The sequence below is a fragment of the Notamacropus eugenii genome, chromosome 1 (genome assembly GCF_028372415.1).
Source record: "Notamacropus eugenii isolate mMacEug1 chromosome 1, mMacEug1.pri_v2, whole genome shotgun sequence".
Lineage (NCBI taxonomy): Eukaryota > Metazoa > Chordata > Mammalia > Diprotodontia > Macropodidae > Notamacropus > Notamacropus eugenii.
Window position 1 is genome coordinate 630491556 of NC_092872.1, and position 72089 is coordinate 630563644.

The following is a 72089-nucleotide window of genomic DNA, read 5'->3' on the forward strand; positions in this document are numbered from 1 at the left end:
GCAAACCTGATGCACCTTGTTTTACCTGTTGCTGGGCTCTGTGCCCTGAATCTCCCTAACCTCATAATTTGAAGTTAATGAAGATCAATCTATAGGTCTGGCTCTGCCTTAGACTCTTGGTCCAATCCTGGGAGGAGAGGAGGAAGGATATGAGTAGTAATGGATTACCCAATAAGCCTATTAGCCACAGGCCGTAGAATTCTTGCCATTAGCTGAACAAAGCTTTTAATAAATGGGAATCAGGTTGAGCAATAGAGGTTTCAGATCCACTCCACACTACCCCTTTGCCATAGCCCTGTAATACTTTGTGTCCAGGTCATGACCCAACACAGAGTTCAGGGTTGAAGGGCAACTTGGACTTAGGCCCAGGAATGATATTAATCAGTACACAACAATGTGACATTGTTAAAAGGGCACTGAATTTAGACTTGGAGAACCTGGGTTCAAATCCAGGTTCTCCTGCTAACTACCTGGGTGACCTTGGACCAATCACTTCATGTCTCTTGGCCTCAGTTTTCTCATCTGTGAAATAAGAAGATTGAAATTTATGTATTGTTCTAAATCTAAAGTCTCTTCCTTCCAAAACTCAGTTTCATGACCCTCTTACCTCTGTTTCTGACTTTCTGGACTTTGACATCATGGCCTACATGGGTCCCTACACTGTCTTCCTCAATTAGAGGAACTTGAGGGTAGGAACTATCTTCTTTTTGCTTGCATCTGTAACCCCAGCACTTAGCATGGTACCCCAACAGAGTATGAGCTTAATCAAGGCTTGTTGCCTTGCTCTGCCCTGTCCTTCCAGGAGAAAGGCCTAGAACCCTGGGCTCTTTGCCTTATCATTCTGTGTCATAGGACTTCCTCCATGTCTCTTGCCCAGATGATGAAACCCATGTTCCTGGCCAAATCTGACTAATCAGAAAGGAAATTTTTAAAGGATTTTTTTTTTTAGTGATTCCAAAGACTTTATCATATATGAAGTCATGATTATTTGCTTTGCCCTCACCTATACGATCTGTAAATCTGTTGATTTATGAATTAGGAATTGTACAGGATGAAGCAATGGTGTATGACTAATAAATTCTTCTTCTATCAGGTATGGCCAGCAGAGCTACCTTTTGATTTTGACTTGTTTGATTCACGGAGTTTGATTCATGGCCATGGGAAAGGCATTCATTTCTAAGACATGATCACATTTCAGCACCTGCCATCTGGCTGCTGGTCATGATACAGTTTTCAAGACACACAGCATATTATAGCAGGTCACTCGCTAATAAGCAGCCCACTTCTATCATGTTATGTCATGTCACACACTGACAGTTTTTAAAAAAGGCGTTGTAGAAATAATCCTTTAATTGGGTGGTATCAAACTCAGAAACAGGAGACACTAAACTGTATGTAAGGATTCCTGCCAGATGCATATTGACTTAGAAAGTCACTAGTAAGTAACATTATCTATGTTTTGTTATAGTTTAATTTATTTTGTTAACTGTTTCCTAATTGCATTTTAATCTGGTTCGCATCATTTGGGCTGTATGCCGCTGACAAGTGTGACAGCACTGCTTTAATTTTTACGGTACCTAGAGATAGCTAGGTGGTGTACTGAATAGAGGACAGACCTGGACTCACGCAGGAGAGTTCAAATCTAACCTTAGACACTTATGGGTGATATGACCCTAGGTAAGTCATTTAATCCCTGTCTGCCTCAGTTTCATCATCTGTAAAATGATGATGATAAAAATAGCAACCACTTCCCAGAATTGCGGTGAGGATCAAATGAGATAATATTTGTCAAGTGATGAGCAAAGTGTCTGGCATATAGTGGGCACTTAATGAATATTTCCTCCCTTCTTCCCTCTAAAAGTTAAAAAAAAAATTGTAGGTTTATCCAATTAATTTGTGAGGAAGAGAGGATGGGGATTCAAATAACTCTCACTTTATGGATGAGGAAATAGAGACCCATAGATGTTAAATGACATACCCGTGGTCAACAGAACCGTACTTTGCAGAACAAGAAGGAATCCCAAGAAATCTATCCCTCCCTCCTATTTAGGCAGGTAAATTATAATGATCTATTAGGGATGTCCAGGGAATTATCAGCAGGAGAGTGTGGTAGCAAACCACAGAGGCCAGAAGGTTATTAAGGCCACAGGAATCTCAATTTAGAGGAATAGCTATATATGTGTGTGTGTTTGTGTGTGTGTGTGTGTGTGTGTACACAAAAATTGGTAATGAAATATAATTCCAGATGTCTAAGTCCTTGTGTGGAGTCTGTAACAATAATAATAATAAATAATAATTGGCATGGATAAAGCTCCTTAAGGGCTGTAGAATGTTTCATGGGCAATACCTCAAGAGAGGAGAGGGCAGATTTAAGAGGATCTGGGTCTGACACACAGTGGCTCTGTGACCCTTGGCAAGGCCACTTAGCTCCTCTGTGTCTAACTATAAATTAGAAAACTGTTGCCGATTGGCCTGTGTAGAAGATGTTTCCTTAATGGAATTCTTATCGATCTGGACCCTTCTCTTCAAATTTCATCTTATCTTCACCACAGCCACGAGAGGTAGATATCACACTTGTCATCTTTTCTATTTTATAGATGATAAAACTGAGGTCAAGAGAGGCTAAGTGATTTTCCCAAAGTCACACAGCTGGGAAGCATCAGAGGATTTAAGGTCATCATTTTAAGTCCACTGTTTTCAGAGCTAGTTCTGAGGGGCTGTAAGTTTTTAGTTCTTCCAAGGTGGTATGACCTTAGGAGAGGGGTACTCACTGCTCTCCTGGCCTGTGTTCTGATCCATAAGGGACCACATGCACTCTTTTCCTCCCTGGAACTGTGATGAGGGTCCTTGCTCCCCTGTGGCTGCTTACTCTAGCATGCTGGTATTTCTCCTTGCCCTGGGATTATAACCCCAAACTGTGTATAGGCAATATAACTGAGTCTTGCACCAGATGGCAAAGGGTCCCTTATAATCTCCTTCTGACCAGTTGTCCGACCCTCCTTATCCTCTGTTTGCTGAGAGTTCTGGAAGCTGCTGCTGGTGATTCAGGTGTGCACATTCTATTTTCCTGCCTACCTTCTAGGTTATCTTGAGTTGGAAAATTATTTCACCCTATTGTTTTGTTGGTTCTGCTGCACCAGAATTTGTTTTAAGGTGTTATTTTAAGGTTGTTTGAAGGAGAATTTGGGAGAGCTCAAACAAGTACCTTTCTTTATTCTGCCATCTTGGCTCCCACCCACCCACCTATTTATAGGAACATAAAGGCAAAACCCTCAGGATTAGAACAGACCACATACTTGTGTTCTCATTTACTGCCAGAAGGGTAATATTACATTACAAGTATGATAGGGAAGTGCAGAACAAAACTTTTATATCTATAAGATCTGAGGAGAGAGACCATTGCTGACAAGAGGTATCAGAGAAGGTCTCATGTAGAAAGACACAGGGACAGAGACCTGGATTTGTAGTCAGAAGACTTCTGTGACCTTGACTTAACCTCTCTGAGCCTTAATTTTGTTATCTTTATATAGGACCTGGGGACATCCTGCAACACATATAAGTCCTCCAAACAAAGGCAACTAGGTTCAGGGTTCCTTGTGGGTCTGTTTCTACTTCAAACTATAACTCATGCGTAAGCCTTTGACGCTTTGGCCACTGGACCAGTGAAGCAGCTTGAGCAACAGCCATGTGAGATTGGCAGGAACAACCTAGTCCCAAGGAGACTGCACATCCATGTGCCCCATTTGAAACCAGTGGGAACCAGGCCCAATGGAAGCAGCAAAATAACAGACTTAGAAGGAAGCAGCTGTGAAAGTAAGGAGGCATGAGTCACTTCCTCCATACATGCATTCTGATGACCTGTGTTCTCCCCACTAAAAGGATGCATATATATGCACGTATATACATATGTATGTGTATATATTTTCATGTATATGTACATGTATTTGTGGAAGAGTTTACCCCAGTTTTATTGGAGAAAGTGTTTATTGCTATTCTTAGTAAATTTTTTGAATTATTTAATCATAATAATTAATACTTTAATTATTTGAACTAATTGTATCCCCAGAGAGCAAAGTCATTTTCTGTTTCATTCCTAATTGCATTCCTGACCTTGCATATTTATACAGCAAAGGGTCTGATCTCAGTCTCCCAAAAGAGACGTCCCCAGAGAGCAGCTACCATTCCTCCCCTTGGGTTCTAAGAGACCCTGAGGGGCTGGGGAGAGAGGCAAAGGGAGCAGCTCACTTTCTAATGCTATTGATTGTGAGTTTGCATTGGTGTTTCTCTCCACTGATTATCATTGTTGAGTCATTCCTGTCATGTCTGATTCTTAGTGACCCCATTTGGGGTTTTCTTGGCAGAGATACCAGAGTGGTTTGCCATTTCCTTCTGAATCATTTCCATGGATTATTATTATTTGACACAGTCAGTCAGACTTAACTTACATTTAGAAATGGGTATTTACTAAGATGGTATAATAAGATCAGTTGGTATAAGCACCCCTATAAACCAGAAACACTATTATAAGTATATACAGAGTCCAGGAGAAAGTGGGCTCAGGCTTAGAGAATGAATATGGCAGTGGAGCTAACTCACAACTCCTGGAAGTCTTTTTGTTGGAATTCTCAAGGCTTCCCCATAAGCGTAGTGTGGTTTTCTGCTGGACTCCTTGTAGCATCCAAAGCTACTTTTGTTCAATGTGTTTACCTCATCATTAGCCAGAGCTAAGTCACTGCTGTTCGTGGGATGATGCTAGAATGGTGGCGATAATCTTCTGACTTGTGGTGGGGAAGGGAAACAGATGATCTACTCTCTACCTAAACATGTCTCTCCTCCACTCCCCACACCCCAATAAAAAGTGATTGTCTTTCAGGAGCTTGGCAGGACTGCTCTCTTCTATAAGCTGCTAGGTACTTGGATACTCAGGTTCTGTAATGTCTTGGTAGGAGACCCATGGGGTATGACAGAGTGTCTTCAACCAATATCAATATATCTCCTCTGCTTCTACATTCCTTCACTTGTCCAATGACAGGCAGTCCTTCCAAAATGATTAACTAGGTTCTTTGATTTAGTTCAATGCCTTTAATTGATTGATTCAACTGGGATGTTCTAATCCAAAAAAAAAAAAAAAATCAGGCCTAGAGTATTTTGTTAGTTCCTTTATGTGAAATAGGGTAATGGATTAACTTATTTCACTTATCTCTTCCCTTCCATTTGTACTTACAATCCAATCCTTTTTTCAGCCTTTTAGGGCCCCTTGCCTATAAATTGAAAACTAAGCTAGATAGATAATCTTTGAAGTTCTGCTGACTAAATCTACTATCCCATGGTCTCCAAATGAAAGGAAAGGGATTTGAGTGTACCCCTTAAAGAAGAAGTAGAAATTCAGGAGGTAAAGTAGTCAAGGGAACACACTCAAAGCACAGAAAATGGACTAGGCAAATGGAAGTTGGAAAAATACAGCAACTTCAGAGCTTAGGTCTTCACCCCAAGGAATGCCAGGTATTTTACAAACTGATTTCCATTGATCATCAAACCTTTTTAGGGCACAGGGTTGTTCTTTTGTTTTGTTTTTTATTTTTCATTTAAACAATCAAAAAGCGTCTGCATTGAAATAGAATAATAGACCTGAGCTCACCTAGTAAGTTGAATTTAGGGCTTGGGTTCTTTACAAAAGATTTCTATCTTCCATTATGTAGTCCATTAAGAATGTCCTATAGACATCCCAAACTCAGCATATCTAAAATAGAACTTGTAATCTTTCCCCCAAAACTGGGTTTCTATTGGCTATTTCTTGTGCTTGTAATATTTTGTCCTCTCCTAACTGACTCAGTTTCCCTGACAGCTCAAATTCCACCTTTTATTTAAGGCCTTTCCCAGTCCTTCCCTTCCTACCCCCAACCGCTAATTAATACTTTTCCCTTGCAGATTACCTTTATTTATTGTTCCTCTCTCTCTGCATATATGTGTACACACACGCACACACACACACACACACTGTAATGGGAGACAATATAGAAATAACTAGATATACAGAGTTTTATACGTATGTGTATTTTTACTCTAGAAGTTAAATATATTATATGTTTAGATGTAATAGGATACATGTAATATATGTAATTATGTTATGTATACTATCTATCTACTTCTAAAGTGATTCACATATTGTCTCTCCCAATGTGTGCTCCTTGAGGCAGTGACTGGGTGTTTGGGTTTTTTTCCCTTTCTTTGTGTCTTAAAAATGTCCTTTGACTGACTGACTGCCTAACTAGACTGATGTCCATAATTAAACATGGTAAAGTGCTGTACTGCAGGCACACATCCTCATGGTGGTTGTACCAGCTAATAGAGAAGATAAGCATCCTTGCAAATCTCAGGCTACAGGGAAATCGAGGACCAGCGGCAATTTATAGGTGATGCTGAGGTCGGTTGTGTTTATTTTTCTATAAGTAAAAGCCAAATATGCCGAGTTATTGCTGTTTAACTATTAAAACAGGGGGTAACTGCAGATGCTTATAAAAACAGGTAACTATTTCATAACAGGAATATTCTGAAAGAATTTTTTATTTGCAAAATGATTTTCTCACAAGTTTCCTTTAATGGCCACCACCCCCGGCCCCCCCAGTACCTTTCAATGTTTGTTGCCAGACATTTAGCCTGGTATAGTGGCAAGAGTCCTGGACCTGGCCTTGATTCTCAGGTCTGACAATGAATCTCAGGGCAAATCACTTCACCTCCACTATCTCAGCTGTTAAAAGGGCAGTAATGACATCTGTATGACCTCCCTCATAGATTTGTTATGGAGAAAATGCTTGTAAACCTCAAAGTTCTATAGAAATGCGAGCTACTATTATTGAGAAGCAGGAAGCCAAAGGGTTACAAAAATCTGCCAGTTGAAGATTATTTCTAAAGATACATTTTTAAATGCATCTCTTAAATGATAATGAAGTCAGTAGGGAGAGAATAATATCCATTTGTATAGAACTTTTAACCTTTCAAAGTAATTTTACATTCATTATCTCTTTCTATCTTTGTAAAATCCCTCTGAGATACGGAGATACTAATATCTCTATTTAACACATGAGGAAACTGAGGCCTTGAGCAGTAAAAATGCCTTGTATATGGTGAAAAGAAGCCCAGCAGTAGGTAGCCAAAAGCTTTCAAAAAAACCAAACTCCTAAGCTGAATTCTCTTTCGAAGTGACTGTTTCAACTTTACAGCTCACTGGATTCAAAAATCAAACAGGATGTGAAGGGTGGATTTTGGCATTTTTAGTGCTTTGCTTTCTTGAAAGGCTGGGGGGAATGCAAATTCATGTCTCTTCATCCTTAATGCTTCTGGCCTACATTGGTTGCTGTGTTTTGCTCTCTGGATGTCACCCAACACAGACCCACATGTCACTTGTTAAACAGCTGCTTTGGGGGCTTGTCTGCTGTGGATGTCCCTCTGGGCTTTTTCCCTTTTGCATCTGCCACACTCCTGAGCCTAAATTTATAACCTCCTACATGGTACGTGACCAACTGCATGCACCCAGAAGATGGCACCCAATAGAGACATAGCACTGATGAAACCACACACAGAGTCTCTCACTTTGAGGGGACCTCAGAGGTCATCTTGTCCAACCCATACCTCAACATAGGCATCTTCTCCATCACATCCTGGACAAGAAGTCATTTAGCTTTTACTTGGAGCCCAGTAATGGGGAATTTACTGTCTTTCAAGGTAACCCTTTCTACTTTTGGAGAATTCTAACTGTAAAAGGTTTTTCTTCACATAAAGCCTAAATCTGCTTCTCCACAACTTCATCCACTTCCCCTTGTTAAATCCACTATGAACAATGATGGATGACAATGACAATGGTACTTTTCCTTTTTTAGTTTACTTCTCCTTTCCTCCAAAAAAGAAACTGTCAGTGTAATGAGTGACACATGCCCAGATCACCTTCATGGGAGATGCTAGGCAGAAGGACTGGTGCAAGCATGGATACCATTGGCTACCATGTAGTTGGGTTACCATATAAGTTCCTGGTATGTGTATTCAGTAAAATATTTGTTCAATGAATGAATGAAAGGAAAGGGAAAAAAGAATATCAGATTCTCTGCTTTTAGTAGAGAGTGCTCCAATATGTCTGAAAGGTAGCTGCTTCCCATCATAATGATTGTTGTATTTGTCTTTTGTTTTAGAAGAGGACCATGACATCAGAGAAATGATCATGACTTGCACTGAGTGAGGGAGGGCTGTGCAGGTCACCAACCTTACTTTCTCCTCCTGAGTCATCTGGATCCAGTGACCAGATATTCCTCAGGATGACTAGAGATGGCCCAGGATGCAATGGGAGACCTTGGCCTTTTAGGATAGGGCCTTTTCAGGTACTCACTTAAAGTGAGGTAATGCCCATTCAGTGAATAGGCCTCTTTAAAAGCAGTCATGGGGATGACCCCTAACCTATCTCTGTACCACCCTTATAATCTGTGTCATGAACTTAATACTATTTCTATTTTCTTTACTTAGCTAAACAGTCTGGAGTATATTCTCAAAATAAATGCTTTTATTTTTCCCAGTTTTGACTCTTACTCAAATGTTCTCTACCATATTTTCCCCTCAGTTTCATTATTTCCAAGGTTTGCTTATCTTCATGACCAATAGGCTAATCTGTCATCTTGCCCCCTTAGAGACCTGCTTCTTTTGATTGAATCATACTTCCCTTCTCCCAGAGATTTAGTGACACATTTGAAGTCCTACCATCAATAAGTTAAACCTAAATTTCATTTTATTGCCCATCCTTTCTCAGTAGACACCTGATTTCCATATCATTTCTCCTAAACATATCTTCAATCTTGACCCTCCTTTTGAAGTATCGTACTAGTATTTCCAACTACCAAGAATATAAGTTCCTTGAGAGCAGGGTTTATATAATTTTATCATCATATTTCTAGCTTCTATAAAAGTTTCTTGCACAAGTATCACAGAACTTTCATTAGAAGAATGCCACGTACATTCTACAATGTACCCAACAAGTGGTCAATAAGTTTTTGCATGGAGTGCTAATAAGACTGAACTCAATACCACCTTAGGCAGTTCCTTTTACCTTGGGATAGATCTAATTGTTAGGAAATTTTCCTCTTACATAAAAAGGAAAACTTGCCCATTCACAGTCTTCACCTATTCCTCCTGTTTCCCCAAGCAGAATCTCCTTGAAAGGATAGGTTGAGAGTATCCTTTCATATCTTTTCTTTCAAATATCCTTAATTTTTATAATTTTGTAACATTCATTTTTGAGTTTTTTGTGTGGTTGTTCTCTCCATTCACATTACTGTAGTTATGTGTATCATTTCTTCAGCTCTGCATACTTTGCTCAGAATTAGTTCATGCAAAGCTTTCCATGCATCTCTGTATTCATCATATTCATCATTTCTTAAAGGAAAGTAATATTCTCTTACATTCATGTATCACAATTTGTTTAGCCATTCTCTAATTGATGGGCATCTACTTTATTTCCAATGCCTTACTATCATAAAAAGTGCTGCCCTAAATATTTTGGTGTTTATGAGGGCTTTTGTCTTCTTAATGTCTTCCTTGGGGTGTAAGCCCAGTAATGGAATCCCAGAGTCAAACGGAATGGACATTTTAATCAATTTATTTGTATAATTCCAAATTGCTTTATAAAATGGTTGTACCAATTCTGGGGCAGGTAGATGGATAGAACACCAGTGCAGGAGTCAGGAGGACCTGAGTTCAAATCTCACCTCAGACACTTGACACTCACTAGCTGTGTGACCTTGGGCAAGTCACTTAACCCCAATTGCCTCATCCTGGGTCATCTCCAGTCATCCTGATGAATATCTGGTCACTGCATTCAGATGGCTCTGGAGGAGAAGTGAGGCTAGTGACCTGCACAGCACCCCCTCACTCAAAACAAAGTCAAGTGCAGGTCATGTCATCATTTCTCTGATGGCATGGTCTTCTTCGGTAATGAAGGACGAACACACACCAATTCTAAGTTCCACCAACAATGCATCAGTGAGTCTTTTATCTCACAAACTCTTTTAACTATTGACAATTGCCTATTGCCATTGACTATTGACATTTTTTGTCATTTTTGACGATTTGCAGGATATGAAGTGAAATCTTGGGGTTGTTTTCATTTGTATTTCTCTTACTGTTAGTTAAGGTAACATACGCATTTAAAATGTTTTGTGTAATATGGTATAAGGTGTTGACCTAAGCCTAATTTCTGCTTGACTATTTACCTACGTATTGGGGTTTTTTGGTTTTTTTTCGGCTGCCTTATGAAATTGTTAACACATATTTAACTTGTAATTTTCAAAACTTTTGTTAGACAAACATATCTAGCCATGCCTCCCTAATTGTGCTTAATGAATGTTGATTGAACTGAATTAACAGCAGGATAGAACCTCCTGGGCATCTAATTGGCACCTCCAAAATTAACATGACTAAAGCCAAGTTTATTACCTACCCATGCAAATACACTTTTCCTTGTGAAATCTTTCTGGCATTTTAGAAAACACTACTTTGACTATTAAAAAAGAAAAAAATATATTTTATTTTTTCTTCCTTATTTCTAGTAACTCATCAGTTACTATAACATTGAATCTACCTCTGATATATCTCCCTTATTTGACTCTTTCTCTGTATTCCACAATCACACCCCTAGTATTACCATCTGCCTAGAGTCTTGCAATAACCTCCTTAGAGATTTTCCTACCTTCATCCTCTCCCTTTTCTATATAATTTTTCATATATTTCCATACTGATCATCCTTATGTATAGATCTAGTCATGTTACTCTTTAGCTAAGAAATATCCAGTGAGTCCTTTTTTGATTACTGAATAAAGTTCCAATTCCTTTGTACCATTCAATATTTTTCACAATCTGGTGCTGCCCTAATTTTTTTTTTAACTTTTTCTTGTATCTCCTCAAACTCTAGATTCTTGCCACACTGTCCTACATTCCATTCCCTGAATATGCCTTTCATTTTCCTAAGCCCTTCAGATGTAGTGTGAAATGGAGAATAGTTGGCAAAGCTTGGTTTCAGATCCCACCTCTGACACTTAATAATTGTATAACGCCATTTCATTTATCTCTGTGTATCAAACAGTTCCCTAGGAGTTATTTTCTGAGTCATAGGGGGTTGCTATGCTGGTAGTGAAAGTTCCCACTTCAGGAACTGAAAAATCACAGATCCTTTGGATATTTCTATGACTTTGTTAACAATGTTCTCTATACTTAGAATGCTCTCTATCCCTAAAAGGTGTCAAGGAGCTAGAGAGAGCTTTATAGTCTTCTCTACCATTTAGCATAGTAGGAATGCTCTCAAAATGGGAATAATCCAGCAGTTATATCAGAAAAATGAAAACAACCCTGTATGTATCTGAAGCTAAATTTATGGGCACGCAATTTTGTGGTGTAGTTATTAGGCTCTTGATCTCATCTTCACATGGTACAAGAATGTGGTTACTGGAAAATAGGCCCTTGAGACATTTTCAGTTGGGGTGTAATGTACAAAAGTCTCTGCCTTTGCAATTTGGAATTATGCCCAGAAAATTACCAAACTGTGTATAGCTTGTGACTCAGTTATACTCAGTTGGGCTTTTACCCCAAAGAAATCAGTGAAACAGAGGACCTAACTATACAAAAATATTTATATTAATTCTTTTCATGGTAGCTAAAAATTAGAATCTAAGAGGGGTGTCTTCCTCATGGGGAATGGCTAAACAAATTGTGGCATATGAGAGTAAAGGAATGTAACTGCTTCATAACAAATGATGAAATAGACAGTCCGAAAGAGTATTGGGAAGGCCTCTATGAACTGATGCAAGGAGAAATGAGCAGAGCTAGAAGAACAGTTTATACAATGCTACTATACAGAACAAAAGCTATGAAAGACTTCAGACACTCGATGATGAAATGAGGAAACTATGTTAAAAAAAATGAAGATGAAACACAGCGCTTGCCTCTTGACAGAGAAGTAATGAACTTAAAAAGCAGAAAGAGACTTACATGGCTAATGTGAGAATTTGTTTTGCCAAACTATGTAGGTATGCATGAGGGCTTTCTTTTTCTTTCACTCTTTTCTTCCTTCCTTCCTTCTTTTTTCTTCCTTCCTTCCTTTCTTTCAAATTTGCTCAGTGGTTGAGGAGAGGGAGATAGTGAAAGAGACAGTTTAATTTTTAAAGTGCTTGTTAATTGAAAAAATAAACTTAAAAAACATGTAATATAAAAATAAAAGACACCAATAAAATAAATTTTTTGAAAAAAGTATTAAGCTAAAAAACGTTTCTAGTGAGATGCAACAGATTTCACCTTCTAAGTGCCACAAGTTAGGATAGAGGTCCGTGAAGTAAAAGTCCAAAAAGGTGGAGGCTTCTGGCTCTTTATGTATAGGAGAATTCTTGGTTCCCTACATTGACAGTCTTTTTTATTTTCAACTAAATTCAGTTTAATTAGCTTTATATTATTTTCACACCATGAATTACAGCTATGATTTTAATGCACCCTCCATATACACCTAGAAATACTTGCTCCAGGAATATTTCTTGCTTCTTGCCCCAGGTACTGAAATTACTAGTTCAACTCTACTCAGTAGCTCTCTGATATTTTTTTTAATTTATTTTTTCAAAATTTATTTATTTCATTAAATATTTTCCAATTACATGTAAAATTTTTTTGAACATTTTTTTTTAAAAATTTTGAGTTCTATATTTCTTCCCTCCTTCTCCCCTCTCCCCACTCTCTGAGGAGCCAAGCAATTTGATATTGATTATACATGTGGTCATATATATTTCCAAATTAGCCACTTTGAAAATGAAAACACAAACAAAAACAGAAAGAAAGCTAATCTACATTCAGAATTCATTAGTACTCTCTCTGGAGGTGGATAGCATTTTTTATCATGTGTCCTTTGGAATTGTCTTGGATCGTATCTTGATCATAGTAGCTGTCTTTCATAACTGATCATCTTTAAAGCAGTGCTCATACTGTGTACAATGTTCTCATGGTTCTGCTCACTTCACTTTGCATGAATTCAAATTAGACTTCCATACCCTCCCCCCGTTTTTTTATCTCTTTGGGATACAGATCTAATAGTGGTATTTCTAGTTCAAGGGGATGCACAGTTTTATAGCCCATTGGGTATAGTTCCAAATTGTTCTCCAGAATGGCTGGACTAGTTCACAACTCCACCAACAAAGCATTACTGTCCCAATTTTCCCATATCCCTTCCAGCATTTGTCATTTTCTTTCTGTGTCACGTTGGCCAATCTGATAAATGTGAGGTAGAATCTCAGAGTTGTTTTAAATTGCATTTCTCTAATCAGTAGTGACTTAGAGCATTTTTTCATGTGACTATTAGGAACTTTGATTTCTTCTTCTGAAAACTACCTGTTCATATCCTTTAACCATTTATTAATTAAGGAATGGCATATATGTATGTGTATGTGCACATATATATTATATATATATATTTAAATTTGGCTAAGTCCCCTGTATGTTTGTATAATGAGACTTTTACCAGAGTAATTTGTTATAAACCCACCCCCACCGCCAGTTTCCTATTTTCCTTCTAATTTTGGCTGCATTAGTTTTGCTTGGGGAAAAGTTTTTAAATTTCATGTAATCAAAATTATTCATTTTACTTTCCATGATCCTCTCTTTTATTTGGTCACAAATTTTTATCTTTTCCATAGATCTCACAGGTATGTTTTTCTATGTTCCCCTAATTTACTTATATCACCCTTTATGTCTAAATCATTCATCCATTTGGACTTTATTTTGGTATATGGTGTGAGATGTTGGTCTATGTTTAGTTTCTTCCAAACTGCCATACACTTTTCCCAGTAATTTTTGTCAAATGATGAGTTCTTACCCCCAAAGCTTCGATCTTTGAATTTATCAAACACTTGATTACTATGGTCATTTACTACTGAGTATTGTATACCTAATCTATTCCACTGATCCACCCCTCTATTTTTTAGCCAGTGCTGGATTGTTTTGATGATTACTACTTTGTAATATAATTTGGAATCTGGTACCACTAGGCTACCTTTCTTCACTTTTTTTATTGATTCCTTTGATAGTTTTGACAATTTGTTCTTCCAGATGCATTGTGTTATTATTTTTCCTAGCTCTATAAAATAGTGCTTTGGTGGTTTGATTAGTATATTAATTTAGGTAGAATTATCATTTTTATTATATTGGCTCAGCTTACCCATGAGCAATTAATATTTCTCCAATTATGTAGATGTATCTTTATTTGTGTGAAGTATTTTGTAATTGTGCTTATTTAATTCCTGGGTTTGTCTTAGCAGGTATATTCCTAAATATTGTATATTTTCTGCAGTTATTTTAAATTGAATTTCTCTTTCCATCTCTTGTTGCTGAGTTTTGTTGATATTATATAGAAATGTTGATGATTCATGTGGGTTTATTTTATATCCTGCAACTTTGCTAAAGTTGCTCATTGTTTCAACTACTTTTTTAGTTGCTTCTCTAGGTTCTCTAACTACACCATCATATCATCCTTGAAGAGAGATAGTTTTGTTTCTCATGTTTTTATTCCTTCAATTTCTTTCTCTTGTCATATTACCATAGCTAGCATTTCTAGTCCAATATTGAACAAAACTTAATAATAATGGTGATAATGGACTTCCTGTTTCACTCCTGATCTTATTGAGAAGGCTTCAAGTTTTCTCCATTACAAATAATGCTTACTCTTGGTTTTAGACAGATATAGCTTATGATTTTAAGAAAGGCTCCATTTATTCCTATGCTCTCTAGTATTTTTAATAGGAATAGGTATTGTATTTTCTCAAAAGTAATTTCTTCATCTATCGATATAATCACATGATTTTTGTTCTTTTTCTTATTGATGTGATTAGTTATGCTGATAGTTTTCCTAATATTGAACCAACCATGCATTCCTGGTATAAATCCCTCCTGGCCACAATATGACATTGCAACTTATTAAGTATGACTTAATACCTACCTCTTGATCTAGTTTTGAATTTTCTGACATAACATCTCAACCAGTAAAGAGACAAGGTACCGTTGTCCCCATTCCCAAATCTACATTTTGGAATCTTCATGAATTAAAATTGGTTGAAAGTTCAAATAATGGGAAAAAAAATGAGTGGAGTTGATGGTGGTGGTAGTAGTAGTTTGCTTCATCCTATGGCCTTATAGTCACTTCTTATTAGCATAGAGCAGTAAGAATTTTCCTGATGATTGCCCTATCTATGAACATAAAACTTTAGGAATAGGAATTGTCTTAGAAATGCAAGGTTAATAATGAACAAAAGACCACTGGGACATTTAAAAAAAAAAAGGAGAAGCAGAGTATTCATACACATTCACCCACAAATATACATTTTTTTCCCAATCTAATACAAATGGTTTACTAATGAAAGTCAAATAGATAGTAAAGAACACATATATACAGAAGGTGTAGCATTTTGTAAGGAGTTTGTTTTTCTATTTCAACAATCTCAAAGAGTACCACTGTCAATTGATAGAAACTCAGAATAATGAATCACAGTTTTTCTTGTTGTGACTATTTTCCCCCTACAGGTAACTGACTCAGTGGGGAAGAGGGGGAACACAGCTCAGAGTTTAATAAGCAAAGAAAAAGGAGCTGGGATACCTGTCTTTTTATAGAAATGTTTCAGTTGAGTACAAAGCATGGAAACACATCCTTTATAAAATATACTTTTAAATGCTACCTTTAGAAGGAGAAGTTTTTTTTTAAATTAGGGGTGATCAAGGAATATATTGGGAGGAATAGAAAGGGAGAGGTAGAATGGGGTACATTATCTCACATAAAAGAGGCAGGAGAAAGCTTTTATAGTGGAGGGGAAGATGAGGGATGTAAAAAGGAATAAGTGAATCTTACTCTCATCAGAATTAGCTTAAAGAGGGAATAACACTCAACTGAGTATAGAAATCTATCTTACCCTACAGGAAAGTGGGAAAGGGAGGAGATAAGACAAAATGGGGTTGGGGGAGAGTAATAGAAAGGAAGACAGATTGGAGGAGGGGGTAGTCAGAAGCAAAATACTTTTGAGGAGGGACAGAGTGAAAGGAGAGAAAGAATAGAATAAATGGAGGAGGAATAGGATGGAGAGAAATACAATTAGCAATAGTAACTATGAAAAAAATTTTGTAGCAAGTTTCTCTGATAAAGGCCTCATTTCTCAAATATATAGAGAACTGAGTCAAATTTATAAAAATAAAGGCCATTTCCCAATTTATAAATGATCAAAAAATATTATTAGTTTTAGATGAAGTAATCAAAGCTATCTATAGCTTATAAACATACTTTGACTCACTATTTATTGGAGAAATGCAACTTTCTGTAGTATTACCTTATATCTATTAGACTGACTAATAGGACAGAATAGGTAAATGACAAATATTGGAGGGGATGTGGGAAAATGAGATATTAATGCATTGTTGATGCAGTTGTGAACTGATTCAACCATTCTGTGGAACAATTTGGAACTTCACCCAAAGGATTGTAAAACCATACATACTCTTTGACCTAGCAATGCCACTGCTGAGTCTGTATCCCAAAAGAAATAAAAAAACAAAAACAAACCAAATGTGAAAGAATATTTGTAGCAATTCTTTCCTGGAGGTAAGGATTGGAAAGTGAGGGGAAGCCTATCAATTAGGGAATGGCTGAATAAGTTGTGGTATGTGACTATGATGGAATTCTACTGTACTATAGGAAATGATGTGTAGTATGCTCTCAGAAAAACTTGGAAAGAATTGCATGGGCTGATGCAAAGTGAAATGTACTGTGTACAAAGTACCAGCCACATTTTAAGATGATCAGCTATAAATGATTTAACTATTCTCAGCAATACAATGATCCAACACAACTCTAAGGGACTTTATAATGAAAAATGATGTCCACCCCAGAGAAAGAATTGATGGTATCTGAATACAGATTGAAGCATACTTTTTTTTAAAAAAACTTTCTTTTCTTGAGTTTTTTTTGTCTGTTTTCTTTCACAACATGACTATTATGGATGTTTTTCATCACTACACATGTATAACTTATATTTAATTGCTTCCCTTCTCAATGGAAGCAAGGGAGAGAATTTGGAACTCAAAGTTTTAAAAACAAATGTTAAAAATTGTTTTTATATGCAACTGGGGAAAATAAAATACTAAATAAAATCTTAAAAAAATAAATGATAAGCAATTAGATTTCAGAAAAACCTGGAAATACTTACATGAACTGATGCAAAATGAAGTGAACAGAACTAGAAGAACACTCTACACAGTAACAACAATATTGTACAATGATCAAACTATAGCTGACAGCTTTTCTCAGCAATCCAAGACAATTCCATGGGATTTATGATAGAAAATTCTATTCACATCCCCAGAAAGAACTGATGGAGTCTGAATGCAGATCAAAGAATACTACTTTCACTTCATTTTTTTAATGTTTTTTTCCTTTTGTTCTGTTTCTTTTTTTTAAATTGAATTCCCTCTCCCAGTACAGAGAGGCATTTGTTCTTTCTTTATTCATTCATTCATTTATCTGTCTGTCTGTCTATCTATCTATCTATCTATCTATCTATCTATCTATCTATCTATCATCTATTTATTTTTAGATCAGGACATTCATTTCCCCAAAATTTTGAGTTCCATTTTTTCTCCCCATCTCTCCCCTCCCCCACCTCATAACACCTTGCATTCTGGTTACCCCTTCCCTCAATGTGCCCTCCCTTCTATCACATCTCACCCTTCCCTTATCCCCATCTTCTCTCTTTTCTCATAGGACAAGATAGATTTCTATGCCCCATTACCTGTATTTCTTATTTCCCAGTTATATGCAATAACAATTCTCAACATTTGTTTGTAATACTTTGAATTCCAACTTCTCTCCCTTCCTCCCTTCCCACCCATCCCCACTGAGAAGGAAAGCAATTCAATATAGGCAATATATGTGTCGTTTTGCAAAAGACTTCCATAATAGTCATGTTGTATAAGACTAGCTATATTTCCCTCTATCCTACCCTGTCCCCCCTTTTATTCTATTCTCTCATTTGACCTTGTCCCTTCCCAAAAGTGTTTATTCTAGTTACTCCCTTTACCCATTTGCCCTTCCTTCTATCATCCCCCTTACCCCACTTGTCCCCTTCTCTCCTACTTTCTTGTAGTGTAAGATAAGTTTTCATATCAGATTGAGTGAGCATGTTATTCCCTCCTTAAGCCATATGTGAAGACAGTAAGCTTCACTTTTCCCCTCTCACCTCCTCCCTTTTCTCCTCCATTGAAAAAGATTTTTCTTATCTCTTTTATGAGTGATAATTTGCCCCATTCCATTTCTCTCTTTCTCCCCCAATATATTCTTCTCTCACCCCTTAATTTTATTGTTTTATAGATATCATCCCTTCTGATTCAACTCAACATGTGCTCTCAGTCTGGGTGTGTGTGTGTGTGTGTGTGTGTGTGTGTGTGTGTGTGTGTGTGTGTGTGTGTGTAATCCCTCCACCTACCCAAATACTAAGAAAAGTCTCAAGAGGTACAAATATTATCTTTCCATGTAGGAATGTAAACAGTTCAGCTTCAGGAAATCCTTTATAATTTCTCTTTCCTGTTTACCTTTTCATGCTTCTCTTGATTCTTGTGTTTGAAAGTCAAATTTTCTGTTCAGCTCTGGTCTTTTAACAAGAATGCTTGAAAGTCTCTATATCATTGAATGACCATATTTTCCCTTGTAGTATTATACTCAGTTTTGCTGGATAGGTGGTTCTTGGTTTTAATCTCAGTTCCTTTGACTTCTAGAATATCCTATTCTGAGTCCTTCAATGCCTTAATGTAGAAGATTCCAGATTCTGTGTTATCCTGATTGTCTTTCCACAATACTCAAATTGTTTTTTTCTAGCTGCTTGCAATATTTTCTCCTTGACCTGGGAACTCTGAAATTAGGCCACAATATTCCTAGGAGTTTCTCTTTTGGGATTTCTTTCAGGAGATGATTGGTGGATTCTTTCAATATTTATTTTGCCCTCTGGTTCTAGAATATCAGGGCAGTTTTCCTTGATAATTTCATGAAAGATAATGTCTAGGCCCTTTTTTTGATCATGGCTTTCAAGTAGTCCCATAATTTTAAAATTGTCTCTCCTGGATCTATTTTCCAGGTCAGTTGTTTTTCCAATGAGATATTTCACATTATCTTCTATTTTTTGATTGTTTTATAATTTCTTGGTTTATCATAAAGTCATTAACTTCCCTGAACTTCACTCTCATTTTTAAAGAACTATTTTCTTCAGTGAGCTTTTGAACCTCCTTTTCCATTTGGCTAATTCTGCCTTTTAAAGCATTCTTCTCTTATTTTTTAGAACTCTTTTGCCAATTGAGTTAGCCTATTTTTGAAAGTGTTATTTTCTTCAGCCTTTTTTGGGGTCTCCTTTAGCAAGCTGTTGACTCACTTTTCAAGCTCTTCCATGGCTTGAGCCCACTGCATATTCATTTTGGAGGTACTGGATACAGAAGCCTTGACTTCCTCGGACAGTATGCCTTGTTCTTCCTCATCTAAAAGGATGGAAGGAAATACCTGTTCACATGGTCTTATTTTTTTTCCCCTTTTTTGGGTATTTTTCCAGTTAGTTACTTGACTTCTGAATCTTTTGTCAAGAGGAGGGTCTTAGTGCTCCTCCTCACCCCAGGACCATGCTCAGGGCTGAGATTCAGATCAGTTGCTCAATTCCCCCAGGATCTTTAGCCTGAGTGCTTCACAGATGGAGCCTGCAGATGGCGCCACCACTGTTGCCGCCACTGCCTGGAGCCAGTGCTGGGGGGACCCTGCTTGCCCAGTTGGGAAAGTCCTCTCACTGACCTTTGAAGTTTTCTTTGGCACTTGTGGGTTGAGGGATCTAAGACCCTCCCTGCTGGAAATTCTGCCCTGGAGGCCTGTTCTGGTCCTGTTCTTCCTGGTTTTGTGCAGCCAGGGCTGGGTTCCACTCCATTCAGCATCCCGTGGGATAGACATTTCCTGTCAGCCTTCCATGTTACCTTTGGCTGGAAATCTCTTTCACTCTGTCATTCTGTGGCTTCTGCTGCTCTAGAATTTGTCAAGAGTCATTTTTTACAGGTATTTTGTGAGTTGTGGGGGAAGAGCTAGAGTATGTGCATCTTTCTACTCTGCCCTCTTGACTCTGCCCCTTTTTGTTCTGCTTCTTTCACAACATGACTAATGTGGAAATATGTTTTATGTGATTGTGTATATATATATATATAATCCTTGCTTACCAACTTAGGTAGTGGAAAGGGAAGGAGAGAGGGAGAAAGTTTGGAACTCAATTTTTTTGTATAAAAAATTTTATAAAAAATGAATGTTAAAAACTGTCTTTACATGTAATTGGGAAAATAAAATATTATTAAAAATAAAAATATTAATTTTTTTAATTTAGAAAAGGACAATTTTCCCCCTTACCTATAGCTGTTTGTATGACTTCTAGAATACTTAATCAATTATAGTTTTGGAGGTTCCTATGTAATATTCTGTTCTCTCCCCCTAAAATTAGAATATGAAAGAAATTAGTAATTTTGGAGAAATTGGAAGGATTCATAGCTTGAAGCTGGAAGAAAACAGATAGGCTGGGATAAGTGGAGGGGAAAATGTATTACTGACCAAGAATTTTTTCATCTTGTATAGTAGGCCATAGACCAGGGAAATAAACCCTGACCTTTTCTTAGATAGTTGATCATTTCTAACATTGTTCTCTTAAAAAAAACAAACAAACAACTGCATACCTTCAATCATCAACAGTGATGAAAAACACCATCTGTGCCCACAAATCCTTTAATTTCCTGTTCAAGACTTCTTAATCCCTAGGGGGTTCTCTAGGTTTCTCCTGCATATCACAGCCACTGTCATAACCCCTGAGGAACTAGTGGTTTAGGTCTCAAAGTATACAGAGGGTGAGTCAGAATCTTTTTTCAGTTTGTAAAGGTCTTTTGTGAAGTATTGTCTGGTAAGTCAGATATATAAAGTTGTAAAAGGAAAACTGGACTTGTAACTCAGTGGAGGTTTTAGGGTCATTGAAAGTGAGGTACTAAGTAGAGCTTCGGTGTCTGGGTCAACCATCAGAAGAGGATCCTGAACTTACAACGTGGGCTTGGTTGCTTATTAGTGCTAGGTGGCTCCAGAGTACACAGAGCACTGGGCCTGGAGTCAGGAAGACCCTGAGTTCAAATTTGACCTCAGACATTCACTAGCTGTGTGACCCTGGATAAGTCAGTTAAACATCTTTCAGCCTCAGTTTCCTCATCTACAATATTGTAGCATCTACCTTGCAGGGATTTTGTGAGGTTCAAAAGAAATGACATTGTAAAGCTCTTTGCAAACCTTAAAGCACTGTGTAAATTCTAGCTATTACTGTTATTATTACTGCATAGTTATAATTGTTAACACTGGAGGAACTGAACAGCCTTTAGCTTCCAGGCATTGCATGGAAGAACTTCTGTGCCTGTTAGGCTAGTGGCCAGAGTAACCACATGAATCAACTATGTCCATTTAATTTCATTCAAACAAAAATAATTAAGTGCTTGATATCTGCCTAATTGAACTATGAGGTTACCTGCACTCACATTAGGAACTAGCAATTAGAGTTATCCCAAGGTGGAATGAAGATCTCTGAACAATGGCTGGTTACTTGTAAGTTATCATAAAAAAGACCCTTTGTCTGGAATGATTTCTTTTAAATCTGGATTTCTACAATTCTGTGAAGTTCCTTCCTATCTCCTTTGAAAGGTAGGACATATACAACTGAAATGAAAGGAAAATAAAACAAGATAGTATAGAATAAGTGTAAAATTGAATACAATCAAGTATCAAAATGCTATAGGTATCAGGGGAGAGAGAGAGCTTTGTTGTTTAGAGACATTTATAGGCTTTATTTGCGGGTAGAATTTCAGTTGGCTTGAGAATGATAATGATGATGGTGATGATGATAATAATTCCTCATATTTCTATAGTACTCAGGCCAAGAATTGGTCAGGAAAAGAGCAGCCAGGATTGCTTTTGGGAACCTGCAAAGTTCCTTTAATGACTTCCAAACTTCTTGAAATGAAATTCCATCCTTTTAATTACAATATTCTTCTTCTGGTGTTATTACATAGCTGCAAATGATAGAACATGACAACCTCTGAAGAACTGAAATAGACAATTACCCAAAGGAGAATGGAAAAGTACATGGTAGATTTGAACAAGCAGAAATGCAACAACTAAGTACAAAGGAGAAACAAAGTAAAATATCTCATCAAAGAAATGATGTGGGGAAAAAAGATGGGCTAGTCAGCCCTTGAGCTCCATTGGTATCTTTACAATGTCAAAAAAAAAAAAAAAGCAAGGAAGATCTTCCCAGCAGGTTGATTGCCTGTGATGAACTCATGGGAGATTACGGACAAGAGTAACAGAGACAGGTTGCAATCTACATTGTTGGTGGGAAAAGCCATGGAAGGGACATCAGAGGTCTGTTTGATTATATGAGTATTTAAGGTTTATAAAAGTGCTTTCCTCACAACAACCCTCTGAATTAGGTAATACAGATATCCTTTCTACTTTACAGATTAGGAGAAATGAGACTTTTAAAGAGGGGAAGTATCTTTCCCATGGTCTTATACCTGGTAATTATTAAAGCTGGAATTTGATACAGGCAGATAACAGGAGAGAGCATTGCCTCTTTACAAGTGAATGCTAGGTTCCTTTGCAAGGCAACTAGACAAGTCTTTTGGATGGGGCTCAAACTCAAAAGAGAGTGACCAGTCTCAAAAGGAACTCAGCCCTTTTTGCACTATATAAATTTCTGATTCCAGGGTAACATAAACTAGGATTCCCTTTTCACCCTGATATTTTGGTAGAGCTAAGATTTCTTTTCGTATTCTCTCCATAGACACAGATCATAACCTCTCCATGCCTTCCCCACCTAGTCTTATCTATGCTTTCCCGTATATCTTCCATAAGAGATTTACTCATTTTACTAGAGATTTTTCTCTGGATTTTTTAATATCTTGAGAATACTAATATAGCAATTGGGTTTGTCTGCTCATCTGTTGTTTTTTCTTGTTGGTGTTTGATCAGCAATGCTTTTGTTTCTACCTCTGTTTACTTGTATGTAACTGATAAGATGCTTTTGTCTGTTTATGCCCAATATGCATTTTTCCATTGTATTATTTATATCAATTTTTATGAGCTCATAGAGTTCCACGATTCATTGATGATTTTTCCATTTCGATGATGATGGAGCTAGTTGCATTGTTCCCATGTGGTAATTACAATAATTATAAACAGTAGGCTTTAAGTATTATTATTATTACTAATACTTATATATCAAAAAAGTCTGAGTAGTCAGTGCCTCCAGTGTATATAACTAAATAAAAGCAACCATTGAAAGTCTCCTAGGAATTTAAACCATCCCTACAACTTAAATTAAAGAAAGGTAGAAATTTCTAAGTTTTACCTTTGCCTATTCTGAGTTCACAGGTTTGCATTTGGATTAACAAGATCATAGATACAATGTATTATTACTCATTCAGTAATAAGTGAAATTGGCTGTTAGCTACATGGTATAACTTTAAGGTTTCCAGGAAGGTTCTTTTCCCCACAAATCTCTCCCATGAATGTGTACCCTGACTGAAATTTTACCATTAGAGGTATATTCCTTTGTGTTTAGCATTACTTCCTCCAGGCTTATTTTTAAGTTAAATAAACATTATTAAATACCTCCTTTCTGCATAGCATATGGGACTGAGAGAAAGAAAGGGCCTTAGAGATGATCTCATCCAACACCCTTACTTAGCAGATGAGACAAGGTCACAAAGGTGGGAGGAGCAGAGCTGGCATTTTCAGCCAGTTCCCTTGATTAAAAAAGCAGTATTCTTAATACCTCTAAGGTAAGACATGCTCCCTGCTTTCAAGGAGCTTACAATGTAGTTGGACAAAAAAATGCAAAGGCAACTATGCTATACAACATTACATGATCAGTCTACTAGAAAGTTGCAAAGAATGATGCTATGGGAACGAAGATTCTTTGGAGTGAGTGATGTTCGAACTGCTCTTTAAAGGATTGATAAGTATTCAACTTGCAAAAAAGGAAGGAAAGCATTTCAGCCATAGGAAAGGTGTGATTAAAGATGCATGGGTTTTAAAATATAAATGGTTCTGGAGGTGGTAAGTGAACTTTCCTCTTCAAAAGGAATTAGCAATGGCAGCCACCCCCAGTTCTCTTGGATCTAATTTTTTTTTTTACTTTTCTCCCTTTGATCTGGCCTCAAAAACTTAATAGCTATGTGACCCTGGGCAAGTTCCTTAACCTTTCTGTTTGCCTCAATTTCTTCCACTGCAAAATGAGGGTAATAATAGCACCGATCTCTCCCAGAGTTGTTGTGGGGACCAAATGAGAAAATGTTTGTTAAATGTTTAGCACCATGCCTGGCACATGGTAGGTGCTATATAAATGTTAGTGATTATTCTTATTTTAAAAATGATTACTATCATCTGATGTAGCTCCCCTGGTTTCTGTCCAAGGAAATAAGACAGTTGCTAATCCTGGTTTCTAGTTAGGTGTTAAGGCCACCTAACTATTCTGGCCTCAATTTGACAAGTCTCTCATTCCATTCTCTTAGTTCATGAGAGATAAAGTTGATTTTCCCTCTCCAAGGAATAGTCAAATACATTTGTTTGCATTTACTGTATTCCAGGCAATGTGTTAAGTCCTGGGAACACAAATCAAGAAGAAAGAATGACTATTCCTGCCCTCTGACAGGGAGACAGTATGCTCATCAATAGGTATGTATAAAAAACATATAAAACACATTCATGGTAGCCATTGTTGAGGGGGAAGGCATTAGCTGTTGGGGCCTCAAGCAAAAGATGGTGAGTGAGCAGAGTTTTGGAGAGAGTACAAGAAGTGAGGAGAAAGAGCTTTCCAGGCACGGATGCCGGGTGAGAAGCAGCAAGAAAGCCAATCTGGCATTACTGCCAAGTATACAGTGGGAGATCAATGAGAAGATTATTTCAACAACCAGCTATGAGATGGTAAAAGCATAAAGCAAAGTGGCAGTTGTGTAAGTTGCAATAGTGGGACATGTTCCGCATATGTTGTAAGGTGGAAATGACAAAACTTGGCAAACTGGCTATGTGAGGTGAGTGCAAGAGAGGGATTAAAGACCACACCAAGGTTTCAAGCATGGCTACCTATAGGGATGATGGTCCCCTCAATGGAAAAGCCTGGAGGAAGAAAGAGTTTTAAGGGAAATATCAAGACTTCTGTCTTGGATATGATGAGTTTGAGAAGCTTACAGAATATCCAGTTTGAAATGTCCTCAAGGCAGTTGGTGACATAAGATAGGAGCATAAAAGAGAACTTAATGCTAGATCTAGAGATCTGGAAAACACCTGCATAGAGATGATTGAACCTAGCATTGGTGGACATGGTCAGGCCTGCACTTAGGATAATCATTTTGGCAGCCAAGAGGAAGACGGATTGAATCTGCATTGGCAAGGAGAATTTCCACATCAGAGATCTCCCAGCCAGAAATTGTTGGTCTAGGGAAAAAAAGTTTATAGTAGAAAAATAATTTATATATGCAGTAATGATACATGATAATTCCCACCATTGGTAAGAGAACCTGCCTTACCTTCAAGGAATAACATGTTAAATTCTGAGTGCTTTAGTGTGGATGTTTATCAGTCCTTCTCTTTCTGGTGGACCAGGACTTGCAGGAGTATACTGGATATCTAGGGGATGTATATGGAAAAAGAAGGGTCCTGAAGTAAGGAAAAAAGGAGAGGTCATGAACAAATGGAAGGGAGGGATCATAAAAAGCAATCATTTTCCTACTTCATAGTGAAAGTAGACTCTGCACTCCACTACCTGAAAGGTGGTAATAGCCAAACCCCTGTGCTTTGGTTAATTAAATAAAGCTGTAAAGGAATCATCTTCCCATTCTAAGAATGCAGAACCCAGAATGTGATTCCTATAGTGTAGAGAAAAGGCAGCAGAAGGGAAATGAGCTTTGGTAAAACCAACTGTCTCAGTTCTCTCCTTTCACCACCCCCCTCTCTGGGAACCTGGAATAGTATATTCCAGAGGACATGCACAGCTGCACGTTTCACCAGTCTAACAAATTGAGGGCATTAAAGAGACTGATCTGGCCCTATTTTGGAACCTTAATGACAGTGGACCCAAAGCCAGTTATGTAAGATATTATGAAACTTCAGAGATGCTTCTTAGACCTGAAACAGCCTATATAGCCTGACCTGGCAAAAAAATAGCCACACGTACAAAGTGCTGGATTCAATGCCAGTTTGATCATCAAGCAATTTGTTTCTGGGAAAACATGTTCAGACATCACTCAGCAGGAGGCTGTGGATGCAGCCCCAGATGGGTTAGAGGAAAACGTCAGTATTGTGTATACCAGGGTTTTTTAAAAGGGTGTTCCATGGAAATCTTCTTAGGATTTGGGAACATTATTTCACAATTAGATGAGTTTTTCCTGAAATTAGAGATTCTTTCTCTCTCCCCCTCTATGTTTTAGGTTTATCTGAAAATAGAATTTCTGACTCATTCCTTTGCCTTCTTCAAATTCCACTCTCACCCTTGTTCTGTCATGATGCATTTGTTCAGACCTTCCATAAAGCAAACAGTATAAGTGTTGCCCCCTAATAAACAGAAAAGGGAAATTCAGAGAACTTTAAAGTTGTTTTGTAACTAAAACAACATTGGCCTTATATGCATATATGCTCATAAATATACACACATACATAGATATGAATTAAGTTTATCACTTGATCAGTGGCCCATTAATTTATTATTATACAAATATATTATTATCCATTTATTATTACATGAACATTATAGCATATATTTATATATTATATGAATATTATATATTCATATATCATATATTCATATATTCCCTATTCACTAAGACACAACATGACAACAATCTGAGTCCTGATTCTGCCTCTGACACAGTTACTAACTGTGTAATTTTGGAAAAGTCATTATTACCTTTTTGTGTCCAAGATAACTCCCTAGGGATTCTCTGCTAAATCAACAATTTATGTTGGAATAAAAAATCTATGTGGAAACAACTTCTATACCAGGAGTTCCCCATACTGACAGAATCACAGGTGCTTTTCATAATTTTGTCCTTTTTCTTTTATCTCTATCTCTGACATTTTTGTCTGTTCCCTCTGTTCCTACCCCCACCCCCAAAAAGTTGCTGGAGAGATAGTAATTTGAGGAACTTTCTCTCTCTCTCTCTCTCTCTCTCTCTCTCTCTCTCTCTCTCTCTCTCTCTCTCTCTCTCTCTCCCTCTCCCCCTCTCCTTTCTCTCTCTCTCTCTCTCTTGATATCCATCTGTATTTATATATAACACACATATCAAATAATTTGTATTCACTACCTTCACTTTATTGTTCACATTCAGTCATGTCTAACTCTTTGTGGTGCTCTTTGGGGTTTTTTGGGCAAGGCTACTATAGTAGTTGGCCATCTCCTTCTCATTTGACAGATGAGAAAAGAGAGGCAAATTTGTGACTTGCCCAGGGTCACACAGTAAGCGTTTAAGTCTGGATTTGAACTCAGGAAGATGAGTCTTCCAGACTCCAGGCCCAGCCCTCTATCCACTGTGCCACCTAACTGCTTCCACTTACCACTACCTATTCCTCAAACTTACAAGTTGGCTTTTGACTCTACCACTTGATTGAAGCTGCTTTCTCCAAAGTTGCCAGTGGCCTCTTAATTGCTAAATCTGATAGGCTTTTTTCTTCTTCTGTATCTTCAGACTTTTCTGTAACTTTCAGCACTACTTATCACCCTCTTTCTGTCTACTTTCTCCTTTCTTGGCTTCATGCTGCTGCACCCTCCCTGTTCCCTTACCTGTTTGACGGCTTCTTCTTAGTTTTTCTTTGTTGGTTCATCATTCATTTCCTGCCCCTTGAGCAAAGGTGTCACCCCAAACTGGCCTAGGCCTTCTTTTCTCTCGGCTGCTCCCTCCTTTGGTGATCTCATCTGCTACCATGGTTTAAATTCTCTCAACACAGGTGACTCACAACTTTTAGTCTCTGCCCTAATCATTTTTTATCTTGATTCATGTTCCATGTATCTACTCACTTATTCATTATCTCACACCAGGATGTCATGCCAGAACCTCAATTACAGCATGTTCCAAAGGGAATTAATTCTCTTTTCCCTTAAACCTGTCCTTTGTCTTAATTTTTCTATTTCCATTAAGGGCACCACCATCCTCCCAGTTACCAAAGTTCATTAACTAAGATTCATCCTTCACTATTCCTTCTTCCTCCTTCCCCCAAAGCTTATCATTTGCCAAATCCAACAGTTGACTGACCTGATCAGGACAGGGAATGTGCCTGGGAAAAGGACACCAAGGCCTTCAAGGGCTGGAGGTATGTTGGCTGCCCATGTTCCACAAGTATGGGTCCTCTACTGACTTAGTCTGTGTGGGCTTACTCTTCCCACTGATGTTCTGTATGGTTGTGGGAAAGTATACACCTGGTTTAATGTTTATTCCTAATGTTTTTATGCTGCTGTCTGAATAAATACCTTGCTTTGAGTTACTTGTTTCCTTTGGCTGACTATTAAAGGCCAACATGTCAGAGGGACTTGTTTTAGAAGTGCAGAGCCCTAGAGAACTATGAACCCAACGTAGCTGCCCTCCAGGGGACCCAGCCTGAAAGTGTGAGTTGAAGGGTCAGGTTCAAAGGGGCATCACTTACATATCTGTTTGGGATCTGGCTATATGATCTCATAGGTACAGAATCCTAAGATTGTAGATTTAGAGCTGGAACCTCAGAAGTCATGTAGGTCAACCCTTTTATTTTACCAAAAAAAGAGAAAAGAAACTGAGGCACATAAAAGGTTAAGTGACTTGACCATGTTGTTAACTCCTTCCATTGAAAGAGATTGATTTCTCCGTGTCTGTGATTTTTGCCCAGGTTTCCTCATCCATTTTCCATTCTGCTCATACATATGAGAGTCTTTGATCCTAAATCATCAATACTACCTTATATACCACTTCTATATAAGTTATAATTGATAACATATAGTAATAATAATAACAATTGCTAGCATTTCTGTAACACTTTAAGATGTGCAGAGAGTTTTACAAATGTATCATTTTATCCAATCAAACATCTCTGGGAGGTAGGTGCTATTATTATGCCCATTTTACAGATGAGGAAACTGAGGAAGACAGAGGTTAAGTGACTTGCCCAGGGTCACACAGTAAATGCCTAAGGTTGGATTTGAACTCAAGTCTTCCTGATTCCAGGTCCAGCGCTCTATCCATGGTGCTATCTAGCTTCTACAGTCTACTTATACCCATCATGCATCTTCCTATTGCTCTGTAGGTTATTTTTTATTTTAATTCTTCTCAGATCATGGTATTTCATGATTTGCAGCATGTAGCATCATCAGAATATTACTGTTAAAGAGGAAGGCTTCTATTGCAATGGGATTTTTGGTAACTTCTAAAGCACTGTACAATTTCCCAAGTATGACTTGATCTAACCTCCTAGGTAATTCTGTATCCAGTTTATTATTCATTAAGCAATATGTATCCAAAATATGCATATTGATGGATTATTTCAGTGGATTTCCAAGTTTCATAATATAAGGTCATAAATGCATGTTCTTAAACCACTTTAATTTTTCATTGTGGATAACAAGACCAATTTCCTTCACATTGCTAATAAAAAGATTCCTGGGGCTTTATTAAGTCATAGAGGCCAAGGGGATTAAATTGACTGGAAGGCTGGTGTGAGCAAGGAAGGGTTTGGATGATAATAGTAACAGGATTAGGTCCAAAGATATAAAGTCTTGTAATGTATCTGATGGCTTAAGGTAACTATTCTGCTCCTGCTTGAACAGGCATGTAGCAACATTCTAGAGACTGATGACTCATTATTTGGGATGAAGGCAGGTTCATCTAGCAAAAAGATGGCTGCACAGAAGCAGTTCAGGAGAAAGGAGTCTTTCATAAAAATTATACCAAGGAAGGATCATCACTACTGCTAAGAGATAGAGGGACATTGGGTTCCAAAGGAAGATTGGGGAGGGGAACTGAAGTATACTCCTACTTGGCATATGGTTTGTAGTTAGCCCATGAGTGATAGGGTCAAGGCACAGGATAAAGTATAGTAAGGATTGTATAAGAGGACAGACCTATAGCAGAGACTACAGAGAGAGCAACAAGGAGGCTAAAATGGAGGAAAAATAACAGGTTTTGGTATTGGTAGGGAGAGAAGTATTGGTATAATGCTCTGGTATACACCATGGAAATCTTTGGTCAAAGGAGATACTTTGCTAATGAAGAAAGCTCCACCTTTGGCATATAGAAGATGCACAAATAGAAAGAGGCATGACTGTGATGGGAAATGGATGATGTAGCCCCAATAAACAATTTTTAGAACTATAGCATGGCTAGTCAAGTTATTTATAAGGAGGTCTAAAATTGTAACAATAGGTGATGGTGATAAAAGGTTATATGTGAAAGGTTCCAAGTCAAAAAGTTTGAAAATGCCTGTTAGGTTGAATCAAATTGTCAAGCTACAGTGTTTTCTTAAACCAAATCTCACCATGGGGGAACCTCAAAGATCATCTAGTCCAAATTCCCTCAACATCCTCTGACAACTGGCCACTCAGTCGTTATTGGAAGACCACTGGTGATGGAACATTTGCTACCACCAACAGCATCACATCACATTCTACTTTTGTACTGCTGTAATTGTCAGGAAGTTTTCTCTTATATCAAGCTCATATTTTCTTCTCTGCAACATCTACCCATTCCTACTTCTGCCTTCTATGGCATTTCTATATACACAGGGCTTGGCACATAGTAAGTGCCTAATAAATGCTTTTTAAAAATTAATTTCTAGGTCATTGGTTCACTCATTGACAACCCTTCAAATAAACACTTGAGGAGAGTGATCATGTCTCACCTTCTCTTCTTCAGTCATTCTTAGTTCCTTTAACTGGTCCTCTGTGGCATAAACTTTTTTCTGCTTAACTATTATACCTAGGGGAATAAGCCCCATGTAGCCCTCTCCTGTAGATCTGAGTTTAGCAATATAAGAACCACTGACCTAGGATCTGCTCTTTGGGAATCCACCTCATGTTTGCCTTTACATTGAAGAGTTCCTTGGGTTGTCAAAGTGAAAGAATGCAGGAGGTGGATGGGGAGGGTAGCATGAGAGATTATCAAATGCTTTGAGGTTCTCTTCAATCTTTCTCTTTTCCCCTCCTTACAAAGGAGAGGTGATTTTAGTGCTTTTTGTCATTATCTTATGGTGTAGCCTCAACAGACCAAGAATAAGAGTATCTATGTAATCCACCAAAGTTATGCCAGTAAATGGTGTTGGAGGAAGGAATAGATATTTAGTCTAGGGATCTAGTTAGTTTTACCATGAAATTTACTTTGCTTTTGAGAAGGTCTGTTTGAAGACTATATTTAATGCCCCCAACTAGACTATAGAGGACAGAAGTTATATACTTTGGCATATAGAAGATGCACAAATAAAAAGAGGCATGACTGTGATGGGAAATAGATGATGCAGTTCCAAACCACGATGTCATGGTGATATGGAAGTAAGGGGAACCCTTGGGAGAAAGTGATCATGCTAAATTGGAGGTTGTGGTAGCCATAGTGGGTGATGCCCAATATTAACCCTGGACTTTGGAAGAGTGGAATTCAAAACATGAGGGTTAGTTCTGATAAGATGGAATTGGTTTAAATAAATTTGATTTAAGTTACTGGGGATAATTTACTTTTATACCACTTTATTGAATGATATATATTTTTTCTACATAAAATCACCAATTCTGTTGTTTCATTGACAATAAAGGTCATCACCTTTTCTGCAACTTATAATCTTAGAGGTTAAGTAACTTGTCCAGAGTTACACAGCCATTTTGTGTCAGAGAAAGAATTGGAACCCAAGTCTTCCTGACCCCAAGGCTAGTTCTACATGAACCCTATTCCTGTGCCGTGGTGCCTTTTGTATAATCTAACACATATTACTCACATCTTGAGAAGAGTAGCTCTGAACAAAAGCTCCCCTCTGGTGCCTTACTTTGGAAGAAAAGGAAACTAGAAACCGTGCCAGAAACCCTGGCAATTTGTACCAAGCTGGTCAGACTTTGATTACAAACTGTGTCTGCTGCCAGGAACAGTTCAGCAAAGCACAAAGAGACTCACTCCCAGGAAGTTGGCCACCAAGTGGTTAATTATTTTGGCCATGGTGACCAGTGAAGCAGATAAAAATACAAAATGATTTGTAATGCATTGCTGCTCTTTCCCCTGGAAAGGGAGCCTAGGAATCATACAGCTATTAAACTGTTTACATTCGTTTAGCTCTTGGTTCGCTTAAGAAATGATCTTTGTCCAATGATAAGCAAACTGACATACCACTGGAGGAAAACATTTGTAACACAAATGAAACCAGATGACATAAAGAAGTTGCAGATGAGTTAAAAGACGGTCCATAGGTTCTCAGCAAGGCAAAACCAACTGACAAAGTTGGTTTTATTGTGTCCTCCAAGGCAATCAGAAGCAAGCTTTCAGGACAATTTGTTATCTCTTTGTAGCAATAACTATGAATATAAGCAAACATATTACCAAGAAGACAATTGTAGCAGATGCTTCAAAATCTGTTGCCAAGGAAAAAGACAAATTCATGAATTTTTGACAAGATCTTTCAGTTGAAGTCAACAAGTACCTTGATTCTAAGCAACTGCAGGGCAAATCTAGATCTAAGTAGTGTGGGAAAGGAGTATTGAATTTGCAATTAGAGGATTTGGTTTGAACACTGACTCTGCACTTACCACTTACATGACTGAGCAAGCTACTTCAGCACTTTCACTCTGTCTTCTTGACTATAAAATAAGGGGCTTAGATTAGATGATCTTTGAGGTCCCTTTCAGTTCTGAGTCTAAGACTCTATGAGCCTCTTCCATGACTTAAGACAGCCCTTAAAAGAATAGGCAGATCCCCCAAACAAAATTCTAACCAAACAGTCACAAATAATCCCAATTCAACTGAATATTCATTAGGCATGTGGTGGGCGGGGGGAGAGTTGGCCAATGAGGTCCCAGTCCTGAGGTCATGCTTAGATTTGCCCTTCCTGAGGGGTTACAGAGTACATGCATAGATATTCCCTGCTTGTTTCCAACGCAACATGTGGAACTTTGGGGAACCAGTTTCCAATCATGACTAACTGAGGGGGTGGAACTATGTTATGGTAGGACCATTAGGAACCAAGTTTCCCTCTCTGCCTTCAACATGGAGTTAGGCTATTCTTTCTCTTAAAAGCAACAAAACTTCCCTGGACTTGATTGGCCCAGTGATCTGCTAGTCAACTAAAAACATTAAAAGCTCACCTAACTGAAGGCAGTATCTTGACATTGCTTATCATCATACCTGGACCTGCTTACTAGATAAGCTTCCATATGGAGGTGGGGGTGTGGGGGTGGCAAGGGTCCATTGAAACTAAGTGCTACCGCATCCTTTTTGAATCTCTTGCCAAGTAAACCTCTTTTTCTTTGTTTCATGTCATGTCAAACTTAAAACAACAGGTTATAGGCTTAACAAGCCTACCCACGACATGTGTGGAGACAAAAAAGCCTTCTAATGGGCTAAGGAACTGAAAAGATTTATGACTTGAGAGATTATGAGCCAGAACTACATTCACATACAAAAGGGATGATAGGCTGATCTCATTCATCTTCTGCTTGACTCCAAAAGGCAAGAACTCTTTTGAACTGCCAAGTGAGGGAAAGGAAGCTTGCCCTGTCTCCCACCCAGCCTCCCTGTGTCCTGGGGGAAATAGAAAGACATTCCCCCCCCCCCAAAAAAACCCCAAAAACTAAACTAAGCATGGTTTCTATCTTCATGAAATTTATAATTTAGTAGAGGGGGTGATACACTTGTACAAATACTTATAATTACTAAATGGAATATAAGTATAAACAGAGGGTCACGTGACAGCTAAGGCAAGAGAAAGTTTCCTACTGAAGGTGTCACAGAGAAAGTGGCATTTGACAGGATCTTGAAGAATAGGCAAAGAACTGGTCTGGAGTAAGAAGATCTGAGCTCAAAACCCACTTCTGACACATACTGCATCCTACATAACGTTGGGCTAGTAGATTAACCTCCCTGGGCATCAGTTTTCACATCTGTAAGACGAAGGAGTTGGAATAGATGACCTGTGAGTTCCCTTCCAACACTATAGCTATGATGTTTTTCTAGAACTAAACTTGAGAATTGTAAAAGAGGGTATTCTAAGGACAGGAAATAGTGTGAACAAAAGTCCAGAGTTGGAAAATGATTTTAAAAAGCATTTGGAAATGGCAGGTGGTCCAATTGTTCTGAAGCAGAGAATATCTGGAAGGGATAGCATGAGATAAGGCTGGAAACAGCACCAGATTGTGGAAGGCACAATTTTCTGTCTTCTAGCCTAGATTGTAAACAAAGAAACTGTAGGTGTGATTGCAAAATCATTGTACTCATGCTTTAAGAAATCATACACAGGAATCAGAAGACCAAAGACAGGCAATTTTTTATTAGGAGGAATGGATGTATTCCAGATCCTTGACAAAATTCTAAAACAGATTATTAAATGTATAGTTTGTAAGCTTCTTAGAAAACCTTAGTAGTTTAGTGCCAACCTCCCTTTCTAACCTCTTTTTCCCATGCTGGTCAGTGATGCATCACTCATGTAAAGAGTAGCAGGAATCCTGAAGGTGGTATGGGCTCACAATTGATGACTTTCTCTTCCTTACAAAACCCTATAAAAATCAAGAGCAAGTATGGCCTGGGACTGTTCTTACTGAGCCACTTACCTTCACTTACCATGCAAGTTACTACTGAGAAAGGTTGGTGGGCTCATGAATAGGAGCACTGGTAAGACCATTAGACAGAACCACATGCCTTTCTCCAGAAGTATTGGGAGTTCTCCCTCTATCACCTGCTTTCATGAATCAGTGAGGTATCCTCATAACCTGTGCATTTGTGTCTGAGTCTCTAGACAGGATCTCAATGTTTCCTAAGATAGTAGGATCCTCTAAAAGGGAATCAATTTGTCTAAGGCAGCAGCATAGAATTGTGAAGTGGTTCTGAGTAAATCAGATTAGGAGGGAAGTTGCCCCTCCCTAGACTAGCTTGGTTTCATTCTTGCCTTCAAGGATAGCCCTGAAGTACCCTGTATCTGAGGCACTTCTTTAGGTATATCACCAAGAATAATTTTAAAAACCACCTAAGTACCATTGCAACTATTCCTCCTCAAAAATCTCTTGTTCACCTCAATCTGGTCTGTTCAGAGTTTCTCAAAATGGGTTAATCACATATTCACATCTTGCCTTCTATCATTCCATTACTTCTGCCTGAAATGACCTGATATCTTTTCTTCCTTGCGCGAATTTTTTTGAGTCTCATTTTAAAATGTACATTTTTCTTTTTCCTTCTCTGAATACCTACAAGTCCATCTTTCTTCCTCATTTGGCACATGTTAGAAATGCCCTTGTGTTGTTATCAGTCCTTTTACATGTTGATCATCTTCTCAGATTGTACACTCCTAGAAAGCAAATTCTGCCTTGTATCCTCTATAAGCACCCAAGTACGATGCCTTGCACATAGGAAGCATTCCATCAATGTCTGTGGCCTGATTGATTGGGAAGCAGTAGGTCATAGTAGCAAAATGTATTGGATTTGGAGTAAGAGGACCTGGATTTCAATCCAAACTCTCTTCCTGTGGGAATTTGGGCAAGTCGCTTAACCTCTCTGGGACTCGGTTTTCTCTTCTGTAACATGGCAGGATTGCATTGCTAAGGTCCTTTTCCATTCTAAATCTGTGATCCTTGACTTGTAATTTTCCCTTCACCTTGTCTCAGTTTCACTATCCTGAAAAAATTTAAAGAGATTAAGTCTATCTGATATTGACACTAACTTGCTTTGTAATCTTAGGCATTTGCCTTCCTTCCCTCTCTTCTTTTTAACTTTTTTATCTAGAAAAAATGTGAAGAATGCCCAGTGAAGAGGCCCTTCAGCTCTTTCAAGGAGAAAGATGAAAAGTATGAAATTTCCTCCTATGTTTAGACACCTCTAGCAACAGGATTGGCCCCATATATGTGGTGTGATTAGTGGCCAAAGGGGTCCATGACACACGAAAGGTTGAGAATCTCTGCTTTGTACAATTCCTCAAAACATTTCTTCTCTTTCCTTTAGTGACATTGGTAATTCAAGGTTGGCTCAAGTCAGAGAAACTGGATCAGCTAATTTAGTGGGAGGATAGACAGGATAAGAGGAGAGTGCAAATTCACTTTTTCTGATTTGAAATAATTCTCCTAGCCCTGGGTTTGCATGATAGCTACCTTCCTCAGTTGTACATGATATTAAATAGAGACAACTCTGGATGCCAGGGTACAAATCTTCCTCTGTTACTAGCCTCATGATGCCAGGTGTCAGCCAGGGAAAGGTGAACATATCTAATATCGGAGACCAGCAAAGCCCTCTAAGTGATGATGCACTGGGTAGATGTCATCCTCCTTCCAAGTGAAGTACATTCACCTCTTCTATGACAAGCTTCTATGAGAAACAGCCAGCCAACTGAGGACCTGAGTTTCCCCCCCAGTAGCCCATATATGACCAGGCCACGATGTGATCAGTCATTGCCTTCATGCTTCTCCTCGAGCCAAGGCAGTCAAATGTTTTGGGATGGTTTATAGAGTGCTGCAATCATTCCAGAGGTGTCACTGAATCCCCACTTGTCCCTGTCCATCACATGCCCCAAAGCCAAAGTTAGTTTCATGACTAACAAGAATCAGTTTGGTACAGAGATTTCTTTACTAGTCACCAATACCATTTGCTGCAATAGTAGTTTTCAGGAAGTTTCCAACTTAAAAATTCACTGTGTTCCAAAAGTATATTAGTAGATCTACCATTTGAATTCAGAATATATTTTTTGATAAAAATACTATAAATCATAGATTTAGATCTGGCTGACTTTAAAAGTCATTTAGTCCAATTCTCTCATTTTACAAATGAGGAAACAATGTTATAAAGACAGTAGTTAGGTTTCGGGCTAGCCCACCCAAAGTCTGTTTAAAATATGTGATGTTGCTGATCTAAGTTCTGGTTATTGGGAACAGGGGGTCAAGTAGAACAGAAGAGAAGAAAAATTTCTTCCCACATTCAGGAGAGCAGGGCAGACCAGAGGCAGAAATCTGAGATAGTCAAAGTTTTCTTTGTTATCTTCCAACTTTCCTTTTTGCAATTTTTTCTTGTATGCCCAGTGACCTAATGTTTCTTTCTGTTTCTCACTCAAGATCCTTTCCCCAATACTACTCAGTTCTAATCTTAAAGTATGTCAGGCTCCAGAATTATCCACCTCAACTAAGCCAAATTCCCATTTCCCTGGTGTTCAGATCAGATAAATAAAAGGAACAGAGCAACCTTGAAATACTTCCCACTAATGTCTGAATCACTTTCCAGAGATAATTGCATTTTTTAAAAAAAGTTTGTTTTATCCAGAATTGGTAGACCTTAAAGCTCTGTAACCAATTGAAATGAAACAAATCTAGAATGTGGTTGGAAAAAGTATTTTTGTTGGAGGTGGTCATCCCATAATACCCATTTGCCTTCGATCTTTAGCTCCCCTAAGTTGTTTTCCCCTAACAGAATATAAGCTCCTTTTTGTTTTTCCCGAGGGCCTGGCATGCTGTGGTTGCTTAATAAATGCTTATTGATTAGTTATGAAGGAGACTCTAAATGAGGCAGGAGTAGAACTGGTGGGCTCTGAGGACCCTTAAAGCTCTAAATCTATAATCCTATGGTTGGCTCCTGCTTCTCATAGTTCTTTCCTGACTTCTCTTAGGAACCCACAGATTCTCTAATAGTCCAAATGTGTTTTTACAATCACCTCCATGGGAGAGGCATTCAGGGTCCAGCTCACATATATCATGTTTGTATCGTGTAGAATAGAGAGATGAGACAGCCTACAGGCCAGAATTGGCAGCAGCTCTCTGCATCCACATCTCTTTTGTGACTCCAGGAGTATCTGTCATTCACTTTTCCTGGGCTTGTGGTATTGCCATCTTGAATCCTGTGTGCCAAAGGTCTAGGTGCTCACTGGTTTTTATGAGAAGGTGGCATTATGTGTCCTCTCTCTCTGTCAGCTTGGATCAACAGGAAGTTTAGCATGAATGTGTAGGAGTGTCTAGTGAGATAACAAGGCAAATCAAAAGGAAATTGAGAGGGTTCAAGTCAATTAGCAAACACCATAGTGGAAAGCAATGAGGCACATGCTGCCTGCCCTAGAAATTCAATGAGGTGCAAAGTGCACCCTGAACTTTCAAGCTCTGTGCACCCCGGTGACATCTACTCTCTCCAGCTCTCTGCTGCAGAACTCTGCCTCTCATTCCTTCTGTGTGACCTTTCTTTCTGCTTTCATGTGTGACCTAGAACATCTCCTGTAACTTCTCTGGGCCTCAGTTTTCTCCTCTGTACAAGGAGGAAGTTTAAATGTCCATGTTAACTCTCCTGCTCAAAAACCTGTAATAATAACTCCCTATTCATTTTAAGATAAAATATGAACTTCTCTGCTTAGCTTTTAACCCCCTTCCCAATTGGGCCCCCTGCTGGGCTTGGCTATTCCCTTATGGCTGAGCTACTGTGCTCCTCTGCCTGTCTGAGGCTCACGCTTTGCTGCTGGCTAGTTGCTTCATTCTTTCAGAAAGTACAGAGATCTTTAGCCTCCAGCTTGCCCCTGTGACTGGTCTCTGAGGGGTTTTCACCTCCAGGGCAGCAGGTGACAGAACAGAGAGATAGAGCCTTTCTTACACCAGACGGAGGTCTTTTCTTAGATTGTTTCCTGATTCCTCACTCTAGCTCAGGGGTTTAATCTTTTTTTGTGGACTCCTTTGGTCAGCTGGTGAAAACCATCTACCTCTCCTTGGGATGTTTTAAAATGCATGAAATAAAATACATAGGATTACAAAAGGAATCAATTATATTAAAATACAGTTATATATGTGTGTATATATTATATGCACATATACACAATTCTCTCTCTATCTCTGTCTCTGTCTCTGTCTCTCTCTGTCTCTCTCTCTCTCTGTCTCTATCTCTGTCTCTCTCTGTCTCTCTCTCTTTCTCTCTGTCTCTGTCTCTCTCTCTTTCTCTCTCTCTCTCTCTTTCCCAAGTTAAGATCCTCTGCTCAAGCTTATGGTGGTTAACCAGTTGGTTTTTACTAAATCCTCAGCTCTTTAAGTTAAGCCATAGCCAGGCAATGTACATTTGTCCATAATCACAAAACAGTATGGGATTTCCCCAGTTATTAACTTCAAAGTTTTCCCGTTGGTCAGGAAAAGCATCCGGGGAAACAAGGTACTGAGGTACTGAGCCGTGGGTTAGTGTGTTGTCTTCAGGGGCTGCTTTCTTAGTCTTTCTTCACATGCAAATTATGTTTGTTTTTGTCTTTGTTCCTGCCAATCAGAAAAACTGCCAAAGTATGACAAGGGCACTTCATTCCATCACCGTTCATTAAAAGGAGAACTATGTAAAAAAAAAAAAAAGGATCAAAGGATTTATAGTGAAATTTTTTTGCTGAGCTGAATTCAGAAATAATTCAATTTTGCTATTTTTCTTGTCATGTTTGCATTGTATATGGTAAATGCCTACACAAAGAAATATGATTCTTGCTGAAAAGCTGTTACTTTCAGTGTACGTATGTCTTACAATAAAGAAGTCTTTTAAAAAACAGACAGTAAGCTGTTGACTACCTACATTGATCAAATTAATTAAATTATTCATTACTAACAACTGTTATTTATAGAACTACCCTATCTGCTAGGACATACACAGAATTTAAAAATCAATTCAACTACATTGCTCTCACTAAACTATGCTAGTATTATGATAATTTTTGTGAAAATAGGATTGATGAATAATATTTTGAAACTATTAATTTTTTCCTTGTCATGTTTTTTTTTCTAGTTTGTGCACATTTTATAATGTAGACATCAATAAAGTTGTATACGTATATAATTTATAAATAATAAATATACACGTAACATCTATAATATGTATGTGCATATGCTATAGATGTATACACATATATACACATATATACAGACACCCACATGTATATAAGTAAATAACAAATATACCCCCAAACCCCTAAGACTGGACAACTGGTCCAATCACGTCCAGACATAGAGAGAGAAGAAATAGAAATAGTGTCAGATTTTATATTCTTGGGCTCAAAGATCACTGCAGGTGGTGAATGTAGCCATGGAATTAAAAAATGATTGCATTTTTGCATTTTCCGGACAGCATATGAAAAAGTAGAGAGAGCACATTGTTGGCAAAGGCCCAGATAGTTGAAGCTATGGCTTTTTCCAGTAGCAATGTATGGCTGTGAGAGTTGCAGATGCTTTCAAATTGTGGTGCTGGAGAAGATTTCTGAAAGTCCTCGGACAGCAAAGAGAACAAGTCAGTCAATACTTAGAGAAATTGATTCAAACTATTCACTAGAAGGTTAAATACTAAAGGTGAAGCTTAAATACTTTGGCCATATAATCAGAAGACAGGACTCATTGGAAAAGATCCCCATATTGGAAAAAATTGAAGGCAAAAGGAAAAGGTTATGGCAGAGGAAGAGGTGGATGGATAGTGTCATGGAAGCAACAAATATGGACAGACTTTGGGAGCTAATAGAGGATAGAGGGTCTTGGTGTGCTATGGTACGTGGGGTCACGAAGAGGCAGATATGACTGAACAGCCGACCGACAACATACATATATTACCTTTTCAAAAGGTACCTTTCAAAAGGTATACATTATAAAACTAGAAATAAAAATATGACAAGGAAGAAATTAATAGTTTCAAAATATTATTTATCAATCCTATTTTCGCAAAAATTATCATAATAATAGCATATTTAATGAGAGCAATGTAGCTGAATTTATTTTTAAGTTCTGTGTATGTCCTAGCAGATAGGGTAGTTCTATAAATAACAGTTGTTAATAATTAAATTAATTTGATCAATGTAGGTAGTCAACAGCTTTTCAAAACCTTTTCACTGATGGGATACCTGATCAAAAAAGTTTGCCACTGTTTCAAAGGACAGGGATTGTTTTTCCTTCTTTATAACTGCCACAATGGCTATTATGTCTTTCATGCTATCGTGGCAACACCCTGGACAGAGAATTAAGAAACACTTGAATCTGTTTCTGGATCTTGGTCTTATTCCAGGATTTAGAGCTTGGAGGAATGTTATGGATTATCTGGTCCTGTTCCTTGGTTTTGTAGAAAAGGAAACTGAGGACCAGAACAAAATAACTTGCCCAATGCTACACAAATAGCATTTGAAGCAGTATTTGAACTCTGATTCTCTGATTCCAAGCCAAGAACTCTTTTATTGTGCTACTTACTAGCTGTGTGACCTTTTACAAATCACTTGACTTTTATGAGCCCCAGATTCCCCTTCTATTAATAACAATAATAATGCTTGTCCTACCTATTTCAAAATTTAAAAAAAAAAATCAAATGAGACATAAGTGAAGGTCCTTTGTAATATAAATGAATCTCAGTTTTAATAGTAGAGGTCAATGGATGGATTTTATGTCCATTCTCAACTTTGGAACTATATTTACACTATGGCAGTAGAAGTTGTGTTGGTCCAGATTGAGCAGGATAGATAGTGATGAAGAGGAAAATGTCAAAGGGGAGGGAAAAAATGAACAGAAGAACAGAAAATAAATAGGAGCAAACAGATAGAGGGGCCTTGGGGGTTAGAGGGAAAAAGTGTTAGAAAAGGGGTGACAAATTTTGGCATAGACAAGAATTGGGGTGTAGGGCCAAAACTCTGTTCTTATTGGTAGTGATAATTGTTTATTATTTTATGTGTATTTTGTGTTTAAGCGTTTTTCTTTTGCTAACCTATAATAAAAATGGTACTGGGGAAAAGGAGAAGGATCATAGGATCCTCTCTCTAGAACTGGAAGGAACCACAAAGGCTCTCCAAGCCCAATCTTCTCATTTTACAGATGAGGAAACCGAGTCCCAAGGAGGTTAATTGACTTGCCAAAGTTCATACAGGTAGTAAATATTAGAAGCAGGATTGAGATCTAGGTTCTCTGACTACATTGTACCACAGTTCTTTCTAGGACAATGACAAGATTTGCAAACCCTTGTAACCTGAGACTCCAAGTCCCATACTCTATGCACTTTGCCACCTAGCTTGCCTAGAAAGGTAAGAAGGAAACAAGCATTTTTAAATGATTACTATGTGTGCCAGGCACTGTGCCAAATGCTTTTTATCTATATAATCTCATATTTAAAGCTCACAACAATCCTGAGAAGTAGGTGCTATTATTCTCCCCATTTTCTAAAACCAAGGTAGAAAGATGTCAAGTGACTTACCCAGGGTCACACAGCTAATATATGCCTGAGGTCAGATTTGAACTCAGAGGTCCTGACTCCAGACCCAGAGCACTAGCCATCTAAAAGCAAGACCCAAGAGGGCATGGGTGAAATAAGTACAATTACTACCCAGAAAAATTGAAGGATGTTAATATAAGGTGAGTGCTGATCAAGCTAATATAAGAGGGCTGGAAACCAAGAAGAAACCTCTAATGTGGAGACCACATAAGGTTTTGTCCCTTACATCCCAGGAATAAGATAGGCCTTTAAAATGCTCTAGAAAACTTTGAAACCTTCCAGGAGCTTAAGGGTTGTGATTTATTTTCAGGATAGCCTGAAATCCATGGATGTAATATTTGGTAAGACTTGCCTTCTGCAGACCAGGAATTCTATACCTAGAGATAAAATTAGGGAATAGGCTTTAAAAGAACCTTGAAGTCAAACAACCTTTGAATTCAAATCTAAATCTTCCTCTCTCTAGGAGCTTAGTAGTTAATTCAAGTAACATTGAGTCTGGCTGGTTCCAAACAAGAAAGGGGCTAAAATAAAGAAAGAGGAAGATATGGGGCAGGACTGCAAGAGGTAAGTCTATTTCTCCCTGTACTATCATGAGAGATATGAACCTTAAAATGCTACATAAATGCAAGTTTTTATGGTTAACTTTTAACTGACTTTGTAACTTTCTCTTTTCCCTGAGGAGGTTAGCAGTATAAACCCTTATAAAACCTAAAGAGGGTGTGTGTGTGTGTGTGTGTGTGTGTGTGTGTGTCTTTTTTTTATTTCAGATACATCAGGGCAGGGAAGTAGTAGAAACCTGCATTCCTTTCTGCAGAAGAGAACCCAGCAGGAGGGAAGAAAACCAAAATGATCAAGAAAGGGTAGTGGCAATGAATGAGTCAAACCCTGGTCCTTGCTGGTCATTCATTTATTCATTCATTCATTCAACAAACAGTTTTTAGTTCAGTTTTGTGCAGTGTATTTTACTAAGTGCTGGAAGCCCAAAGCGAAGACAGAATTTTTTGGTTACATGATGAATTTATTATATTTTAAAAGAAGCCAAGCATATCGTAAACACTACTAAATTAGTGTATAATCCTTTTTTCTATACAGAAATGTTCATTTTCTTTGATGCTTGAATAAAGAATAAAAAAAAACTAAGAAAAATAAGTAAATCAATGCCAAAAGGGCTTCTAAAAAATAATAATAACAGAAACCAGCATACAGGGAGCTTTGAGTCAAGGCTGGGAGCATCTCTCCAACAGGAGCTCAGAAAGAGCTGATCTGAGGCAAAATGAGGATACAGGGAGAAGGGATTTTGTCTTCTTTTCTCTTATCTTTGCTTGTCAATCTTATTCCCTTTCTCAGTTCAAAGGCAAGTCCCTCCAGTCCCAGTGGAGTGTGCTGGAACCAGCTCCAACCAGCTGGTGAGAGTCCATCACTTTACTGCTCTACAAACATTGCTTGAGCTCATCAGGAATGCAGAAAAAGGCACTGAGAATGAAGTCATCACCAGACTGGAGGGACCTGGTGACTAGGCAAATAAAAACAACAAAATAATAAATGGCATTTATGTGGAACTTGTTGAGTTTTGGAAAGTGTTTTCATCTATTATCTCATTTAAGCTTCCCAATGTCAGTATTTTCCCTCGATAAAAATTTGCTTCATTCACACTGAGGACTAAATAACTAATGATATCTCAGGATGTGATGGGCTCCCATTATTTATTTATTTATTTAAATGAGTTAATTTATTTATTTTTAGTTTTTAACACTCACTTCCATAAGTTTTAAATTTTCTCCCCCTCCCTCCTTCCGCAAAACAACATGCAATCTGATATAGGCTCTACATATACATTCCTATTAAACATATTTTCACATTAATCATTTTATAGAAGAATTATAATGAATGAGAGAAACCAGGAGAAAGAAAGAAAAAGAAAATAAAAAAGAAAATAGTCTGCTTCACTTTGCATTCAGAATCCATAGTTCTTTCTCTGGATGTGGATGGCATTTTCCATCATGAATCCTTTGGAATTGTTTTAGGCTCTTGCATTGTTGAGAAGGGCTAAGTCTATCAAAACCAGTCCTTCTACACTGTGGCTATTGTTGTGTACAATGTTCTTCTGGTTCTGCTGTCTTCACTTGGCATCAGTTCATATAAGGCTTTTCAGGTTTTTCTGAAGTCCTACTGCTCATCATTTCTTATAGCACAATAGTATTCCATTACGTTCATATACCACAACTTGTTTAGCCATTCCCCAGTTTATGGGCATCCCTTTAATTTCCAGTTCTTGACCACCACAAAAAGAGCTGCTATAAATATTTTTGTACATGTGGGGCCTTTTCCCATTTTTATGATCTCTTTGGGATACAGCAATGGACTAGAATGAATTAATCCCTTAAAGGGATGGACCTATAATGGTGGAATTTTAGGCACCCATCAGTGATCAGAAAAGACTTTTCTTTCTCTTTGTTTAGTTCTTTTTGGTTCTAAAATAGCATGTGTGGTGGGCACTGATCCTTTCTATTATTTTTAGTTTTCATGTTAGGCAATGGACTAAAGTGACTGAAAACAGTCTTCTGTTTGGAATGGAGCTTATTTCCCCCCTAAATGCCTAATCCCTTGGGCCCCATGAGAAACTCAATTTATGATCTTGTAGCAAATTACTTCTCCTCAATGACTTATCTACAAAATTAGATAAGGCTTGTGATACTCATAATTGATTAGCTATATCCACTGAGCACATAGCTCTCTCTCAGAGATTATGACCTACTTTATATAAAGGTGATGAAATTATCATGCATTAAACAATTTGGAATTGTACTAAGAAAGTCATTGAAATCAACATACTCTTTGTGCTATGACTAGTGGTACCACTGTACAGTGGCATAGACTAAGGAGTCCAGAGGCAGGGTTCTTCTTCCAAGGATATATATACATATATATATATATGTATATATATATACACACACACATATGTATACACATATAATTTTTCAAATATATATGTATGTGTATATGTATATACATGTATATATATACATTATATATAATTTTTTAGCAGTACTCTGCACCACCAAAGAACTAGAAAGAGAATTAGAAGCACTGGATCATGGCATAGCAGAATACTCTATGACATACAAGAAACATACATACAAGTAACAGAAACACAATGAAAGAGAAACCACAGGAACATTTAAATATAAAAAACCAACAAGTAAATAGGACACCATAAGGAATGGCAAATTAAATCTTAGCTGTAGAGTTGGGAGGGCTATTAGTGATTATCTCACCCAACCCCCCCAGTTTTATAGATGATGAGACTGAGGCCAAAGAGGTTAATCCTGGACAATCCTAGAACCTTTCTGGCAGCTAGAGCATAGGGATTGTGTTTCTCATTCTAAAAATGGCTCAGGAGTCATGGTGATGGGTGCCCTTTGAGGGACATATAGAACAGACTTGTATATAATGGTCATTTTTGTCTCTCTAATTTACACTGGGGGAAGATGGAACTAATTCTTGTTTGGGGCTTTTGGCCTTTTGAGGATCACTGGATTCCCAGGGCACAAAGGCCCATTTTGAAACACTTTGAGGGCAAAACCCTGTCTGTTTAGTATACTTCAGTTTCACACCTATCTCTTTATTCTTGGAACAGAAACTGTTTTTTCCTCTGGGAACATTTCATTTTGGCCTTGTTGATGATCCCAGAGAAGAAACATTGGGAGGATTACAAGTTCATGTTACAGCATCTCTTAATCACAGTCCCTTCCTGGAAGCTCTGAGATTAATGTTCCATTTAGGGACTCTGTGAAATGCTTTCCAGCTTGGACTGCTGGAGATTCAAGGTAGTGGGGGAGGAGGAGAGGGATAGAGGAGGAGAAGGGTATTATCTATGCTAGAAAGTTTCCCAGTGCCCAAGGATCTCTCCCTCCTCCAAATTCCTGAAGCTCACTTCTTAATCATCCATTTGACATTTGCTAGAATACTATCCTAAATCATTTCTTAACTGGTTCATACTTTATTTCTTTTCTTAACTTTCTGAAAGGCACACACTGTGTTGCTAACATGGTGTAATATGAGTGCTCAGTTTAAAAATTCTTGCATAAATAAATTCATGCACAATGTTACTAAAGGTTAAATTTAGACTAGATGTCTTTTGAGGTCTGTAATAGTAATAATAATAACTTACATTTATATTTTGCTGTGAGATTTACAAAGTATTTTGCATATGCTAACTCATTTCATCCTCATTACAATCCTGAGGGTAGGTGCTATTAATTTGACAGATCTACATTGGAAAGATGTGACTTTCCCAGCGTTACACAGCTAGTAAGTATGGCAATATTTGATCTCAGGTTTTCTGACTCCAAATCCTACAGTCTATTCACTATAGGACATTAATATTTGAGAGAAGTGGAAAAATCTAATTTCTTCCCCTACATCTTAATCCCAGATTATAGGAACATAGAATTTGGAACTAGAGGAGACCATGGAACACATCTAGTCCAAACCCTCTGTCAATCTGAATTAAAGAGAAGGTAATCAGATAGCAAAACTGAGGTATTTGATCAGGGCAAATGAGTTGCAACTGGAATGCCACACAGCAAGTGCTGGGGTACCCGAGGGTGGGGCTGGGAACAGGGTTTACATAGGGTCTTAAGGCAGAAGGACTGGCCAAGCTGCAGGTGGGAAAGGTTTAGGTAGAAGTAATGCCCTGGATGCAGGTGTCTCTCCGTTTCACTTACTAAGTTGTTTTCCATAACAAACAAAAGTCCTTAGAGAAAGTTTGGGAATCTATGGAGGAGAGACTTTGGGACATTTACAAAATTAGTCAGAGATTAGGACTGATAATATCTGGTCAGTTTCAGGCAATTCATAGATCTGGCAATGGGACAAGGTCAGATTCAACCAGCTGAGTTTGACACCACTCATATTGAAAGTAAGGAAAATAATACCTAAAAAGTAAAGGGACTTGTCCAAAGTCTCAGAGAACTAGGATTCAACCCTGGCTCTTTGAGTCCACTACACCAAGAGGCAGTCTACTCTTCATGACTTTCCATAGGAAATTTGTTTGTGCTTCCAAATAAAATAAACTTTTACTTTTGTTTCTCTCCGGAGATAAAGAGTGAATGCCCCTGCTTTACACTTGGGTATTTCAAAAGAGCTGATTTCATCATCATAGATGTGCTTTGCCAATCATCTTCCCCACCCTAGCAGACATTCAAGAAGCAGAACACAATAGTTCCCCACTCCACTCTCTCATCCCCACTTTGAGCTTCCAGAAGACCAAGTTGTAAAGTAATGTGGTCAGCTCTTCACTTAAGCACAATCACTTTGTCAGCAGTGGGGAGAGACTTGAGAAAGGGAGACTAATTGGTGAGTCTGGACAAGAGGTGATGAAGGCCTGAATTGTTCTTAGCTATATGAATATGAGAAACAGGTAGGAAGCGAGAGAGGCTGTGGAGGTAGAAATGACTAAGATTTGGCAACTAACTGGATATGTAAGGTGATGTAATGAAAACATCACTGGTAACTCTAAAGAGAGTAATTTCAGGTGAACGATGAGATGGGAAGGCACAAGGCAAAGGGTTGAGGAATTAGATGGAAGGAGCATGATGAATATATAGCTTTTTCTATGGGTTTTTCTGAGAAAGGGAAGAGAGTTATAGGATGATAAACTGAGGGTTTTGGTAAGGTCTAATGAAAGGTTTGTTTTTAAAGGATGGTGGATACTCGGGCATGTCTGAAGGCTGAAGGGAAGGAATCAGTAGAGAGACTGAAGTTAATAGAGAATGGGTTGCAATTTACTACAGCAGAAGTATCAAACACTGCTGGAGGGCAGAACAACAAAGAGGTATGGCCTGAACCAGATTGAAATTTAATTGTGAAATATTTTAAATAATAAGTTAAAATTCAATAAACACATGTTTTTCAAAGTCAATATATGGCCTGCAGGGATCCCTACATAGGGCTTAGTGGTCTCAGTTTTTTCTTTGAGTTTTGATACCACTGGGCTCAAGAATACAGCATGAGAAGGGATCAAGTGCACATGTACAGGGGTTGGCCCTGGCAAGCAGGGCCATCTCAATGTCAGAGACTGGGAGAAAGGAGAATAAAGTTGGGAGGACAACAAGGGGTTTTCAGATGAAGAGAATGGGAGAAGAGTGAACTCATATGACAGGGCCTCAGTTTTCTTATGGTAGGAGGCAAGGTCTTCAGTTTAGGGAAGTTATAGTAGAGAGAGATGTGGAGGTTTAAGTAGAGAAAACTGAGAAAAGCTTTTGGTGGGATGTGAGATAGGGAATCAGAGAAGAATAAAAAAGATGACCCTGTGGCAAGGAAGGTCATGTTGAAATTGGATAATATGAATTTATCTTATACCTGGTCATCACAGTTTTGATTCTTTATCCAGCTCTGTTCAGCCAGCACATGAGGAGGAGTAGGACGATAGAACTAGTCCAAGGCCAAGGGTTGTCAAGGGATGAGTGGTGTTTGGAGAGGGAGCCAGGTACTTGAAAGTAGAGTTGAATTGGCTAACTATAAGGTCAAAACTGGACAAGCAGAGAAGTGAAGTAAGAGCAGGGATAATGGCCTGAGAAAGTACTGGGAAACGGGGGGATTGGAGATCTCATTGGGTGTGAAGAATCCATTTAAGAGTGGTAAAGCATAGGGAGAGATGAAATGATAGGGACTTAGGGTCAGATGGAAATAGAGGGAATTCTTGGGTTGTTATGTCCAAAGAAACTAACCAACTGGTAGCTACGTTATGATAATGAGCCTCTGAGATTTGGGATCGAATACTGATTTTGACCCTACATAGCTATGTGACCACAGGCAAGTCACTTAACTTCATGTCTCTGTTTCTTCATCTGTAAAATGGTGGGGATAATACCTGTAATGCACTATCATAGAGGCAGCATGAAAGAGTGTATCAAAACCTGGCCCAGAAGTCAGGAAGATTTGGGTTCAAATTCTGTATCTGACACATGCTGGCTGCAGGACTCAGGGCAAGTCACTCGGATGGGGTTTTGGGACCCATCATCCCATCAACTTAACTCAGTGCTCTAGGAATTTCCCTAAACTGGTAAGTTGCCAACTTGCATTGGCGGAAGGAGTTTCCTCATCTGAGAATGCCAGTACCAGTGCCAGTGAAATCATAGGTCTAATACCTGTCCTATCCCTGCTTCACAGGGATTATGAGAAAATGTAGGGGGTGTGTTTTGTAAACCTAGTAAACTTTAAAGAACTCTATGGTGTAAATATCAGGGGTTATTATTAACAACCAGACTGGTCTTTGGACAAAAGAAACCTGGTCTGTGATTAGGCCTACACTAAACTAGATTCAATAAATATTTATTTAGTACCTACTACATGTAAAGCATTGTGGGAGGTGTTGGGAATACATAGACAGAAATGACAAACAACCTCTTCTGTAAAAGGGGTCAGGGTGGGAAAGATATGTACATAAATAAGCATGATATGAAGGTGTATGATATTTGCAAAGGGGAGATCCAGGAAAATTTATGAGAAGTTGAAGGAAGACTTATTACTTTCAATGGGGGAAGGAAAAAGGAGGCCAGGTAAGACTTTACAGAATAAGTAGAATCTAACTTGGACCTCAAAAGAGGTAAGGGGCTCCAAAAATCAAAGACTGGGGTAGCAAAATCATTATGGGGGAATGACATAAACTAAGTCCAGAGACATAGAGAAAGAGAAAGAGAGGGAGAGAGGGAAAGGGAAAGAAAGAGACAGAGACAGAGAGAGCATAGACTCCATGAAACAGCGGAAATAGCACTGGATTTGGAGCAAGGAGACCCAGATTTTAATCCTGACTATGTTGTTTATTAATGGACATGACCTTTAGCAAGTCTCTTAAATTTTCTGAACATCAGTTTCTTCATCTGTAAAATGATAGCCTAGGTTGGTCCCACCCTGTTGTAAATTCTCTGAGAATTGGGGATGGAGAATAGTTTAATTTTTCCACCACATAGTATTGATGTAGGTGAATGGTATAAGGTAAACCTGGAAAGGTAGCATGGAATCAAATCATAGTGGGCCTTAATTGTCAGAATCAAAAGATTTTATGTTCCTCAGTAGCAATGGAAGTTTACTTGTTGGTTGTCCTTTGTTCTCAAAGAGGACCGATGACATCACAAGGGTAATAATACCATATAAACATCATGTCAATATCATGCCAATTCCAAGACATTGCACAGTATCACAAAATATCATGCCAATGTTGTGCCAACATCACATTACTGTCAAGCCAATATCACACAGAGAACATCATGCCAAAGTCACACCAATGCTATGCCAGCATCACTCAAACATCATGCCAATGTCATGGTAATATCACTTAAATAACACACTAATATCATGCCAATGTCATACCAATATTAACCATCATGGCAATGTTATACAAATGTCATGCCAATATCACACCAATTCTTTTCAGGGTAAACAGAAGGGAGAAAGGTGTTAAGACAGAAAGGGGTCAAGTTATAAAGGGCTTTAAAGACAGTCAAACAGTGGATTTTATATTTGATCCTAGTGGTAATAGAAAGCCAGTGGAGTTTATTTGAGTGAAGGAGCTGACATGCTTGACCTGCACTTTAGGAAAATCAGTTAGAGAGCTGAATTGAGGAAGGATTAGAGTGGGGAGAGAGATCAACCATGAGGCTATTGAGGTGAAGGCTTGCCCCAGGTTAGTGAGAATATACTAGAGATGTAAAGGCAAAATCAACAAAATTTGATAACAAATTGTATTGTGTGGAGTGAGAGAGATGGAGCAGTCAAGAAAACAAGGGTGACTGGGATGATGGTGATACCCTTAACAGTAACAGGGAAATCTGGTAGAGAGGAGGGTGTAAGAGGAAAGATGGAGTTCAGCCATGGGACATATTGAGTTTAAGATGTCTGCAGGAAATAGAGATCAAGATGTCTGACAGATATGCGGGACTGGAGGTTAGGAGAGAGGTGAGGACTGTACATTAAATCTGGGTGTCGTCTGCATAGAGACCATCATAGAAATCAGGGAAATTGATAAGATCACCAAGTGACCTCCTTCATCTCTAGAGGCAGAAGAGGACCCTTGGCACAGCCTTGGGGGACACCTAAGGTTAGCAGGCATGAGATGGATGAAGATCCAACAAAGGAAACAGAGAAGGAGCATTCAGACAGATAGGAGAATCAAGAGAGACCAGAACCAGGAAAAGCAATAGAGGAGAGAGTGATGAGGAGAAGAAGGTGACAGTGTTAAGAGATTAAGAAGGTTGAAGGACTGGGTATTGGATTCAGTACTTACTAAGTCAGTGATTTTAGATTGGTCACTTAATTTCTCTGGACTCCAAATCCTATGACTTTATGTATAGAATAGAGGTTATTTTGGGGCAGCTAGATGTTGCACTAGATAAAGGACTGGGCCTGGAGTCAGGAGGACCTAAGTTCATATCTACCCTTAGATACTTACTGACTGTGTGACCCTGGGGAAGTCACTTAACTTCTGTTTGCCTCAGTTTCCCCATCTATAAAAAAAGGATAATAATAGGACCCACTTCTCAGAGTTGTTGTGAGGATCAATGAGATACTAATTATAAAGCACTTAGCACATTGCTTGGTACATAGTAAGTGCAATATAAGTGTTAATTATTATTATTATTAATTACTGATGCCTACCTACATTGACTATTCTATGAGACTGGATTACTTGTGTTTCACATCTTATTAGTTTACTTTGCATAATTAAAGATTACATTATTTTTCCAGGTCAATTCTTGAAATTGGCTTAATTTTGAATAAGTAAGCAGCCCTGACTCCAGACATCATTTTGTTGAAAATTTATATTATATATCTGTAGTTACATATTTTGGCCACAAGATGGTCTCATGTAGGAAAAGTAGAATTTAGTTCTTAAGCTTTGTTTTGTTTTTAATTTTTGGTGGAGGATAGGGACAATGGGAAGATGGGAGGAAAGAGGCTGGAGGATCTGGGGAAGTCAGGAAGATAAAAGTAGAAACTGATCAACGAACAGATTAAGACAGAGAGAAGTGAAAGACAGGCACCTCTCCACCTAACACTAACTGGTTTACAAAAAAACGAGTTCAAGTAAACAGTGGGGGAAGAGAGGAGAGGTAGGTAATTAATGGCATCGAAATAAAGATTTTGAGCTGGCAGATGTCACGCAGAACAGCCATCTAATTTTAAAGATTAAGAAATAGCTCCTGTTTCTTGCTCATGTTCACGTAACATCTAGTTATGTGATCAGTTACAAAGGAAATCAGTTAAAAAGGAAAAAAAATTAATGATAAATGAAAATTTTACAGAATGACTTTGTAAAAATGAGTTTGTTATTGTGTATAAATGATATTACTGAGAAATGAAGAAGTTAAGTCAAGGTATACATTATATAATATACTGTAGTGAGAAGAACCTTGGATTTGGGGTGGAGGGGCACAGGTTTACATTCACTTGCCACTCACTGAGTAAAATCGTAATCATAGATTTACAACTGGAATAGACCTTGGAAATCATGCCCCCTCTTTTTACGGAAGGAGAAACTGAAAGCCCAGATTAACAAGAGTGGTAAAAGGCAGAGAGGCAGGATGCGAACTTAGGTCCTATGAAACCAAATGACAAGGGGTAAAAAGTGAGAAGGGTAGCTAGGTGGCACAGCAGATAGAGTTCTGAGCCTGGAGTCAGGAAGACTTCAGTTCAAATCCAACTTCAGACACTTTCCTAGCTGCGTGACCCTGGGCAAGTCACTTAACCCTATTTGCCTCAGTTTCCTCATCTGTAAAATGATCTGGAGAAGGAAATTACAAACCACCCCAGTATCTTTGCCAAGAAAACCCCCAAATGGGGACATAAAGAGTGGAACACAACTGAAAAATGACTAAACAACAAAACTTGAGAACCTCCTATAGATAATTCTTAGGCGCTAAAGAAATGTTTCATTTCTTATTTAAAAATGGATTTTACTCAGCTCACTAAATTTATTCTCCATTCCAAAAAAAAAAAAATAGGTTTGTTACTGCTTTGATTGTGACACATGTGGACAATCAAACCCCTAGAAACTGGAATGTAGAATTTCTGGGTCTTAAATTCAAATTCTTCACTTAGGAAGAATCTAGGACATCAAATAGAATTTCTTATGAGTTCTTCAATAATCCATTAACTCAAGAAAAATCTGTGTAGACTTCCAGAAAGTCCATCCCTTCCTTTTCTTTAAGTCTCTGTATGATTTTACACTTTCAATATCATGAGTCACAGCTTGGAGCACAGCAGGATTTTAATCTCCAGCCTGCCATTAGCTTGGAACATTGTGGCTTTGTTAAGTCAGTTAATCTCCCTGGGTCCTAGTTTCTTTATCTATAAAGTAGAGATATTAATAACTGTCCTACATGCTTAATGGGGTTGTTTTGATTGTAAAATGTTTAGGATAAAATTTCCAGAGAGCACATGGCTTCCCTGAACATGCTGCGAGGCTGCTACATAGAGGCCAAATCTGAAGGCAAGCACTAAATTTGACTTTGATGACCCAAGGCCATCCCTAATGTTGTATCAATGCCTGACACCAAGGTATTCCCAGGGCAAGATTCCCATGCCACCAATATTCTCTATACCAGGAAAAAAAGCCTCATCCTTTATGCTTCTTAGTCATGACCCAAGTTCCTCCTTGGTTACTAGCATGGGACATGCATACCCTTATTGGACTATGTTCTGATAAACATTAAACAACTTTATAATGCTAAAAAAAAGGTTACATACCAAATACAGTATTTTAATGAAAAATTATTGCCTTATTTATTATGTGCATATGCATTGTAAATACTATGAATTATTTCTTTTCATATTGAATAGACAATATGGGGAAGGTTTGTTGAAAGCCTGTGGATATAAGGACAAAAAATTTGGAAACCCCTTTTCTACAACAATAATAAAGATGAAAACTCTTAAAAAAAAAAACAGGGCAAGTGCTACAAGACACGAAGCATATGTGATGATAATTTCAAAAGATTTGTAAGTTCTTTAATCAGGGTACCCTTAACACTGTGGTAGCCAGCATTGCTTTGCAATAGTACCTCTTAATGGTATAGTGATACTGATTCAAATTATTCATTTATGATGTCACTTTCATGAGACTTTTTACTTATAATAATAGCTAGCATTTACATAGCTTTTTAAGGTTTGTAAAGTGACTTCCTTAGAGAAATCTTAGTAGAGAGTTTCACAAGGGGTTGTGGCCAAAAAACCAAAAAACAACAGAAGTCACCTCATGGTTAACCCTCTGAAGATGAGGTTTCTCTTTCACTTTGCTAGACTGGTCCTTGGACAAAGGACAGAGAGCAGGGTCCTACTCAAAGCCTCACAAGCCTAGAAGAATTGGCTAATATCTGTGGACAGTTTGAATAGCCTTTGAGATCCCAGAAGCATTTTCATGCCATGTTGAGATGAGGCATCAGAATGACTTTAATGAAGAATTATTAATAATGAAACACCAAAGTAGCATTATTTTTTTCTTTCTCCAGGTGGAAAACGATTTGGTGTTTATGAGCAGATTCCAGGAATACTTAATGAGCAGGAGACAATTCATATGTTCAACTTCCTAATCTCATGAAGTCCTATGATTTGTGCTTCCATCAGCTCTCTACATCAGAGAACATTGAGATAATAATTTTTTAAATAAATAAGTTATTTATTTTTTGTTTTCAACATTCCCTTTCATAAAATTTTGAGTTCCAAATTTTTCCTTCTCCTTCCCCTCTTCTATCCCCAAGATGGCATGCAGTCTGATATAGGCTATACATATACAATCATAATAAATATATTTCCACATTAGTCTCATTGTAAAAGAAGAATCAGAAGCATATAATTCTTAAAGCTAAAAGGGACTATTTTATAGATCGAAAAAGTGTCTCCTCAAGAGATTAAATAGCTTGTCAAAGGTTACACAGTTAGTGGCAGAGTTATACTAGGACTCAGATAATCTGACTCCCAAACTAGTCCTGTTTCTTCTATACTATTAAGTTCTTGTTTGGCTATCAAACATTCTGACTATACAGAGTCCACTACAAGAGTTGGGGGCAAAAGTAGTTAAAGAGTCGCCAGATAGTGAAGATTTTTGATTATCTTATTTTGATTTGTGTATATATTATGCCCTTTATGTATCTTCTATGGTAAATTCTGAAACTGAAGATGGTTTCTCCATCTTACTCAACATATTTCAACAATGCCTCCTTCTGCTGCCAGCTAGCTAGTATTTGCTCAGGGAAATAAAATTAATTTAATTTTTCAGAATCATAAAATCTCAGAGACCCTAGAACTCAACTAGTTCACCCCTTATGTGGGTGGGAAGCTCCTCTATGAAATCCTCAAGTGATTATGTATTCTCTACTTAAAGCCCTCCAGTAATGGAAAGCTGTCCAAGAGAGAATACTCCACCACTGGACTTTCTAATCATGCTGAAGGTATTCCTCAAGTTGAACCCAAATCAATAGCTTTCTAACTTCCATCCACTCTTCCTAGTTTGCCTGCTAGAGTCAAACAGGACAACTCTAATCTCTCTTTTATTTAATAAATATTTTGTTGAAATGAATTGGATTCTATTTATGAAAGATTTTCAAATGTTAGAGGACATGTTATCATCCCCCAATCACCCTGCACTTTTCCTTGAAGTTAAACTCACCTAGTCCCTTTGACCAACCCTCCTATGATGTGATATCTGGGCTTCTTATACTTCTGACCACCCTGCTCTGGATATCTGCCAATTTGCCAATGGCATGTTTCTTATAATTCCATCCAGACTTCTTTTAATATGATATAGCTATAATAGAAATGTTTCAAAGTCAAAGATAAAGGCAGTGCTATATATTGGAAAGTGACCTGGCTTCTAATCCCAGATCTGCTATTAACTAACTGAATTACCTTCAGCAAGTCATTTAAACCTCTGTGGTCCTCAATAAAATGATGAGGCTGCACTAGATTACCTCTAAGACTCCTCTAAGCATTAAAAGTCTATAAGCAAGAAATGATTTTTTTGGATTACATTATCTGAACTACTGCTTCCTTCCATTTGTATGGATAATTGAGAATTTTTTTTACTATAATTGCATAATGTCAGTTTCCAAGGAGGTCATCCTTGGTTAAAGACTATAACAGGTAGCTCCTAAGAAAGTTAAATACAATTAACATATCTATTTCTTATCCAATTGCTCTAAATTGCCAAAGTCTATTTCTGACTTCCTGATTCATTTGCCATTAGAGTATTCAGATTCTTATCTTGTCATCCTAACGAAGGACAAATTGCCAGAAGGAGCAGAATGTTGATTATATTTGTTTTCCAGGGTGAGGGTGGAGCAGGAAGTGGATGGGACTAGGGGAAAAGTGGGAGGGGGCAAAATGTTTCAGGCTGGTAAAATGTGGATACTTATTTGCAAGGCTAACAAGTTATTACCTGATTTTTTCTCTGGTTTACCAAGCTGAGTTGTGATGTGTGTGGGCAGCAAAGAATGCTTCCAATTAATATTTCCACAACAACCAGCACTGAGAGGAGCATGCTGGTGGTGATAGATTAATTTTGATCTGAGTTTTTGATTTGAGTTGAGTTTGTAGTCCACCGATTTGGGCATCAAATGATGGCAAGTGATGACCCTAAGTCTGTTCAGTGCTGTTCTTAAAGTGGGATGACACAATACGTAAATATAAATGGGAAGTCTTCCTATTCTACTTAGGCGTACTCAACTCTTTGTTAGGATAACAGTATATTTCTATGAGATTTAAGGTTTAGAAAGCACTTTTCTTACAAAGAAAGAGGTAGTGCAAATGTGATCCTAAGGAGACTGAGACTCATAGAGTGATTTACTTAGAACACACGATTTAGGGTTTGGATAGAAACCTAGAGCTCTTCTAACTCCACACCGAACACCCTTTCCACTTCATAGTGCTCTTGAAAAAAAAAAAGTGGCATATTGACTTCTTAGATAGACTCAGAATATGAAGAGTTTGAAAGAACCTTTCTTAGGAGCCAGCTACTTCAATCCGTACCTGATAAAGAATCTTTTCTACAGTATTGCCATCTACTGGTCATTCAGCCTCCACTAAGAAAACTTTATTGGGAACCAGATGGAAGAGGGAATCCCTAATCTCTTAAAATAGTCATATTTATTCTTGGACAACTCTAATTATTTGGAAGTTTTGCCTTATAATTTGGTCAAGTAAGTGGCACAGTGGATAGAGTGCTGGGCCTGAAGTCAGAAAGAGCTGAGTTCAAATCCAGCCTGAGACAGTTAATAGCTATGTGATCCTGGGCAAGTCAATTAAATATAATCAAACCCTGTTTGCCTCAGTTTCCTCATCTGTAAAATGAGCTGGAGAAGGAAATAGCAAACCACTCCAGTATCTTCGACAGGAAAACCCCAATTAGGGTTATGGAGAGTCGGACATGAGTGAAAAATGACTCAATAACAACCCCTTATATTAAGCCTAAATCTACCTCCACCACCCATCACTATTCCAAGTTGTTCCAGGACCTGATTTAATAAATCTATAATAATAATAATATTATCATATCATAATAAATAAATAATAAATCTAATCCCTCTTCCACATGACATTCCTTCAAACCCTTGAAAACAATTTTTATATCTCTCAAGTCTTTTCTACTCCAGGCTAAACACCTTTGTATTACATGATCTCTAGGCCCCTTTCAAGACTGGATGACCTGCTCTCAATAGGTAGTCAACATCCTTCTTTAAATGTGGTACCCAGAACTAAACACAATACTCCAGATGTGGGCAGACTATGGCAAAGGACAACAGGATTGTCCCTTGTTCTCCCTTGTTCTAAATATGGTTTCCCTATTAATGCAGCATAGAAAAGCATTCTAACTTCCGTACTCACTACTCTACTGAAATTATTTTCCCCAAGGTCATTTATGACTTTCTATTTCCCAAATTCCATGACTTTTTCTTACTCCTCTTCCTTCTTTTTGTTTTCATAGTATCAAATACTGTGGCCTATCCTCCACTACTGAATTTGCTCTCTTCTGTTGACTTCTAAGAACTTAAGTCCTGGTTGGCCTCCTACCTGCCTAACTATTGCTTCTTGGTTTCCAAAGATTCATCAGTCTATGGGTATTCTTTAAGTGAGGTGTCACTCTAGACTCACAGAATCACAAAACTTGAGAGTGGGAAGAGACCTGAGCAGCCATCTAGTAAAAACCATACACAGAGAGAATCCCTATTATAACATACCCAACAAATGATTGGTCAACTACTCCTTAAAGACCTTTAAGGAGTAGGAACCCACTGCTTTTCAAGGCAGCTCCTTCCAATGTTGGAGAACTCTAATTGTTAGGAAGTCTTATTTTCCCTAAAATCTGCCTCAATGCAACTTTCGCCCACTACGCCTGGTTCAGACCTCAAAAGCTTGACTAAAATCTAGGTAAATTGTATCCAGACCATTCCCCTCATCCAATAACTTAAAAAATCTGTACCCCCCAAAAATAAATAATAAATTAAATCTGGCATGACCTATTCTTGATGAAGTCATTCTGGCTCTTTGTAATTACTGCTTCCCTTTCTAGATGTTTGCCAATCACCTCTTTAATGATGTGTTCCAGAATTTCCCAGAAATTGAAGTTAAGCTCACTACAAGCTACTCACTTGTAGAGTTTGATCTCTTCCTTTTTTTTTAATGGAGACATTTACCCTTTCCCAATCTTGTGGAACCTTTTCTGTTTCTACGATCCTTCAAATATACTGTCAGTGACTCATCATTCACTTCTACTAGTTGTTTAAGACCTGGGCCAGGTAAATTAAATTCATTGAGAAGAGCAAGGTACTCTGTTACTACCTTCTTATATATCTTGGGTATCAAATCCCTGTTAATCATTTTGTTTTGTCATTTTTAATATAAATTTCATTCACCTTTGTAGAGAAAAACAAAGTAAACTCTGCTTTCTCTCCTTTGTCAGTTATTTGTCAGTTATTACCCTCCCATCTTCCCCAAGAAAAAATTCCATTTTTTCCAAATATGGCTAAAAAATAACTGGCACAAAGTATAATTTGATCTGGAAGTTAAAAGCAATGCAAATTGTTATGATGTCATAAAGGGCACCAAAAAGACCAGAAAATGCCTTGTATAATTTAACTCAGTTTACCAAACGCAGACAGGTGGCTTCCAAAAGCAAGTTTAAATATAAACTGATCTGTAAAATCTTAGGGAAAAGGATGATGGATAATTATGAGAGTACCACTTTATGAAGCAGAAAGAAATGAAGAGCTCACAGTCTATTTCTCAAACTCCTCATCTACTTCCTCTTTCTTATCCAAGTTTTCTGTAGTATACTCCAATAAGAAAATATTCTCCATTGTGCTTTCCCCTTTCTTTCCTGGATTTCCTCACATGAGCATGTCTTCTTCACATACAATGCCACTCTACCTCTCCATTTACCTATCCTGGGGTTTTGGGGTTTTGGGGTTTTTTTGAGCCATAGTCCCAAAAGTGAGGGGATATAATGGACTTATGTCCAGATTTCTTCTCCTTCTTCATCAGAAGATGGAGTGTTCATTTCTCAAGGTAGTTTTCATCCCACCAAATTCCAGTGATACCTATGAAATAAAATTTGTTCCCTTGAGTCAGAATTTCTAGTTTCTTGTGTATTTTCTAAATTTTGGATATTTGCGTATTAACACTTGTAACCATGGGTTTTACCACCTGCTCCTTTCTGGGATTTTGTTTTGATGAATTTCTGGGTGTCCATTTGGTATTCCTTCTCCTCTGTGGCTATTTTCCAACATATTTGTCTTACATGATATACATTAGCAGCTTTCTCTTTCCATCATATTTTTTTTTTAGTTTAAATTTATATTATACTGAAAAGACATCTTGCAAATATATTCTTACCATAATTTACTCAGCCAGTCCACAATTAGTGGGTATCCACTTATAAGGTTTACATTTCTTTACATTACAAAAAGAGCAGCTATAAATATGTTGTGTATATATAGGATCTTTCTCTCTTTCCTTTGATCTGTTGGGGGTAGTAGTGATATTTCTAGGGCAAAGGGTATGCACAGTTTAGTAACTTTGGGGGAATAGTTTCACATTGCTTTCCAGAGTAGCTATAGCAATTCTTAGCTCCACTAATAGTGAATTAGTTAATGTACTTGTTTTCCAATTATTTCTCCCAAAATATTTGTCCTTTCCCTTCTAAATCTGAGTCAGATCCTCACATATCTTAGAAATGAGACTTTCATTAGAAAACTGTTAGGGCAGCTAGGTGACACAGTAAAGAGCACTGGCCCTGGAGTCAGGAGGACCTGAGTTCAAATCCAACCTCAGACGCTTGACACTTACTAGTTGTGTGACCTTGGGCAAGTCGCTTAACCCCAATTGGCTTACCTTCCCCCCTCTACAAAAAGAAAAAAGAAAGAAAACTGTTTGTAGAGATTCTCCCCAGTTCAATAAAAGACGGTTTCCTTTCTAATCTTAGTTAGCATTTATGTGGTGTTCTAAAATTTGAAAAGTGCTTTAAATATGTTACCTTATTGGATCCTCACAACAACACTGTGAGGTAGATGCTATCATCATTGCCATATTGCAGAAGGGACAACTGAGGCTAGGAGACATTAACTAATTTGCCTATGGTCACAGAGCTTGTAAATATTAGAGGCAGGATTTCTGACTCTTAAGTCGAGCATTCTATCTACTGCACAACCTACCTGCTTCTTAGCTGCAAAAACTTTTTCAAATCGTCCATTTTATCTTCTGCGATCTTCTCTAGCCCTTTTTGGTCATGAACTCTTCCCCTAGCCATAGATCTAAAGGGTAATCCCATTTTCTCCTTACCTTGCAAGTCTCTTATTTCCTGCTTATTGACTCTAAAGAAAACCCATCACAGCTTGGAGAAGAATTGGACTAAATTCTTAGTTGACCCTGGCACCCAGAAATATATGACTTCCTGTTTTAAAGCTTCTGAGGCTTTTGAACGATTGACTAATTTACAGGAAGTCCTAGAGAGACTCAGCAGAATTGAAGATTGTTGCTAGATTTTATAATTTTGTGGAGTATTTTAGTATCTCATCTACTTGGATTTTCCACTATGATGAAATCTCATCTATTTGAAACACAAACAAGAGCAAGGAAATAAATATAAAAGATGCTTGGTGTCTTGCACAACAGTTTTGGAATCATATATTTAAAATTCACACATTGAACTCACTTTATTCATAAGTCTTTTGAAGCAATAATGAAGCAATCTTCAGAACCTGCTTACTTTTACTTTACATAACATTCTAATAAAGTTGTTTATCATGTGTCGGAGACCCAGAAGAAACCCAAATTTTAAAAAATGGAAGAAAAGCAGGTACAATGACAATGAAATGCTTAGAGCAATAAATATTTGTTAAGAATCTACCATATGCAGATAGCATTATTCTATTTGTGGGAGAGATACCGAGATCAGATAAGACATAGACTCTCTGTCATCAAGGACTTCATAGTTAATATCTGAGTGACAGGATTTCAATACACATAGGTAAGATACATCATAATAATTGTATGAGAAATCCCATGTGAGTACTGAAAAGTCAAGTCATTATTGTTTGGAGAGCTGGTGGATCAGAAAAAGTGCCATAGAAAAGGTGCCATTTGACTTGGTGTATAAAGGCCAGATAGGTATTCAACAGGGAAAGATGGATTGGGAAAGCATTTCAGGAGTAGAAAACAGCATGGGCAAGAGTACATAGGAACTTGTAATGTATTCAAAGGACAAAGGTTGACCAGTTTGGCCAGACTGTAGAGTACATGAAGGTGGGACATAATATAAGACTGTAAAAGGAGGGTAGTATCTCCTCATGGAAAGCCTTGAATACCTTGTCTTTCCTTGGTAGGAAATAGAGTCACATAATATTTTTAAACACTAGAATGACATGACCTTATCTATGTGGAAGAAATATTAGATATAGACAAGGATATAGAAAAGGTAGAAAACAGAAAAACTATAAAAAGCAGACACAAGAAGTAAAAAAGCGCAGTAGTTTGGGACCAGCTAGTGCAGGAGCAAATACCTAACAAGTAATACCTAACACACCTCATTAGGCTCAAGGTGTATCTATTCTCTAATAGCACTAGAAAAAAACTGATGGTCATTATGATGATCCTGAGTCATCAGGAAAATATGTTTTGTGTATTCTGTTTATGAAGTCAAGGAACTGTGTAATATGTTTAAATATTTGCTTTTGAAATTATTACTTCAATACTTCCCTTTGTCTTCCATGGATTCTTTCCTTCATTTCTTTCACATTTTGACTCTCGATATTAATTACATTTAGATGTTTCCCTTTCCACATTAAAAAATCATTTTCCTAATGCTATCCACATTGAGAGAAAGAATGATGAAGTCTGAATACAGATCAAAGCATACTATTTTCACTTTTTAAAAATTCTTTTCTTTCTCATGGTTTTTTCTTTTTGTTCTGATTCTTCTTTCATAATTTGACTAATGTGGAAATATATTTAACATGATTGTACATGTATAATCTACATCAGATTGCTTGCTATCTTGGGGAGGGAAGGAGAAAGAAAAATTTGGAACTCAAAATCCTATAAAAATGAATATTGAAAACTATTTTTACATGTAATTGGAAAAAAATACTATTAAATGGGGAAAAAACTATTTTCCTTCCAACAAATCAAATTCCATCTTTTCTGCTGAAGCTTTCCTTATTAAGTAAGATCAATCAATAAACATTTATTAAGAGCTTATTTGGAAAACTCTGCAGTTATGTGGAAACCTTGGGGATCCAGAATGTTGCATTCATCCAAGTCTTTGCTTTCAATATTGGGAGCCCATTGCTTAGAAATTATCCCAGTGTCAGATCATTGATTATTGTGTATAACTGTATATAGAGTTTAACAATACAATTAGTTTTCAATATAAATTTATTTTGTTGATGTGTTGTTGTAATAGTAGTAGTGGTGGTGGCAGCCATGGTGGTACAGCGGTAACAATAACTAGCATTTACATAGAGGGCAGCTGGGTGATGCAGTGAATAGAGCCCTATGCTGGGAGTCAAGATCTGAGCTGAAATTAAGCTTCAGAAACTTACTGTGTGACTGGGCAAATCACTTAACCCCTATTTGCCTCAGCTCCTCTTCTGTAAAATGGGGACGCATTGGAGAAGGAAATGGCAAACCACTTTAGTATCTTTGCCAAGAAAACTCCATGGACAAGTCCATGGGGTCACAAAGAGTTGGACACATCTGAATGACAAAACAACAGGACGTAGAGGTTTATTTGTACATCATTTTAGTTCTTGGAGAGCAGCTCTAGTGGAAAGATATTGTTGGTGCTCTGGACAGACTGTTGGCCTCAGAAGCAAGAATCTGTGTTCAGCAAATCTTAGGATCATCGACTTAGAGCTGGAAAGAATTTTCAAGGTCATCTAGTCCCCCTTTTATTTCACTAAAAAGGAAAAATAAGGCCCAGAGAGGTCAGTAAATCAGGACTATGCTATTAATTATATAGCACTGGGTAAATTACTTTAACTGCCTGCGTTAACCTCGGCTTTCCTCATCTATGACAGGACGGTCCTAAAGATCAAATAAGAAAACAAATCGGGTAACATCCAGAATAAGGTAATCTGTGGTGAAAGGACCATACCTTATGAAGATTGCTTGAAGACACTGGGGATATTTAATCGGATAAGACTTAGGAGGAACAACAGATCTCTTCTAGTTCCAGAAATAAAAATAATGATAATAATTTAGAAAATAATGCTAACCATAATAACAGCACTTTCTATGTAGCAGGCACTATGCCAAGCATTATAAATGTTACTTCATCTGATCCTTACAACAGCGTTGGAGGTAGTGCCATCCTTCTACTTCTTCCCATCCCCCCCCCTTTCTAGATAAAGAAACTGAGGCAGACAGAGATTCAGTGACTTGCTCAGCAGCTAAGAAGTGTCTGGGGCAGGACTTGAACTCAGGTCTTCCTAACTCCAGGCCCAATGTCCTATCCATTGAGTCACTTAGAAGAATAATTAGATTTCTTCTGCTTAGCCCCAAGGGGAAGAACTAGGAACAAGGGTTGGAAACTACAGAGAGGCAGGACTGAGGCTCAATATTAGGAAAAGCTTCCTAACAATTAGCACTATCCAAAACAGAATGGTTTTTTGTGGTTCAGTCATTTCAGTCATGTCTGACTTTTTGTGACCCCATCTGGGGTTTTCCTGGCAAAGATACTGGAGTGGCTCGCCATTTCCTTTTCCAGATCATTTTACAGATGAGGCAACTGAGGCCAACAGAGTTAAATGACTTGCCTAAGGTCACATAGCTTGTAAGTGTCCGAGCTCAGATTTGAACTCAAGTAGACGAGTCTTCCTGTCTCCAGGCCTGGCGCTTTATCCACCCAATGGTTAGAACTTAGCTAAGTCTATTGGGAATGGGGGGTAGGGATCGCTTAGAATCAGGTCGTGCATATATGTTTTGGGGAGAGGGAGAAAGGAAAAGAGAAAACATGTCCTAATTGCTTTTACCTTCTAAATTGATGAGTTGAAAACTTCCATCTGAAATGAGCAAGAATGCTTATTTTTAAAGGGAAATGTTGCCATCTGCTGCACATATTGTATTACTGCAGCTAGCAGAAGTCCAAGACCTGCGATCTCAAACTTCATTTCTGGATTATAAACCAGATTTCTTTGGGCAAGAAAAAGACCCTGTGAACTACCTGCTTTCTTTGCCACTATAACCCCCCCTTTCCCATCTTCCAATCCATTAAAAAAACAAAAAACCACTCAGGAGAAACCAAATTTTACTTATTTGAGTGCTTAGGACAATTAGATAACAGGGACTCTCTCTCACCAATTGGGAAAATTCAGCAGTATGGCTAGGGTTACAAAGTTGAGTGGTATAGCTCCTTCAGATTACTTGGGACATTGCTATTTTAATCACTGGAGAACTTAGCAAATCAAATAAGAGAAGAGGATTTATGGTAGTTAAAAGAACATTATATAATAAGAGGTGTTGTGAAATGTTCATTTTTCACTTTGTAACAATTTCTTCCCAATACAGATTTAATGCTGCACTTCTTTTAAAAACCAAAAATTACAAGGTTATTAAACGGCCTACATTTTGGACCAGGCTGAACATATCTGGGGAACCCAGAAGCCATGTCAGTCTCTAATATAGTTGGAATCAAGTTAGGGCAACAAACATTTAAGGAATTACTACCATGCTGACTGCTGCCGAAACAAAGAAAGGCAAAAATGGTCCCTGACTCCAAGGAGATTACATTCTAATGGGATACATAAGTGAATAATGATGTACCTACAAGATATATTACAGGGCAAATTGGAGGGTGGGGCAGCTAGATGGTGCAGTAGATAGAGCACTGAGCATGAAATTAGGAAGCTTCATATTCCAGAGTTCAAATCTGGCCTTGGACCTTAACTAGCTGGGTGACCCTAGGCAAGTCACCTAATAACCCTGTTTGCCTCATCTGTAAAATGAACTGGAGAAGGAAATGGCAACTGAACCACAAAAAACAATTGGAGGGTACTAAGAAAAGCATTGCCTCCAGGGTGGCATTTTCAATGAGATTTGAAGGAGCCAGGGAATCTTGGAGCTGGAAACAAGGAGGGGGAGTATTGTAGGACAGTGAGTGAATAAGTACACGGTGAGATTTTGAAACAATATGACTCCCATCCAAGACCCCTCATAGAAAATATTCCCCTAACACTTGTAAATAATCCATGAAACCAACAAGTAAAGCAGAAAAGTAACATTTTATTTGCCAAATATAAAAAAGATTTTTGAATACCCATGAATGAAAACATGGACTTAAATTCCATTCTATTGTATTTCACAATGTCTTATAAATTACTATTTAGGTGTTAGCTAGGCACAGTGGGAAAGGAAAAGAGGTGATGAGATCTTAAATAAAGGTGGTGGTTGTGTGAGCAGAGAGAAGGCATGGAAAGAAGTGTTGTTCAGATAGAAATGACAACATTTGGCAACTGGCTGTGTGGGGTGAGGGAGAGTGTGACAGCAAGACAGAGAACATGAGTGACTGGAAACAATACATTTTAGAGCAATCTGCATGTTGGCATAATACTAGGTAAGTGGAGGATGTCAGAGACATCAGGAGGTAGTCCTTCAGTACTTCTCAAGATCTTTGATTTTGTTAGGGTCAGGACTCTCTCCTCCATACACTAACACATGGATTCATGAACTTCTGTGGTCCAAATCCTCATCATATGCTGGACATCTTCTGGGCATCATTTCTCCTGGGATGCACTTTCTGGTCCTAAGAATCTGATTTTACCAAGGCTAGTCTTTTAGTTACGATCCATTGACAGGCATGCACTAGAGCCAGTCTTGATAAGCCCTGCCATGGTTATATTCTCTTGGTATAGACTTTGAGAGCCCAGAATCATTTCCTCATCCCTTGGTAGGAAGGCAGGGGGACTTCAAATAATTTTTAATTTATAGCAAAGTGCAAATGACTAATGTTCTTTCCATGGGGGAAGGTTTTTAATGGGAGAAAGGTGGGGTGAAGGGGGAGAAGCATGCAATTAGTAAACGTCTGAGGACAGGTATTTATAACTTCAAGTCCAGCACTGGATCCACTATTCCAAATTACCTCAGGAAGGAATCTCACAGGAGATCTTAGTTCAGCCAAAATGTGAGAAGGATGTGGTCACCCAGCTTTCATTTGAGAACTTTCTGGGATCTGAGGAACTAACTACCTCCTGAGAAAGTTCAGTCTATTTGGGGGCATGTCTAATTATTAGGAAAATCTTTATAGAGCAGAAATCTGCCTCTGAGAAACTTCCACCCAAAAGGCACATACTAAAGGCTGGATCTCTCCTGAAGATATGATTGTCCTATATAGGCAGGACTATAAAAATGTAGAAGAGGAAATAGAGATAGTGAGGCTGAATGGGGAGAAAGAGAGCAATCTGAGCTAAAGCAGAAAGTTGCTGGCCTTTTTGACTTGTGGCATTTACCCCTGGGAACAGGGGAGTAAAGCTCTTGGATCAGCCTTTTTATGAGAAGTAGGATGGCATAGTGGATAAAGAACTGGAAACCCAGGAAGATCTGGTTTAATTCCTACTTCAAACATATGCTGTATTATAAGTCTGGGTAAATCACTTCACTCTTTTCTCTCAGTTCTCTTGTCATCTCTCTAGGCCTATAAGTTGAAGAGAAGGTTCCTACCTTCATTAATAGAAGGAATTTGTTCATCTAGGGAGTCCTCTATGCAAATGAAATCCACAGGTCTAGTCTATATCCACTATCCTCTAATTATATCAGTTAGGCAAAAACCAGCATCCATAAAGACAGCATTCATCCATTTAACAACAAATGTTTGTTCTGATGGAAAATCTTTTTTTTTTTTTTACAATGTGTGTGAAAGAGGTGCACAATTATCTATCTTTTCTCCCCCTCCCCATTTAGGGTGTTCCTTTCTAATACAGTAATATTTCTGCAATAGGGAGCCTGTGATTTGTATATTGAAACTAGGTCTAATTGACCTAAGTCATAATCAAGCTCTCTCCTATTTACAATGGGCAAAAAAAGAAGAAAGGGGTTTCTCCCCAGATATATGTACACCACTAGAGATATATGTTATATATTCAAATACCTTGGAATAATACTACAGAGAGCCACAAAAACTCATGAAAGAAGTGATGAAAGGAGGAAAACAAGATGATCATGAATGTAGATGCCACCTTGAATCTTCAATTTCATTTCAGTCTATGATCTTTTGAAGTCCACATCAGTGATGTAATTTGTTCTGGAATCTCCCAAAAATAAGGTGGTTTGTAGCCTCCAAAGATAAATTTCCAATAGGTTATAGCATGATACCAAAGTAGCTATGACTTGACCTCAAAGGGTAACCAATTAGGGAGTAAGAAGATGGGTTGCATCCCTCTTTTCCCCTTGGATATCCAATTCCATGGTCTTCTTCCAACACAACTTTTCTGCTGTATCTCCTCTGACTGAGTAAGCTCCTAACCCAGGTCTGTACAACATGTAGCCCATCAAAGGATTTCTGGCAGCCCACAAAAATGTAGAGAATGTCAATGAAAGTAAAGATGCAACAACTGCTTTGTCCATGCTCCGCTTACAGGACTTCCACTAGTCACCATTGTACCCATCGTGTAACTTGGCTGGAGTATGATAAACTGTTTACTGACAAGAAGTGTAATATATCCTATTAACTAAATGTAGATAGTAAGTCAGTTGCCACCGTCTACTCTCTCCTGTTTGACATGTGACTTGCGGCAACCAACCATCATCAGTCTGTCTCTACTCTGAAATGAGCAAGAGTCGTATCTTTTCTGCTGTGTTTTCGGTCTACTGGAATTGAACAGGAATAAAGGGAGTGCAGTCATGCACCTAATGAAGCTGATGCCCACTGCAATGAGCAGCAACTGGAAGGCTTCTTCCCCTCCCTTATGCACATTATAAAACTAATAAAAATGGAAATTGAAAAGATGAAATAATATTTGATCAAAGAGCCAGCAGGAAACTGCTAGAATTTATTGAGAAGGGGAGCTATTAATTATTATCATCTTGTGTAGCCGGCCAATCCTGTGTGGCAATTCCAGCCACCCTCCCCAAGTTACGTGAGGGTCTGGCGCTCTCTCCAAGATCAGACACTCAGTTCAGTATTTCTTTGTTATGTGAGCAGTTGATGTGGAGATTTTTTGGTTCTAACATTAAAGTTTGGGGAGTGATTTTGTAAAATGGGTGATAAAAAGAACATAGAGTATTTAACCCAGAGTGGACAAACAGATACTTCTTTACTTACACAAGAGACAAAATATTGTGCCTTGTTTGCCGTTTATATTCTGAATGAATATAAACTTCATCACCATTTCAAATCAAAATATCCTGACTTAAGCAAATTGGACACACCAATGAAAAACAAATCAAAGCGTCCAAATTGTTGAAAAATCTCAGTGGGGAAAAATGGTTTTTCAAGAAAATTAACTCAGAAAATGAGGAAGCTACCCAGGTTTGTTTTCAGATTTCTAAAGAAATCAATTTCAAACATCATTGCAGAGCACGAGAAACTGATTGCTGACAAGTGTAGTATGTCCTATTAACTAAATGTAAACAGTAAGAAAATCTGAAAAATGTATTAAAACTTGTACCACTTAGCAAAGTAATTGTTTTAAACATTAATGTGATTTCATGATAAAAATCATAAGCAATAAGTGTAATTAATTGATATTAATTGAAATTTTCTTTTTTAAAAATATAGTTTATTTACAAAACAGTTTAATCATTAATTATACCATTCCTTGGAAAGTGAGCTGCTGAAAACCTTTCTGAAGCCTGAAGAAGTTTAGCCTATTTACGTTTTGACCCCTACCTACTGCCAAGTTGTGCTGGTCTGTCCTAACCTCTCTTCCTCTGCTCTGGGCTTAGGTATCTCTGGTTGACACCAACACCGACATAAACATACCCTTCAACTCATCCCCTCAGCTGTGGCAGGCACCTTCTGGTGGCCTCTGTGCTACCAGGATTGGTCTGCTACACAAGATATTAACTCTTCTCCTCTTCTCAATAAGTTCTAGTGGCTCCCTGCTGACTCTTTGATCAAATAGTACTTCATCTTCTCAATTTCCATTTTTATTAGTTTTATAATAAACATGATTATTACCTGTGTATGTACCTGTATATATTTATAAATATAGTAGAGTATAAATAAAAAAAATTATTGATGGAGTGATCAAAAAAATTTGAACACCACTGATCTAAGAAGGTGTCCAGCATCAATGAATCTTTGGCATCACCATTAAACATAATTTTTCATCATTTTCCTGTTCATAATTGTAGGCCATTAACTGTGGACTACAAGCCTGTATTTCTCTCAGGTTTGCATGCTCACTTTCTTCACTGATAGCACCTTAAACTAATATGAGGATGTTAGCTATCCCTGTCTCCCAGGAGCTCTGTTTACTCAAGCCACCAATGTCAATTTTTCATCCTTCTAAAAATGTGTTTGATCATTTATATGTGGTCATTTTAACTATCAGTAGCATGAATTAGCATGTTGTTGTTATATTTGCTAAGCTCTCTAAAACCCTTAAATGAAATTCACTATAAGAGTATAACGGGAATCTTTTTCTGTTAGTTTAGGTAGTATTTGTAAAATAAGAGAAGGTTCATTTCTCTCCATATATTCCATATTATAATAATGTTATTATAAGTATACCTTCTCTTGCATCTTTGAAAGGTTCTTTAAAATTGGTTTGTAAAGTTAGGTCCTAATGATGGCAGCTAAGTGGCACACGGTAGACAGAGTTCTGGGCTTAGAATCAGGACGACTAATCTTTATGAGTTCAAATTTGACCTTAAACACTTACTAGCTATGTGAGAAATCACTTATCCATGTTTGCCTCAGTTCCGTATCTGTAAACTAAAATGGAAAGGGAAATGGCAAACCACTGCCGGATCCTTGCCAAGAAAACCCCAAAATGGCGTCATGAAGAGTCTGACTCGACTAAAACAACCAAACAGCAACAAAAGATGGTATATCATAAAAAGGCCATCTCTTTTCTAAGAATTCCTAGTTAAATTTTTGATGGTAGTTTGTTTCCCCTAAAATAATGAAGCAAAATTTTATATTTGAGGAGGAGGGAGGAAGGAATCTTTCTCCAAATAATTACAGTTTATTAATGTTATAAGCTATATAATTTCAAGCTATAAAATGCTTCTGAAAATAATCTCAGTCCCCATGCAAGTTTCTGCTTTGATATTCTAAAAATAAAGTGGCCAATTGTCTCAATTCCTTTAGTAGATGTATTGTGTATTTTAACATCTTTACCTCAAAGAAAGAATAATCTAATCAGGTAAATTTAATAGAAAATTACTTTTTGGAAATTGGGAACATGGTCTCCAGTCCTTTTACCTTGCTGGTAAGCCTTTCTCTGGATGTGCTCTTGCTTCCCAATGTCCCTCATGAAATGTGAAACCTTGAATAAAATACTCGAGATGTCACCTGATCAAGATGGTGTCTACTGTGTCTGTCAGCATTCTTATTCTTATCACTGTGCAATCGTTTTTGTTTTTTAAGTATAAATCACATTAGCTTTTTTAGTTCTCATACCACCCTGTTAACTAATAGAGGCTTGCAATCCTCTGATAACACCTTTCTTTTTAATATATACTTCCCTGAGTATGTTTTCTTCTATATTTGTATCTTTTGTTATCTATGCTTTCTTATAAGTCTCTCCTTTCCTCTCTTCTCTTCTTTCTTTCAGCAAAGTTTCTACATATCTAAATCATATAGCTCTTACCTCTCCCCTTTCCTCTCCCCTTCCTACTGTCACTCTTTCAACTTAACTGCCTATGCTGTGAAAATGCGTATGTCAACCAGCAAGCATTTATTAAACACCTACTCTTGTAGTTTGTAATCCAGAGTTAATGGCCTTCAAAAACACCTGACCCTTCAAAATAGCCTTTGTCCTCAAGAAGCTTATATTCCAATGGGGAAAACAAATACATGCATGTATAAGTATAGGCAAAATACATAAATGTAGATGAAAGGTCATTTTTTGGAGGGGGAGGGAATGATAATAATA

The 72089-nt window shown here is 37.9% G+C and overlaps 2 long non-coding RNA genes across 3 annotated transcripts; one reads left to right on the forward strand and one right to left on the reverse strand.

The window, feature by feature from the left end:
- Window positions 1–21931: 21931 nt before the first annotated feature.
- Window positions 21932–28046, reverse strand: LOC140520868 (uncharacterized). The gene is made up of 3 exons (XR_011972684.1): window positions 27927–28046; window positions 25678–25807; window positions 21932–22158 (listed from the first exon to the last, which is right to left on the reverse strand). It is a non-coding gene; the product is annotated as an uncharacterized lncRNA (long non-coding RNA).
- LOC140520866 (uncharacterized) lies at window positions 22412–44060 on the forward strand. Of its 2 annotated transcripts, none has more exons than XR_011972681.1 (4): window positions 22412–22510; window positions 24739–24826; window positions 42965–43065; window positions 43849–44060. It is a non-coding gene; the product is annotated as an uncharacterized lncRNA (long non-coding RNA). The 2 variants fall into 2 exon arrangements; XR_011972682.1 differs by lacking the exon at window positions 22412–22510 and adding an exon at window positions 23864–24073.
- The last annotated feature ends 28029 nt before the right edge of the window (window positions 44061–72089 follow it).